This window comes from Vipera berus (assembly GCF_964194415.1).
Source record: "Vipera berus genome assembly, chromosome: 5".
Classification (NCBI taxonomy): Eukaryota; Metazoa; Chordata; class Lepidosauria; order Squamata; family Viperidae; genus Vipera; species Vipera berus.
The window spans coordinates 17,604,442-17,663,699 of record NC_138207.1 but is presented as its reverse complement, the minus strand read 5'-3'; the positions used below and the strand labels follow the sequence as shown (position 1 = coordinate 17,663,699).

Genomic DNA, 59,258 nt, shown 5'->3' with positions numbered 1-59,258 from the left:
GCAACCCCTGTCCCTAGCCCTCCAGAGATCATTCACCAGCGCGACCAATGCCGTCTCCGTGCTGTATCCGGGCCTGAAACCCGATTGGTACGGGTCCAGATAATCAGTTTCCTCCAGGAACAGAGGAAGCTGATGCGCCACCACACTCTCAACAACCTTCGCCAAAAAGCGAAGGTTGGAGACTGGACGATAGTTATTTAAAACAGCCGGGTCCAAGGCAGGCTTCTTGAGGAGGGGTCTCACCACCACCTTCAAGGTGGCAGGGAAGACACCCTCCTTCAAAGAAGCAGTTATTACTGCGTGGAACCAGCCTCGTGTCCCCTCCCGGGCCGCATAAGCTAGGCAGGACGGGCACGGATCCAACAAACAGGTAGTGGTGCTCAGCCTCCCCATGATCCTGTCCACATCATCAGGGGAAACAGGGTCGAACTCAGTCCAGATAACATGCTCAAGACCGTCCGATTCCTCCACATCAGACTCTGCCCAGTCAGAGTCCAGACCGGTCCGGATCTGAGCGATTTTGTCCGCCAGATGATGACTAAACTCCTCGGCTCGTCCCCGTAAGGGATCCTCCCTCACCTCCTGATTAAGGAGGGAGCGAGTTACCCTAAACAGGGCGGCCGGGCGATTATCTGCGAACGCAATAAGGGCAGCAAAGTAGTTAGACTTCGCCGTCCTTATCGCCGCAAGATAAGACCTTATAAAGGTTCTTAACTGCAATCGGTCAGATTCGGATCGGCTAGACCTCCAACCGCTCTCTAGACCTCGTCTCCGACGCTTCATCTCCCGGAGCTCCGCAGAGAACCATGGAGCCCAACGGGATCTGCGCCGGGTCAGAGGTCGCAAGGGTACAACGCAGTCAAGTGCCCCGGCGGCCGTCCTTTCCCAGGCATCCACCAGAACATCGACTGGGCTGTGGGTAAGGGTGATGGGTATAGGCCCAAGCACCCTCTGGAACCGTTCCGGGTCCATTAGGCGCCTGGGGCGGAACCACCTGGTTGAAGTCCAGAAGTCATAAAAAGGCCAAGTTTGAAGACCCCTGATGTAGAGCAATCTCTTATGCTGTTTAAAGAGCTTTAAGACAGAACTCCAAGGACAGCTTTCCTTGAATGGTGTCCTTTTGGGCAGCCATGCCAACAATTACCAGCCAACATGTTCAATATATCCAGGGCTTTTTTTGTCATAGAACGCTCAGAACGGAGTTCCGGCACCTTTTTTGGATGGAACCTTGTAGGGTAGGCAAGGTGGGTTGTATGACATGTGTGAGTTCCGGCACCTTTTTCTTTTACAAAAAAAGCACTGAATATATCTGAGGTCAATAGAGGTAGTCTTTGATTTATGACCATTTGTTTAATAATTGTGAAGTTATAGCAGTGAAAAAAGTGAATTATGACTGGTCTTGTACTTATAATGTTCAGAATTTAGGTGCTTGACAACTGGCATGTATTTACAATGGTTACAGCATCCCAGAATCATGTGATAGTCATTTGCAACTTCCCAGGGGGCTTCTGACAAACAGTGTCAATGAGGAAAGTTAGGTTTGCTTAACAGCCATGGCAAATAGCTTGTAAAATCAGTTGTGATTCACTTAATGACCACATCATTTAGTGACAAAAATTCCAATTCCAATTGTGGTCATAAGTTGAGAACTACTTGTAAATCTAAGTTCTGATCTAGTACTCTTTCACTATAGACTGTGTTTCTCAACATACTGGCTGGGGAATTCTGGGACTTGAAGTCCACACATCTTAAGCCTGCCAAGGTTGAAAAGTACTGTTATAGACCCTCTTTTCTTCCAGAAAAGGTTACCTATATTGGTCTCATGAGCATTTCTCATCCTGGGTGAACAGTAGCCATACATAACTGTCAGATCAATTTCGAATATGGTTCCTCATCGGGAGGGAGGACAAATAACAAAAACAGCGGGCACACTGTCACAATACAAGCTCCATGCCCTTTGGACATGAGTAGTGACATTGCTCACACATACCAAAAAGGCAGAACTGACAACATTATGAGGTCCTTTGATATTTTGATCCTGCAGTTGGCTCTGCTCCATTTGGCTGCTTGTTATTTTATGATAAAAAATGTTAAACTACTAATATAGATGTTTTGCTTAAGGCTCTAAAAGGGCTAATCAAGATTTACTCCTTAATATCTACCTTAAATCCAAATATATCATCAGTTTTTAAATTCAGGGTCAAAATTACTTGGGAATATCTCGTGTAAATGGCCAGGTGGGGTTTTTTTACCAACAACTTTTTGTTTCAGGATTCTGAATACTGTGTGTTATAGGCTGTTTGCTCTCTTTTACTGATTCACATATAGGAAGTTTCCATTCTAGAATTTTTTTCTTTCACGTTTGCACGTAAGATACTTTAACTAACCGCCTTGTTTGCTCTCCTAGAAATTTGTTACCTGCATCTGAGATCTTACCTACAGCTGATCTCAGGCAGATGCATGTGGCTTCCACTCTTGGACCTCCTGTCTCACAACTTACTAACATCCCAAACTTATTAGCTAGTTGCGTTTCCCAAGGACCAGGTAAGAAAGAGCGAGATCATAACTAACTGAGTAAGTAAATAGACAGCAGCAGTAGGAAAACTATTGGTGTCAAATCACCCCAAGGCCTGATTCAAATTTCTGATACCAATGAAGCAGGATATTTGTAGTTCAGGGTTGACATGTGGGGTCCTTGGTGCTCTCTGAGCTTGCTTATTTTCCTGCAGATGTTTCAGTACCCTAACTAGGTAACATCATGATCATCATCAGTTACCTAGCACTGATGATGTTACCTAGTTAGGGTAATGAAATGTCTGCAGGAAAACAAGCAAGCTCAGAGAGCACCAAGGACCCCTCCAATTTCCGATTTGATCTAAATCATCATTTTGAAGAGCTGAGTCGATTGTGTTAAACAATAGGTGTGTACAATGGGAAAACTTGCACTGAGTCTCTGAACTGATTAAAGGGCCCTGATTTCATTCTGTGCATTAAATAGATAGTAATGTTAGCCTGTGAGGTAGTCCAGATAAGAAGTACAATCAGGAATACTAGCCCAGAGCTGAAGAAGCTTCTTGGATGAGAAGCGCAACATCTTCAAAGAAAAACAAGAAAGTCCAGTTGCCTCGTGACAACTATGACCTGGATGACTGAGAATCTCCATAGAGGTTCAAATTTTCCAAATCATCTTCAAAGTGTGCATAGTTGTCCACGGCTGCCAGCCTCACCAAGTAAATCAAATAAGAATCACAATCAGAGGAGAAAATTCTGCTTTATTGTATAGATACATTAACAGAATCTTGTTAATCTATCGGTATAATGAAAACCAGTATCAGAGCAGAGGAAAGGAAGAATTTAAAAACTATGCTGAGCTAACCAGCCTCAATTTCTTCAGTTCTGGGCCATACAGGTGGTCCTCAATTTACAACCGTAATGGAGCCTGCCCTTTATAATTGTAAGTCATGATGGTCATAAAATGGGTCACCCATGTGAATAACCCTATTTTACAAACTTTTTTCTGCAGCAATCATTTAAATGAACCAATTGTTTGTTACGGGCCATTTTTGCCAAAAAAAAATATGGAAGTAGATGCTATTTTTTGACAAAAAGGTTGTCAAATGCAGTCACATGACCATGGAGTATGGTAAACGATAATAAATGTAGACCAGTTGCCAAGTACACAAAAAGCAGTCATGTGACTGCAAGGGGGACGAGCATAAGAACTTTAGAACTTTAGAACATAAGTACTCCAGGGGAAATCCCTCATACCTTTGAATGGTTGCTAAGCAACAGGTCATAAGTTGAAGATCACCTGTACACATTAATCTGGATTTGAATTGGATTTAACTGAGTCATTATCTGTAAGAATGCACAGTGGGCTGCTTCTATGTTTATGAATATTAATCCAGTTTTAAACAAGTGAAAGATGCTAAAACTAATTTTCAATTATCTTCATTCATTCGTTCAATTATTAGGATACAGTTTTCTTCAATCCGAATCAATGGAAGCAGTAGCCAAAAGACAAGAATTGGTTCAGAAACAAAATATTGCCAGGTAAAAAGAAATAAATCACAATTATTAGAATATACACGCTAAGTCATAATTAATGGCTTATCACTTAGATTGTGGTTTGTATGTTTATACCTGAGGTTTATTTAATTAACCCTGATTAAACAAATCATAGTTAGCATGTCAGACAGCTCAGTATGCTTATAGGTCGCCTAATTACTGTGGTTATATGGATGGTATTCCTGTTCAAATTATAGGCAATCTTTCTACATTTTCATCTTTGTCCATTAGGTGCTAGTATAAATCTGTCACTTATTGCATTATATCAGGGGTGTCAAACTCAATTTCATTGAGGGCCGCATCAGCATTGCAGTTGCCCTTGGTGGGCCAGGTGGGTGTGGCCAGGGTGGGCGTAGCCTACTGGGTGGGCATGGCCAGCTCTACATCATTCACATCAAGGGTGCCAATGGGGACCTGGGCAGGAGTGGGACAGATCTGAGGGTCTCTGGCAGAAGAAGATGGGACTGGGGCAAGTGCCAAGGCATGGTCCACTGGAGGAGCCTCACTGTTCCTCTCCGGCCTTGGGGGGGGTTGGACGGTGGCACGGAGGTCAAATGCCCAGCCCAGCCATCAAGAACCCACGGCACTAAGCCCAGCTCCACTTCCCCAAGGTGGCGTGCCCAGCTGCACTTACCTCCTCCTCAAGGCTGCTGCTGCTGTGCTTGCTCTCCTTAGCCAGGTTGCTCATGATGGGTACGAGGGCAAAGTCAAGAGGGAGGCCCACTCCCTCTCCATGTGAGGAGATCTGGCTTTGTATCCAAAGCTTCCTTAGCAATAGGATGGGAGACCCCCCAGGATAGGCCAGGAGGAGGGGGCAAGGGGATGATGAAAGGGCAGCAGGGCAAGACTAAGGCAGGACTTCCCTCAGACCCTCCCTCTCCTTCCTTCCTTCCTTCCTTCCTTCCTTCCTTCCTTCCTTCCTTCCTTCCTTCCTTCCTTCCTTCCTTCCTTCCTTCCTTCCTAGAACAGAGTGGTAAGAAAATATTTGAGATGAGGGAGGGAGAAAAACAGGCAAGAAACACAGCTGGGGAAGTGTCATCCTTCATGAGGAATGAAGAAATGCACCATTGCCTGGAAGTGGCCAGCACATGACCCTTGCCTACTTCACATATCCGGCTTGGTGGGCTCTGGGGGAGGGGATGCCATGAGCAGCATGAGAGTCGATGTTACCTGCGCAATGCTGCCCAGCCCCCAGCCTGCCCGGGTTTGGCAGGTAGTGGGGCAATTTCCTGACAGTGCCGAGAGGCTGAGCTGGGTGGCATGAATCTGAAGAGAAGTGCAACGCTGCCCAGGCCCTAGCCTGCCCAAAGTAGGCAGGGCCAAGTGCTGGCCACTTCCAGGCGATGGTGCATTTCTTCATTCCTCATAAAGGGTGATACCTCCCCAGCGTGTGCCCAGGGGGCAGTGCCAACATGGCATGGGCCAGTCCCTCACTGTTTCCAGCCGGCCTTGTGGAGCTAAGACTGAATGCATTTCAGCATAGATGGCCACCACAAAATTGTACATTGGCTTCCGGCTGGCCTGGGCCGGGGCCAAGGCAGCGGGGACCGTTCCCACTGTTTCCAGGATTTATTTATTTTTATTTATTTATTTATTTAATCCCATTTATATCCCGCCCTTCTCCGAAGACTCAGGGCGGCTTACAAGCTTAGCAGTAGCCTTCATTCTATGTATATGCCTGCTTATTAGGGCTTTCACACACACCCCAAGCGGCATTATTACAAAGTCAGCTTAATTGCCCCCAACAATCTGGGTCCTCATTTTACCTACCTCGGAAGGATGGAAGGCTGAGTCATGAAACCACTTCACAGGCCGGATCTGGCCCCCGGGCCTTGTGTTTTACATGTCTGCATTATATAGACTTTGCTAATATGATTATTGTGGTACATATCTCAGGAGGAAACAGCCTCTAGCACTTTTTCTGGACTTATAAACTAGCCTTGATTGCTGTTTGGATGGGAGACCACCAAGAATTTCTAGGACCAGAGGCTAAACAGGGAAGTCTAAACATCTTTCTGTAATCTGTTTCCATATTATGACTTCATGGATGCATCCATGTAGTCATCAAGAGTTTTGCTCTATTCAAGGATACATTTTAGTACTAACCACAATTTGTGTGTGTGTGTGTGTGTGTGTGTGTGTGTGTGTGTTTGTGTGTGTGTAACCCACATACAAGGTTACTGGTTAGGTAATACAGCCCTTTAATTGAAAAAGATTCAACATTTTTAATATTCACAAACTGCAGGTCTTTCAGGGCCTCAGATGAAGGTTTTTTAAAAAAATAAAAAATAAAATAGAAGATGCCAGGAAATATTGGCTTAGGTGTGGGAGATTATGCCTGTAAATCACATAGCCTAGTACTGCACTACAGTGCTTAATGTTGCAAACTTTATATACTGTAACCAACTTCTGATAGCAAAATAAATAACTGGTAGACAACGATTTCATTTCCAGTTATGTTGTAATGTTTATGACCATGACTTAGGATGGAAATGAGTGCCATGTTTCAACAAAATGAACTCGAAAAAGCTCGCCGAAGAAGTCTTCTAAAACTCAGGGGCTTTTTCCCTTACCCTGATGTCCCAGCTGGCTCCGCTGGTTTTCAAGCAAGACACCTGTCCAATGGCTTGTGTGTCCATCAGACTACCCTCAATGAACTTCAAAGGAATGCCATGTTCATGGCCACGAGCTCCTATCCACCTTTCACTGTGCTTCAAAGGGAACAGGGCCATCGGCCAAGCAGAAGAGCTGGCATTCGCAAACTTGCTCGTTGCCACTTCAGTCATGGAAAGAACCAACTGGAGGACAGGGAGGTGGATCTGGCCTCGGTGGCTGTCAGTGAAGAAAAACAGGATAAAGTGGAGACGCCAAGCAAGCCTGCTGCAGCAGAAGCGGAACGAGAAGTCCACGCAGCACCATCAGCAACTGTCACCCAAAAGGAGAAGGAATGTCAAGGTGGCTTGAGAAAGAACTTGTGTAACCACAAAATGCCCAGTGAAGGAAGTGACAGCCACAATAGAAATGAGAAAGATCCCCGCAATTCTTGCTCAGTCTTGAATGAAAAGTGTGCAGATCTATCAAAAACCACATTCTCTGCTCTGGCAAGTGGCTTCTCCTTATTCAATCAACCTCTGTTATCTTTCGGTAAGTAATAAGGCATGCAGGAGGATGCCATGACCCTCCAGAAATTACTAGATTATGAGCCAAACAGTCCCAGGTGAAAGGACGCCATTAATTGTTGAAAGCATCACCCGGAGAACCACAAATTCTCCATGTCTGCAATGCAGCCTGGCATGGAAGGCAAGCTATATACTTCATGGAAACTATGTATGGTGATCATAAGTTCAACACATTGTACTTGCAAAGAACTCTCAAAACTGTAGCATAGAGAGAAAGAACTGGAGATTATTTTAAATCCCCTACCCAGTGCAGATCAGTTTGTAATCCACTCTCGTGAAGGGAAGCAGCATTAGGATTTTAACAGAATAACAGAGTTGGAAGGAACCTTGGAGGTCTTCTAGTCCAACCCCCTGCACTATAATTAGTCCTCAACATATAACCATTCATATAGCAAGCATTTGAAGTTATAACGGTATTGAAAAAAGTGATTTAAGATGAGTTTTCACTCTTAAAACTTTCACAACATCCCCATAATCATGTAATCAAAATCTGGATGCTTAGCCACCACCATGTATTTACAACAGTGGCAGCATCCCAGGGTCATTTTCCCAGGCTGCTTCCAACAAGCAGAGTCAATGGGGGAAGCTGGATTAGCTTAACACTGCAGTGATTCACTTAACAATTGTAGCAAAAAGGTCGTACAATTGGATATGGCTCACTTAACAACTGTCTTGCGTAGCAATGGAAATTCTGCTCCAAATTGTTGCTATCAGTCAAGGAATATCTGTATTTAATTTGGCCTTCCCTATGTACTGTAGATCAGGGGTCCCCAACCCCCTGGTCTGTGGACCAGCACCGGTCCACGGCATGCCAGAAACCGGTCCATGAAAACAAGCAGAGCCCCTTCCACGGTATGCAGGCAGCACATGAAACTACACACTGTCTGATCCACAGAAAAACGTTCTCTCCACGGAACCGGTCCCTGGTGCCCAAAAGGTTGGGGGCCACAGCTGTAGATTCAACGTAGTCATTAGCTGAAATTTTTCTCTGATTTCTTTGCTAACCAGTAAAAATAAAAACGGATTCTTTTTCATTCTCCTAGCTCCTTCCAGACTAGTTTTAAATGGAGAAGAAATTTCATCTGCTGAAGATATTCACAAATGGACTGTTGAAGATGTATACAGTTTTATCAACAGTCTCCCAGGATGCTCTGATTATGCTCAGGTAATCATAAACTTTTTCTTTTTAAAAAAATGGCAAAATGCTCAGGAAAGAGTTCCTTATATTTAAACTAATTTAAATAATACTCTTAATTCCATTTTACCATATTTTATTCCTTATATTTTGGATATGTTGCTCCTTTCGGTTACTCATGTACCAGTACATTAATATATTACAACATTGTTGTGGTTATGTAATGCCTTAATGCTATCTAATTTTTTTTTACTATATTTTGTATGAGGACATCAATGGAAGTTTTCAAGAACAGACTGGGAAGCCATTTGTTTGGAATGGTAGAGTATCCTGCTTGAGCAGGGGGTTGGACTAGAAGACCTCCAAGGTCCCTTCTAACCCTATTATTTTATGTTCTTTTTATGAAGTACAGCAGGGGTGTCAAACTCAATTTCATTGAGGGCCGCATCAGCATTGCGGTTGCCCTCAGGGGGCCGGGTGGGTATGGCCAGGGTGGGCGTGGCCTACTGGGTGGGCATGGCTAGAGTGCGTATGACCTACTGGGTGGGCGTGGCCAGCTCTACATCGTTCACATCAAGGGTGCCTATGGGGGCCTGGGCAGGAGTGGGACAGATCTGAGGGTCTCTGGCAGAAGGAGGGTCTCTGGGCCAGGGCCAAGGCAGTGGGGGCCGTTCCCTCACTGTTTCCAGGATGGCTTCGCGGGCCACATGAAACCACTTCGCGGGCTGGATCCAGCCCCCGGGCCTTGTGTTTGACATGTCTGAAGTACAGTATACATGAAATCCACTCAACGCTGGCCATGGAGACAGGAAGGTTTAAGCTTACAAAGCATATGGAAAAATACCCAAAAGAAGAGATTCTAGGAAGAGACAACAAAAGATGATTTTCAAATACAAAGTATTTCTCAAAATAAAAGCCTGTTCCTATATGAAGAGCCAGAGAAGTGGGAATAACCAAGCCTTTTATAACCAAAGTTATAAAAGTAGAGGGAAATTGTACTTTGGAGAGATCATATAGAATGGGGTTGTTGCATAAGATAGCCATCTTACTTTGATTCTTCTGGAATCCAACCTAGTCATACATTCAGAGGCTTGACAACTGAATCACATTTATGACGGTTGCAGTATTCCCGAGGTCATGTGATCCCCTTTTGCGACCTTCTGACAAGCAAAGTCAATGGGGAAGCCAGATTCGCTTAACAACCGTGTTCCTAATTTAACAACCGCGGTGATTCATTTAACAGCTGTGGCAAGAAAAGTCGTAAAAGGGGGCAAAACTCAACCAATTTCTCACTTAGCAACATGAATTTTGGGCTCGATTGCGGTCGTAAGTTGAGGACTACCTCTACAAAAGATAGCATTCAGCGGATCCTGCACAAAAGCAGAGTTGAACTACTAGATAACCAGTAAGGTTATTTTCAGCTTTATGGTGCCATTACTCTTAAGACCGTCTTCAGGATCTCTTGTATGACACTGCAACAGACCGCTTATTGTTTCAATGACAACATTTACCCCTTTGTTTTTAAAGGTATTTAAAGATCATGTCATTGATGGAGAAACCTTACTGCTGCTTACAGAAGAACATCTTTTAGACATGATGGGGTTAAAACTTGGGCCTGCTTTAAAGATTCAATCACAGGTATTAGTGCATAGATCTTTAGAAATGCCAAACACTGAGCAAATGAACACCATAGCACTTTCAAACAGATAATTAATTTTCACTAATTTTTTACGTGATTTTTTTTATTAAAAACTAGCTCTAGTTTGCTTTTGTTATCTGGTATAGGTGGTTCTCGACTTACAGCCATAAATGAGGCTGGAATTACAATCATAAATCATGCTGGTCTTTAAGAGGGTTATCACATGGCTAACCCGATTTTACAACTTTTTTGCAGCAGTCACCAAGTGAATGTAATGATTGTTAAGTGAATGCTGCAGTCATTAAATGAACCCATTGTCTGCAATGGACATTGTTTGGTGGAATGTGGAAGTAAATAGCAATAGCACTTAAACTTGTATACCGCTTCACAGTGCTTTACAGCCCTCTCTAAGCGGTTTACAGAGTCAGCCTATTCCCCCTACAATCTGGGTCCTCATTTTACCAACCTTGGAAGGATGGAAGGCTGAGTCAACCTTGAGCCTGTCAGGATCGAACTGCTGGTGTGAGCAGTGAGTTAGCCTGCAGCACTGCATTCTAACCACTGCGCCACCACGGCTCTATGTCGGTTTAACAGTTGTTAAGTGAATCACTGCAGCTGTTAAGTTGTAAAGTGAATCTGGCTTCCCATTGACTTTGTCACAAAAGATGATCACACGACCTCAGCACCCTGCAGCTGTCATAAATATTTTGATCATGTGACCATGGGGATGCTGCAATGGTCGTCAGTATGAAAAATGGCCATAAATCTTTTTTTCAACGCTGTTGTTAACTGTGAATGAATTGTTGTAAGTCAAGACCTGTAAATTACAGTAGCATTTTCTTTCTGTTACAAAGAAGCACAAGCAATACGAATGCCATCCTGTTAAAGGAGTGGTGCTGCTATATGTGGTGGCATATTGCCAATGTGACACAAACATTTCTTAATTATAGGAAATCGGGATGGTAAACATTTCTTAATGATAGGAAACCAGGATGACGAACAATTATAGCAATGATCCAACCACTATTCTCAAAGGACAATTCTATATTATTCTTCATTAGCTGACTCCATGGATTCCACTTGTATAGAATCATTTCTTTCATTATTACTACACAATAAACAGGGTAAGGGGCATTGAATAGTGAAAAGCCCCTACCATGCTCAGTGTTTTGCTTATTTTGAATCTGTAAACAACTGTACATACAATAATAATAATAATAGTAATTGCACAGTCTTTCTCCTGAGTTTGCCTTTTGGATCAACTTCCTCTCTCTTGCTTTTACATAGTAATTATGCTTTCATTTTAATCGTTAAGCAGTTTTATTTCTCCTGTCTTTATCCATCTTTCCTCTCACTTTTATCTATTCACATCCCTTAGTTAGAGGAAGAATAATTAACCGCAGCTCAGGGGAACGTAGTGAACGAATAACGGAACGCAACACTTCTTATTTCTTATAAAAGATGTCAAACTATTTCTGGGGAAATCAGAGCTGGATTTAGAATGGGGAATATGTGGAAATAATAATAAGATGAAATAACCCAGTTAATTTGCTGTTCGAGTTACAGTGGGCTCTCATCAAAGCAACCAGACAAGAAAGCTTAGATAAAGCAATGTTTCCCAACCTTGGTGACTTTAAGTGAATAACAGAGTTAGAAGGGATCTTGGAGGAATCCAACCCCCTACTCAAACAGAAAACCCGATATCATTTCAGGCAAATGGTAATCTAATCCAGGGGTAGGCAACCTCGGCTCTTTTATGACTCATGGACTTCAACTCCCAGAATTCCTGAGTCAGCTATGCTGACTCAGGAATTCTGGGAGTTGAAGTCCATGAGTCATAAAAGAGCCGAGGTTGCCTACCCCTGATCTAATCTCTTCTTAAAATCCTCCAGTGTTGGGGTATCCACCCATATGTGGATTTCAACTCCCAGAATACCCCAGCCAGCCGTGCTGGCTGGGGGATTCTGGGAGTTGAAGTCCACATATCTTAAAAGTTGCCAAGGTTGGGAAACGCTGACATATAGAGATGCTACACTGTTGTATTTACTGACAAGTTTAAGACAGCAACATTATTTTAAAGTATTTAAATGAAAGTATTTCATTTCCCTAAAGGTGTCCCAATGCCTGAGAAATGTATTCTGCATGACGAATATTCCCTTGTCCATGCCTATCCCATCTGCAACCAGCACATCTTCTGGTCCTTTCCACGATACTGCATCTCAATTTCCCTGTGACAGTGCTCTTAATATTCTGGCCAGTCCTTGCACTCAGGAACCTGCAACTTCAAAAACAGTGGAACAAGTAATTTCAGCAAGCGCAGACAATAATCCGCTCTAGCTGGATCAGAGGAGCCACTGTCAAAAATCTATTGTCAAAAACCACTGTCAAAAATAAGGGGATCAACTGATTTTCCAAAACACCAGAGGGCAGGACAAGAAACAATGGATGGAAACTAACCAAGAAGAGAAGCAACCTGAAACTTCCTAACGGTGAGGACAAATAATCAGCAGAACAGCTTGCCTTGTAGGTGCTTCATCACTGGAGGTTTTAAAGAAGAGACTGGACACCCCCCTGCTGAAATGTTATAGGGTGTCCTGCTTGAGCAGGGGGTTGGACTAGAAGACCTCCAAGGTCCCTTCCAGCTCTGTTCTTGATCTGGAGAGTGACTGATCTTGAAAGTGTTCATTCGGAGGACTTGCCAGCAAAGAATACCACAGGCCATGTAAAACAATTATAAAATCTTTATAAGTTTATAAAATGATTGTTATAGAAACTGAAATTTGGCACCCGTATAGTTAACAAGTATTATTTATTGAATAAATATGAATTCACTAAAATAAAATGATAGAATCATTCATCTGCCCTGAATTTGGTTTTCTTTTTTTCTTTTAATGGTGCTTACTTTGTTGTCATTCTCGATCTATGAAAATGCAAGATTACAAAGAGGCCTCATTTATATGAAAAGATGACCCTTGTTTTGGGGTCTCTTAACTATGGGCTCCACCTGCTGTCTTTTCATGATGCATCCCAAATCTACAAAGAGTTTTAAATTTCATACTTGCTCCAAATCTGTCTATCCACCCATAAACAATGCTGACATTGTCGCAGAACCCAGTTGTAGAAACAGCAAGTCCATGTTGCTTCATTGTAAACCTACAATAAGAAAATCTTGCAAGTCTGAATGCTCTTCCTCACCTCTCATCTCTCGCCACAACTGTTTGAAATAGCTAATTGAAGAAAAAACACAACCACTGGAAAACAGTGCATTCAGCCCCAATCCCTGCAGGTAATCTAGAGCAAGGTGCCATGGTCAACAGTTATTTAAAAAAACAAAAAATAGGAAGGATAGGGACTGTGTTACTTAGCTACTGCTAAGCTTGTAAGCCGCCCTGAGTCTTCGGAGAAGGGCGGGATATAAATGGAATTAAAAATAAAAAATAAAATAAATAAATCCAGGGCTGACAAGGGCCATCCAACAGTGATTAATAATGTCTCTGTTTCATAGTGGGATCCCCTGCTGAAAGGCTCCAAATCATCTGTTTCGGGGGTACTCCAATGTTGTCTCAACAACCTTCCTTTAATATGGGAGGCAGGAGACTGGACAATAATTATCCAAAACCTCTCATCCACAGATGGATTTTGCAGAAGGGAACACACCAGAGCCTCCTTCAAGACTGCTGTTAATGCACTCACCCACCCAGAGGGTGTTGACAGTTTATTGGATCAAAGTGACTACTTCTTCATTCACTTTCCCCAGCAGCCAGGAAGTCAGAGATGCAAAAAGCAGGTGACCAAAAAAAAAATCTACTTCCTTGGAGCTCACAGCCAAAAGAAATGTCAAATAACATTGCAACATTACCGACTCTGCACGTGGAATCAAGACTTGGTGAAATCTGTAAAATGCTGTGCAAATTGATCACAATGGTGGGAAGAACATCATTCAGATACTTCCCAAAAGGGAATGGATCACTTAAGTAAGGCTACTGGGTAACAGCCCAGTGACGCAGTAAGGGAGAAGATTGTCATGGTGCAGGCCTGAGCTTTACCAGTGGTCAGATTTGCTTCTTCTCTTCCTCCATCTGCACTTCAAACATTATTTTTGGTATTTCATTTTTCAGAGAGGCTCTAAAAAACCAAGCTGCCAACTAGGGACAGCCACCATATAACCATGGAGGATGTGCGCACTCAAGAATTACCAGAGTTGGTTGCCTGGTCAAGTATTTTGAATACCCCCAACACCTAAAGGCAAAAGTTCTGCATCACCCAGAGACAAATTCTAGTAGCTCAAGAAGTGATCCTGACAAGTTGCAGAGTGATTGGTATATAGTACCCCACGCTTGTCTCTACATTCCAATCTAACATATAGGAACTCATACAGTATCCTGCTATTTCAAGACAACATCTCTGACCACTGACAAAATGTTTATGACCTAAGACATCTCCTGGCCTCCAAACCTAGCATCAAGATTGCTGAAGGCTAAAACCATGGCATGGCAGATCTCTGACAAGAGTTCAGTGCTGCCATTCAGATTTTGAAAATACACGTCAGGTATGCCTTATCCAAAACTACATTATGGAGGAAGATGAACTACTGCAGACAGAGCAGGTGTTAACCATCAACACCTTGCACCTTAAGACATCAGTACTCCAGCCATGTGGTTCTCATCATGAGGCCACTGGGTTGGAAGTCAACATCACCACAAGCTTGGACATCTCCCTTCTCCAGCAAGGGCCTACCTAGTGCTACTTGCCATATTGCCCTCAGCCCAAGTCCACTGGGATACGGCTTCTACCATCTCTTGCCAGGAGTAATCCACCCTCCCCCCCCCCCCACTGTAATAAATTCTTGCTTAACCAATCCAATTCCAAACAGGGATAGACTTATTTTGCTACAGACTTATTTTGCTCCTTGACTGCCTGAAAGCCTAGTGATTACGATAGGATATATATGCAATGTTTATCCTATTTTTAATAGCAATAGCAATAGCACTTAGGCTGATATACCGCTTCACAGTGCTTTACAGCCCTCTCTAAGCAGCATATTCCACCCAACAATCTGGGTCCTCATTTTACCAATCTCGGAAGGATGGAAGGCTGAGTCAACCTTGAGCTGGTGAGAAGTGAACTGCTGGCAGTCGGCAGAATAAGCCTGCAATACTACATTTTAACCACTGCACCACATAGCTGTTTAAACTATAAATCCTACAGTAAGACGGTAGAGGTGACATCACAGATGAGCCTGTTATGTAAACCTTTACCAAATTTATCTTCATGCTGTATGTAAAACTATTATGAATAAAATCAGAACATTTTTGTTGGAAAATTAAAACAAGCAAGCAAAATGCAACAAGTCCTACTTTATAAAGATTGCTGTATAAAGAATCTGCTTAAATTGCACATCTCTAATCAATCAAGCTGACTTGGAAAATAATGTTTTCCTGAGACCAAACTTCAGTTTTAGAGAACTGACTAAAATATATTTATTTTATTTATATCCCAACTTTATTATTTTTATAAATAACTCTAGTGGAGTACTGCTACAGTACCTAATACTCTTTTCTCCTCCTCTTTTCCATGACCGCCCTTTCACACCTATGGCAGGATTAGAACTCACAGTCTCCTGGTTTCTAGCATGATCTCTCAACCACTTGGCTAAACTGGCTCTAAAACAGTGGTCTCTCTTAGACTAAATCATCATGATGTGACTTTTCAAACCATTCAGACTTAAAAATTCTCTGGCATACACAAACACCTTAGTTTGGTCTTCTTTCCAATTGTTTTCAGTTGAAGGTAAACACATTGAAGACAGATAATAATGTAGCATATGCAAGATCTCTTGCTCATTATGCTAAAAACCATCAGGAACATTTTCAACTGCGCAGAAGGTCACGCAGTGAACTCCTTCTTGAAATTATCTTTATCAGGACACCATTAACATAAGCCTAAAAAATCTTATGCTTTTTCAATTTCATGTTTCATTGGATTATCGCATTTGTGAAAGCATAGCAAGTATGTCCCAAAGGTGGTGTTTCAAGAGGCAACTGGACATTCTTGTTCTTCTTTGGACTACTCAGGTAACTCTGGGGCACAGATATGCCTCCAAGACTCTCTAAAAGAATGCAAATGATGAGCTGTCTGCAAGGAATATAAATCCTTCCCTTCCCCACCATCCAGTCAGAGCTGAAGAAGCTTCTTGAATGAGAAGCAAAACGTCTTCAAAGAAAAAAGAAGAAAGCCCAGTTGCCTCTTGAAAGAGCACCTTTGGGACAACTATGAACTGGAGGACTGAGAATCTCCATAGACCATAGCAAGCATGGCTACTAAGCAATCCAGTAAGAACAGCGCAACCCTTTCCATACCCATCCTCCTCCACCATTTCAATGCCAACTTTATCCTTATCTTCAGACAATTTGTCATTTGCTCCAAGGCAAATTACCCAGATGGTTGTTTCTGTTTGGTTAATCTGAACAATTGCAAGGTTATTACCACCCATCCAACATCACCCAAAGTAAATTTCATATTATTCTACAGTAAAACTCAAGGCTATGGCTTCAGAGAGGGAGAAGCTGGCCCAGAAAACCACTAATTTAGAAATGTTAAAGCCTACTGATGGAGCAGCTTTGTTTCCGTTTATATAAATAGAGAGAAAAAGGTTATAAACTTGGCCATTAGGTACATTATAACCACTAGGTATAATATAGATGTCCAACCTTTTGGCTTCCCTGAGCTGCATCAAATGAGGAGGAATTGTCTTGGGCTGCATATAAAATATATAATATAGTTTGTTCATATGTTTATTCGTGTCAGAAGCATCACAATTACAAGGCATACTATATGACATAACATTTAAAATATACAGTACAAGCTTAAAATATGTACCAATTAGAAACTTCTTGTTGTTAGCTGCGAAGTCGTGTCCGACCCATCGCGACCCTATGGACAACATTCCTCCAGGCCTTCCTGTCCACTACCATCTTCTGGAGTCCATTTAAGCTCACGCCTACTGCTTCAGTGACTCCATCCAGCCACCTCATTCTCTGTCGTCCCCTTCTTCTATTGCCCTCAATCTTTCCCAGCATTAGGGTCTTCTCCAGTGAGTCCTTCCTTCTCATTAGTCCTTCCCTCTCATTTGAGTTTTAGCTTCAGGATCTGGCCTTCTAAAGAGCAGTCAGGGTTGATCTCCTCTAGGACTTGCAGTCCTAGGGACTCGCAGGAGTCTTCTCCAGCACCACAGTTCAAAGGCCTCAATTCTTTGGCACTTGGCCTTTCTTATGGTCCAACTTTCACTGCCATACATTGCAACTGGGAAGACCACATTCTTGACTATGTGCACTTTTGTTGACAGGGTGATGTCTCTGCTTTTTAGTGTGCTGTCTAGATTTGCCATGGCTTTCCTCCAGAGCAAGCATCCGGTGTCCTCGAACAACAGCTTATAGCTGGCTAATTGTTTCAACCCAGAAGGATCCAAAGCAGAGTGGGGGTGTTGATTTTCACCTACATAATATAGTTAATGTATATTAATTACATTAAAATATTAAAAGTGGGGCTGCATTACTAACTGTCCAGGGCTACATGTGGCTCACAGGTTGGACACGTCTAATACAAGTATCGCTTCATTTTTTTTCTTAAAAACATTTTCATTTTTTATCAATGTAGATAAACGTCAGACTTGCTCTTCTCTAGGATATGACCAAGGATTTCTTAAGTTTCGCAGCATAATGTAAATTACTTATCTAGGTCTGTTGGGTTATCGTTAGTTAAGTAAGTGTTTGAAACCACTTCTCTAAAATGTGGTTTCAGTTATACATTGCAATTATGACTAGCCCGTAATTAACCTAGTAGTAATATACCTCAAGCATCTGAATGTCTACAAAAAAAACCCCCACAGGGAATAGGCACAAAAATTTTAAAATGTTCTATTATTTCATTTTAGAATGAAAAATAAATCAAAATTTAATAGTTGCCTAAACTTAAAAAGTGGAACTAAGCTATACTACCATAAAAGATTAAGGCAGAACTTTTTTTTTTTACTAATGAGAAGCAATGGGGGGGAGACCATAATCTTTTTTTTATTATTTGTGTGAGTCTTGGTTTTTAGCATTTAAGATGGGGAGGATCACTCCCAGATCGTTCGCCGGATACACGCGTTATCACAATGTAGGATTTGGTGGTCATCTTCTATGTACAGCACCGTCCTGAAATAAGCAGGCATTTACTTTCCTTGAAAATGAAAAGCTTGTTTCTATTGCCACGCGGCAGACTAAATTAAAACAACTGGGGAAGCTCGCCCGTGGGCTGCCTTTAGAAGGATTTGGGGGCTTTTGTGATTTGCTTCGCCTACAAGCGCCTTAACCACGACTAGAACCACGGCTCCAATTCAACAAAAAAACGCTCGCTCGGTGGCCTTCCAGATGCGCGAAGGTCACCCCGACTGCAACCAGCCTGGGATTTGGAAAGGCTTCCCAGGTTATTGGGACAGACTGGCTCGAATACTTGGGGTAACATTTTTCAGGAGGAGGATCCTTATGTCCACCCCCCATAGGGCATCTTCCCCTCATAAATCTTCCCTTCCCTCCCAGCAAACGGCGAGCGTCGCCGTCCCCAAACAACGCAGTTGTGTGTTGGGGGGGGGAGAGAGCACGGGGGGGAGGCTCAGCTAATCTCAATGTACACATGTTGTACTTTTGACAATAAAGGTTTATTATTATTTATTATTATTATTCCTTGGAGCGATGCGGACAAGAGGGAGAGGAAGCCCGGCGGCCGGACCACGCTCCCGCCCCGCCTCTCCAAGGGCTCGCGCGCGTTCCCTAACGGCTCGCGCGCGGCCTCTCGCGAGGTTGCCGCCCCTCGCGAGCCCGCTGGCTGGCTGACGCTAGCTCCGTCTCTCTCTCTCTCTCTCTCCCTCCGCCCCTCCCTCCCTCCCTCGGTCTCCCCCTCCCCCTTTTCCGGCTCAGCCCCACGTCACCAGGAGACCAGACGGGGACATCATGGCGGAGCGGAGGAGACACAGGAAGCGGATCCAGGTACCGGGCTGGCTTTATCTCCTCCCTCTTTTCGCAACCGCCCTGCGGGATGAGTTTCCCTTTTCCTTCTGGCTCACCCCCCCCCCCACTCCCCCCGCCCGGTCACCCTTCCCTCCCTCTCTCTCCCCCCCCTCCGCCTCCTCCGCCAGTCAGCATCTCTCCTGCCGTTTCTGCGACTCTTCCGTTCCCCCCCCCTCCGCTCCCCCATCCGGCGCCTTCTTCCTCTGGAGGGGAAATGGTGGCCCCTCCGGTTCCCGCTTCTCTGGGCTGAGCGCCGCCGCCGCCGCCACCCCAAACCGCGAGGGGAGCCCCCTCCCCAACCTCCCGACACTCGTCAGGCACCTGGCTGCGACCCCCCCCCCCATCTCGACGCCCCTTCCCCGGCCCTCCTCCTCCTTCCTTCGCGATGCCCTCCCCGCAGAGCCCTTTCCCGGCTCTCCTGCTCCGGCTCTCGGGGCAAAAAAAAAACCAAACCAAAAGAAAAGCCGTTTAATCTGAGTCTGGTCCTCACCCTCCAAACCTCTTTTCTCTTAACTCCCTTCTCTCCCCCCCCCCTCCCCCCCGTCATTCAGGTGTAAAGATCGACCCCGTTTCTATCTTCCCCACCTTGTAACATCTGTTTGCACCTTCCCTTCTTGCCTACTCACCTCCTACTTCGTTGCTAGTTTTTTTTTGTTGTTGTTTGGCCAAATCTCCTCAGTTCAATTCAAATCAATTCCTCAGTCGGTGGTCTTCAGGTTATAGTGAGGCAGAGCTGCCTGTCCTAATTATTACTAAAAGATTTTTTTTTTAAAAAAAATGTGTTCAGCACGATCCGTCTGTGTTTTACTTACTGTCTTAAGTCAGGGGTCTTCAAACTTGGCCCTTGTATGACTTGTGGACTTCAACTCCCAGAATTCCTCAGCCAGCTTTGCTGGCTGAGGAATTCTGGGAGTTGAAGTCCACAAGTCATAAAAGGGCCAAGTTTGAAGACCCCTGGTCTACGTTCTGTGCACCCTCAAATTTGCCATTTTATCGGCTTAATCCTCCTCATCCTAGCATGCATGGTTAAATATGCAGTTATCCGTGTATGTATAATCTTTCTTGCAGCTCAGGAGCTGGTCAAGGGACGTGTATGGTTCTTCTCAACCCCAATTTATTTATGCTGCCGACAGTTGCGTGAGACAGTTGGTCCTCAACTTACAACACTTCATTTAGCGACCGTTGGGAGGGGCACTGAAAAAGCTGACTTATGACCACTTTTCACATTTACAGCCATTGCAGCATCTCCATAGTCATATCAAAATTCAGATGCTCGGCAACTGACTCATGCTTATTATGACGGTTGCAGTGCCCCAGGGTTATGTGATTACCTTTTGCGACTTTCTGACAAGCGAAATCAGTGGGGAAGCCAGATTCGCTTAACAATTATGTTACTAACTTAATGACTGTAGTGATTCATTTAACAACTGTGGCAACAAATGTCGTAAAGTGGGGCAAAAGTCACTTAACTGTCTCGCTTCCCAACAGAAAGTTTGGGCTTAATTGTGGTAGTAAGTTGAGGACTACCTGTACATATAAGGCTGAATGGTAGAAAAGTGACCCAGATTTGCCCATGGAGCTTTACACCTGAATGAACAGCCAACTTCTTATGTTCAATACGCATTCAGTTTCTGAATTTTTCTTAACGTTTATATACATCCTCATATGCAGTTGTCTAGAGCAGAGGTCCCCAACCTTTCGGGCACCAGGGACCAGTTCCATGGAGAGAAGTTTTTCCGCAGACCGGAGGGTGCATGATTTTCTGTGCTGCCTGCATCCCGCAGATGGGGCTTTCTCTGCTTGTTTGTGCGGACCGATTCGTGGCATGCTGCGGCCCAATACTGGTCCATGAACCAGGCATTGGGGACCCCTGGTATAGAGAACAATTCTTTGATGTAATGAGAGTGCATAAACAAGTGTTTTTTCCTATGACACTTGCATTATTTTTAGTTTGTCGTCATGAGAGGAACAAAGCAGGTGTTTTTCTTATTTCAAGTCCAGTGCTCTTAATCCTATTGCTGTATGATGAGCATGTTATACGTGCTTTTTAAGTAGTTATGGAATACATTTAGCATCTTTAAAGGACTCTTACATATTTCTAAAATAAAGCAGAATGCTGTCTGCTGAAATGATAAAATTAGAATAGAATAATAGAGTTGGAAAGTATCTTGAAGGTCTTCTAGAATCTAGACTACCTTCTCAGGAAACCATTTCAGACAAATAATTGTCTAGTCTCTTCTTAAAAATCTCCAGTGTTGGAGCACCCACAAATTAAAATACCTGAGCATTTTCCCCATATGTGATTCTAATGAAAGATGTGTCAGATATTGAAAATACTATCTAATTTGCTTAAATCATATGTATGTATGTTAGCAATACACATTAGTTAACCTTTGGTAGAACTAGAAAATTATTTCAGAATAGTTATAATTTTATTCATATGCTGTAGGTATGCAGTACATATGCATATAGTAGTTGTAATAAATAATAAATACTTGAGAAATATAATTGAATATGATCTCAACAAAATGACCTTAACAGAATTCCATAACTACCAGTTATGGAATTGTGATTTTAAATCTGCTTAATCTCTGCTCTCCATACATTTGTAAAACCTATTGTTCGTTGATTTGAGCATTGTACTAATGTACTAATAAAAAACTACTAGGAAAATAAAACAGTGAACATGCATCTATCTCTTACATTCTTTCATTGAAAATCAAGCATGTTTATATTAATGGATTAAGAATTCTGTGGTCTTTATTTTTGTATATCTGAAATTAGAGAATGTCATCTCATAGGATCCCATAAAGTGTGCTTTTCTGTCAAAATGCTGATCCAGTGGAACATGACTTGATTGGCTTTTCAGAAAAGCCATTTTCCAAGGCATGGTGTCCAAAGAATTCAGCCCAGGGGATGGTTGCTGTTTTCCAGTTTTGTTTATGATTTGGTTTGTACAGTATAGCTTTTAAATTTTGTTAACCTCCATGAGTTGCATTTGTGAGATGAGAAGCATGCATAAACAAATAAATCCCTACCTCCTAAATTACAAATATTATTTTAGATATTCTAGAGACTAGGACCATAGAATCTCCCTGAGATTAAAGACAACATAAGCAAAAATCCCTAAAATAGGATTTTAAGAAAACACATTATCTTCTAAATGTTAGTATATATAAAGAACAGTAATTAATGTTCAAAACTTCATAGTCCTTCATTCAGTCATTTATAATCTTCAAGCAATAATAGGAATTCCTAATTTGCAAAGAAAGAACATAGCATAATATTTTATCTATGTAGAGAGATGGAAAATACCTAAACATTTGGAATAAACAAAAGGATTTTTTTTCCTATTGTGTGGGAAAAGAATAGAAATTTTGAAAAAAGAATGGAAACGCATGCAGTATTTCATTACTTTATGTACTATATATAAAACTTGATTTATTATTCCAAAAGCATCTCTGTTTGGCGTATAGAGTTTATTGTAGAATTAGTATTACAGATTTAATCATTTTACTATTAAAATGTTTAAAACTTTATTAAAATGAAGCTGTAAGCTGCTGAAATTTAAGCAATGTAGCATCTCTTCATTTTTGTCTATTGGAAAAACCAGTGAGCAGAAAATTTATACTGAAAATAGAAAGAGGTATTCTGAACAGATACAATTAGGGCTAATTTTCAGGGAAAAATGAAAAAAGTGAAGGAGAGTGTCTAATAATTCCGTCCTAAAAACTGAAGAATTGTCTCTATTAAGTATTTTTAAAAAAAATAATTTAATTTTCAATTTCCAAGTACAGACCAGTTTCTTTTGCATCTTAATGTTAAAATGTGTGTCATCCAAAAACTGTTCTATAATGCATTTCTTCATCAGTTGTTTCCTGAATTTATTTTCTGCCTCCACCCAGCCTTTATATCTCTGTCCCTAAAGAGTGGAATCTTGTTTTATTAGACATCATTGTGACAGACTTCATGTGTAGTGCACCCAATTTCTTCTGCAGTTCATATCATTTGTATAAGAATGTCATTACTTAATGTAAATGATATTTGTGCAATTGAGGTAAATTGATGAAAATGGCATAAATCCCCTGGACTCCCTGCTCTCTTATTCAATGGATATTTCTGAGTGCCTTTCTCTAATTAGTGCATTACAATGAGCTTTTAGGTATACAATACATAATTTCTTATTATGCCACTTTATTAAAATAGGATTACTCTTACTTTAGGATTAATGTCACCCCAATCAAGTGCTATTTTAAATGTTCATGGACAAAATTCAGTATAATGCTAGAGAACACATGCATGAGGTTAAGCATATATCTCCAGTTTCTTTATGAACCTTACAGAGATCTTTACAGTTTTTACAAATTTGTAATTTTAAAAAATGCTACATTCTATAATATCCTATTTGAGACAATCAGTTGTACAAGAGAAAGCTGATCATCTCACAAATTAAAATTTTGACGTTTAATCACCCATTGGTACTTTAGGTAGATGCTGGCTTTAAAAAAAAAGATTAGGTCAGTTTATTTATCCATGCAAGAAACCAACGGCACAATCTGTTCTCAGAGATATATTTGCTTCTAATTCTGTACGTTGTGATATAAAGTTCCTGAAGGAGCTGGATTTCAAACATTTTATACTTGACTCAAATATCCTTTAAGTCAGGGGTCCCCTACCCCCAGTCTGTGGACCGGCACTGGTCCGCAGCATGCCAGCAAGCGGGCTGCACAAACAAGGAAAGCTCCATCTTCGGGATGTAGGCAATATTCAGAACTACACCCTCTCTGGTCCGGGAGAAAAATGCTCTCCATGGCACCCAAAAACCTTTTTCCCTGGTGCCCAAAAGGTTGGGGACCTCTGTTTTAAGTCATACATTCCGTTCTTTTCAAGAATTAAAAAAAGCCATGAAGTCCAGATAAAATCAGGAAAATGCAATATATGCACTTGGCTTATTTTTAACAGATTTCTGTTTAAATTTCTAAGAGTATACAATTCAGAGAAAAGGTCATTTAATATTTATTTTTGCACAAGATTATCTTGAAACTTGTTTTTGGCAATTTATGGATATAGTATTTGTTTATCAAATTTAGAAACCACTCATCTCCCTCACAGGGATTCCAGGCAGTGTACAAAAAAATAAAAGCATAAAAACTGATATAAAAATTTAAAATAAAGGCCAGGATAGTTAAAATTAAACATTAAAACTTAATTAAAAGATTAAGTTGATGTTTTTACTGTAGGATTTCAATTTATCCTTTTTATTTAGTGCTAATCTGGAAGTAATCTATGACAGGATGAAATACTTAAACAACAAATAACTTTTAAAAAATAAATGAGGAAATATGGAAAAAACAACTTGAGTAAGAAAAAAAATAATGCTATTTACTTATCAAGTCTAATATATTTAATGAGGAAGAAAATTAGCCCGGCCATTGTATAACTTTCAGGAACTATGACTGTGCTACATGTGAAAAGGCCTGTGCAATAATTATTTTAAAGAGGCAATAAATACTTTACACCTGAAATCAAAGTATTGATAATAAAGGCAATAACATTGTAATGCACATAAACAGAAATCTAGGAAAGTCTGCAAAACTTCAAATTTTATATAGAAATAGATATGATTTGTCAAATATTGTTGGCATTTCAAAGTGGAAAATAATGTTACTTTCATTTGAACACTAAGACATAGTTTCACAGATTTATATAGAGAAACATTGGAAAACTAGATTCGGTTTGTCACACATTTTCAGCTATTTGTTTCTCCTTATCAGAAGCAGTCCTGTTTTGTTGACCCGCACCAAATTCTACTACGCAGTGAGGCTTTCTTTGAGCAAACACATAATCATTGCAGCTCTGTTTAGTTTTGCCTGGCTGATAGTAAGTTCTATCCAATATTCACCATTTTTGAATAAGTTTATTTACAAAAAATGAGCTTGTGCAAAAAAGCTTCATTACAATATAGGATAATATTCTGGATATAATGAGTATTGTACTGTACTCTGTACTGTTCTCTACAAATACCAATTTACATAAAGAATATGTAACACAGGAAATGAAAAGTCCATATAGGATTTGAAAGCCTTCCCAGAATTTTTTTTTTACAAATAATCTATGAATTCTAAAAATTCTAAAAATAAGAATTTCAAAGATTATCCCTATGAACCTTTATATATAAACGAATAATAATGTTTTAATTGTCTTTGCACCCATTGTGCCTTATGCTTTTTTGTATGTATGTATGTGTATATGTGTGTGTGTGTGTGTGTGTGTGTGTGTGTGTGTGTGTGTGTGTGTGTATGTATACACACACACACCACATATTGGTGCATGTTTCAGGGAACAGTTGAGAAAAGACCTACATTTCAGAAACTGATTTTCTGATATAATTGATATATATTTCATATCAGTCCATGTAGATTGTCTGCAGGGGCACTAAGAGTTGATCTGTGCAAGCAAGAGCTTTAAAACCACTGCAGAGCCAGTGCAGAGCTAAATATTTGCAGCTCTTTGTATTAATACTTTTTGCATATAGAGAATTGCTGGGGTTAGTACGGAAGAGAATTGGGAACTATACACACACTAGGATGCTAGAAAATTTGTCTCTATTGCTTCATTTTTAGATTGTCCATATCTAGTTATACTGATTGTGAATTTGAGACATAGCTTTTCTTTTAATATGCAAAAATATGTGGAGTTCAAAAATCCATTGCACTTTTTTATTATTTAGTAATGACATGTTTATATAGTGTTTCTAATAATCCTAAATAATAACTAGCCTTAATTAGCCATTTCAAATTCTGAATTATTTTCATTTAACCTCTCAAAAACTGTCTATGGATATTCTGAGTCATCCAGGTCATGGTTGTCCCAAAGGTGCTTTTTCAGCAATTTGGACTTAAAAAAAAAGACATTTCGCTTCTCATCCAAGAAGCTTCTTCAGCTCTGACTTGGATGGTGGGGAATGGAAGGATTTACGGTATATTCCTTCCAGACAGCTGGTCATTTGCATTCTTTTAGAGAGTCATTGGGGCCATTACCTGAGTAGTGCAAATGTGTGTGTGGACCCTTATTAACTGCAGGATGTTTTCTTCCCTGAGTCCCTTCAGTGTTGAAGACAGGCACAGGCTGTTGGGGATAACAGCTGTTATCCCCAACTGTTTTAAAGATTCAAAGCATGGATGCTCCACTAAATAAAGACAGATTCTTATTAATTAGATAATTAAGTTTTCTTTTTGACATATTCATGCTGAACAGATTCTGTTGTTGACACTTACATATAAACTTAATTTTAATACTGATCTACAGTATTAAAATTACACAAGACATTTACATGCGCAAAACTAAATGTTACTTTGAAAGTTACTCAATTTTGTGAAGCTTACATATCTCTTGGTCACTTTTTTGCTTTCTCTCTCTTGCATGTTTTTGATTCAGTTCTCTCTGACAGAATACATTATTGGTGCTGAAATAGCTTCTAAAATAAACTTCATTGTTCAAAACATTTGCTGGTGTCAGGTGCTGATTTGGGACATTCAGGCCATACAATGTGAGGTTATATATACAGAATGTATATTCAGGTTGCTTTGTCAGACAGCCATCTGAGCTTTCCTCTCTAGTTGGCTGGAACAAGTCAACGGGCAATTTGTTCAGGCAGAGCAGAAAGGAATCCCCAGATCACAGCATAACAAGAGTGCTGGTTTTACATGTGCACGGTCAATTATATTGTTGATTTTAGTTAGAAGGTTCACACAGATGTATGAACCTTTGGCGTCTAGTCATGCTGGCCACATGACCACGGAGACGTCCTCAGACAAGCGCTGGCTCTTCGGCTTCGAAACGGAGATGAGCACCGGCCCCTAGAGTCGGAAACGACTAGCACGCATGTGCGGGGGAACCTTTACCTTTATCTTTACAGATGTATTTACCTTATAGCACTGCAAAGTCTAAGAGCCTGCTGTAGGCTGCTTTTCTGAATTTCCCAATGAGGATAGAGCAGTGTATATTACATAATTTTCTTGGACTTCCTAAAATAGTCTTCTGCTTGGAATGTAGTGGGGGAAGCCCACAAAAAGGCTTCCCTCAGGAGCCAGTCTAATTGTCTTCTGCCCATCTCAGGAAAAGAGTTTGGCATCTAATTCTTTGCTTTGAGCAGAAAATTGCTTTGGGCCCCCCTTCCTTTCTTCCTTCCTTCCTTCCTTCCTTCCTTCCTTCCTTCCTTCCTTCCTTCCTTCCTTCCTTCCTTTTTCCCTCCCTCCCTCCCTCCCTCCCTCCCTCTGCCTTTATTATTTTTACAAATAACTCAAAGGAAAAGGAGCGAATACATCCAGCATACCTTCCTCCTATTTTCTCCACAATAATCTTGCAACATGAATTGGGGCGAAAGACAGTGACCGACCCATGGTTACCCAGCTGGTTTCATGGCTAAGGCAGGATGAGGCCTGTAAATGGAAACACTTACATTCATGTATATGTTGATCGTGAATATTTTTAATATGACCATCTGTGCGCAAGATGATTCTGACATTCGAGTAGTAGATTCAAGAACTGTTAGACATAAGAAATAAATGTCAGTTAAGACTTCAGACCTTCTAAAACGTTAACTAGATCACTTTTTTGGTAATCCTTCCCTATTGCACCATTTCTAAATAATTCTCTAACCAAAAAAGGGATGTTAACATACTGAGGTGAATTTGTAAGAGTGTTGAGCTATGTGATAACACTCCTTCCTATTTTACATACCAGTATTTCCGTATCCATGCTGGCTTGTCCAGTGAAAGGTATAGTTTACTAGTCAGCTAATAGTATCACTACCTACTTCTGCAACAGTAAGACCTTCATTGTTAGGTGCAATAATTATTAGTATTTACACTGGAAGTCTTCGTTTTTTCCCCACTGATTGATTTCTGCACAAAGGCTCCATGTGGGAACTTGTAGGTGAAAGTCCTGAAGGTATACCTGTGTACAAGCCACGGCTTCCTCCTGATCTGTGTCAAAATGAGCTGGTTAGTAATTTGTTGGCTGTTAATAGAAACTGGCATGTCATATGATCCAGTAGATGGATTATTATGCCGATTTTTATGCTTTAGTGTTTCCAAACAGTGTAAATGTATACTCAGAACTCTGAATGAAGCATTACTTACTTGCAAATCAAATGGCCAATATCTATCTTTTCTGCCAGCTGTTACTAGTGTTATGAAAAGTGTACTTAAATCAGTGGTGGAAGTTTTATTTTTGAATTGTCAATATAGTGTTGTTTGTTTGTTCGTTAGAACTGATTCAGTCTTAATTATACATATGTCTCACTAAAAAAATACTAATGGTCACTGAGATAACAATGTATTTTAAGTCTGAGGCCTGTGTACTGGAATATTATTCCATACATAACAGGTCCATTAGTCAAAGTATGTGAAAGTGTAAGTGAATAAATTTGTGTACATTTTTTTTCCTTAATGTTTCACTATATTTTGCTTCATCCCTCTGTTGTCTTGCTGTTGTAGAAATTTAGATTACAAGATATTTGAGTCAAAGCTTATTTTTAATATTTTTAAATAAGTGCATTTACGTATATACTGCTGTTTAAATAATAATTACAAAATATATCAGTCATCTGGTTTCAGTAGAAGTAATTGATGAAGTGTTTATAAACAAAAAGGTGTTTTTTCAGTATTCTTCAGCTGTATTCTTATTTTTATATAAAACAAATTTAACAGCTTTGTGGTAACAATATTTAGTATTCAGATTCCCCTTTGTTCAGATCATTAGATATTTATAGTAGAATTGGAAATTTCTTCTGGAATAAAGTTGGGTCAGTAAATTATTTATTAATCTCCCAAATCCTCCATAACACTTGCTGAAGTAATCTCTCTTGCATAGTTTGCTTTGTATTAAGTAACGGGGAGAGGAAATTCTTTAATTTTTAATTCAGTGACTGCTTATATATTCAAACTGAATTTTGAAAAATTATTAATTTGACTTGTTAAATATGGTGCATGGGATTTGTGTCCTTATAAAATAGTATTATATGGTATTATAAGGACTGCTATCAGCTTACCAAGAGAGAAAAGAAGTAACTATCACCAATAAGCTTGTTCTACATGATTTGTCTTTAAAGATAAACATTGTTTAACAGGATTTCTGTGCATCTGTGTCATTGCCATACAACTAAGCAAGATTCATTTACATGTTTTTACCATTCAGCTACTTGCTATTTTACTGCCCTTTCACTGGAAAATTTGAATAATGGGGAAAATTAATGCTACTATTTTAGAATGTGGTGTCTTAACCATAACTGTTATAGGAAAAGTGCTCAGTTTCCAGTTTGCTTTTTTACTTATTTGCATATATTTATTTGATATTTATAGACTGCACTGAAGTGATTTATCAGTCAAAAGCAGAATAAATTAAAATATAAATAAAACAATAATATAAAAGTCACTTTATAAGGGAGAGTGGCAGCATAAAAATTGAAGAGGAAAAATGTAAATAAAGAAGACATAACTAAATTTAAATCTGTGGCACTCAGGGCTTTTTTTCTCATAGAACGCTCAGAACGGAGTTCCGGCACCTTTTTTGGATGGAACCTTGTAGGGTAGGCAAGGCGGGTTGTATGACATGTGTGAGTTCCAGCACCTTTTTCTTTTACAAAAAAAGCACTGGTGGCACTTAAAACATACAAAATAGCTGGTGACACATTGAAGCACTTGAAAACCTTCTACCTAAAGATCAAAAACGGGCAGTTGAGTCCAGGTTGATATATTATTCCACAGTGCGAATTTCACTATTAAGTTTATAATGGAAAAAGCCTGGTTCTGTGATTTCAGTTTTGATCCCTTTAGGGAAGAAACGAACAATGGATTTGCCAGAACAGGGAAAAGATTTAAGACTGTATCTTAAGGATACATTGAATCAGAGAATGCATTTAGGCTTCAGAGGCAGTTGAAAGCCTAAAATAATGGCGTGTAAGTTGATTGACAAACCCGAAGCCTTTGCTTTCTCAATCAATCTTGCCCAGTATTTATAAACAATTATTTTTCATAGATAGATGAAGTCTGTGAAAACTAGTAAGAAATGTCATAAATTCTGAATTCAAATGAAGATACTACATTATAACATATTTTCTTTATTTCTTTATAGGAAGTGGGAGAACCATTCAAAGAAGAGAAGGCTGTTGCTAAATACCTTCGCTTCAACTGTCCAACCAAGTCTACTAACATGATGGGACACAGAGTTGATTATTTCATTGGTAAGTTGATACATTGCATGTATCTAAATAATGAAGCTATTTCATCATCAGAAGTTGTACTATTTAAGGGATTTTGTAATTAAATATTAGAAGCAGCTGTATGAGGGAAAAATCCCCAGGGAACACAGGAACTTGTTAAAATGTGCTGGATGTTTCAAAAAAGTAATGTATGGACTATGCATTAAAGAGTAACAGTTTGATAGGCATTTTCTTCCATTCCAATTCCACAAATCACTTGGTATAATTCTAATGTAAAACTTTCATCTATGTATACCTCGCATACCTTTCTCTGTTTCTAGCCTAATATTTGCATTTTGTTAAAAATGTGTTCAATAAAAATTATATTTAAAATAAAAGCTTGACCAACGGCCATTTAATCCAACGTTCTGTCAAGCACCAAGGAAATCAAAAATCCAGGCAGTTCAAATGCATATAAAGATTTATTGTAAGCTTAAGCTCTCTACAAGAATCTGAACTACTAATGGTCAAGGAAAATTACTGTGAGTTAAGAACAGAAGGAATTCAAGGTAGGCTGGACTTAGATCTCTTGTGGGCATGAAGGTATTCATGACTGATGATGCATTTAACCCCTCCCTAACCCTAACCTTCCAGTTCAGCCTGGCCATCTCTGTTCTTTATCAGACATTGTTACATTCAAGAGATTTGGTTCTGAAAGAAGTGGTTAAGGGGGGGGGAAGCCAGGGTAATTAGCAGCTAGAAGGACTGGAGAATGGTTCTTAAAGGATGTGCCACACAGTGACTGTTGTGAGGGAAGAAGACACTGCTAGGAAGATTGGAGTCAAGACAGGCTAGGGGGATTTGATGCACTGAGACATTGGTGATGAAAATGAAGGAAAAGAAGAACAGCTATATAAGAGGCAGAAAGTATGCTGTGCTAAGACATAGACAAAAGATAAAGACACTCCAAGATCACTGCAGATGGGGACTGTAGTCAAGAAATTAAAAGACATTTGTTCCTTGGGAGGAAAGCCATGACAAATCTAGACAGCACACTAAAAAGCAGAGACATCACCCTGTCAACAAAAGTGTGTATAGTCAAGGTTATGGTCTTTCCAGTTGCAATGTATGGCTGTGAAAGTTGGACCATAAGAAAGGCTGAGCGCCAGAGAATTGAGGCCTTTGAACTATGGTGCTGGAGAAGACTCCTGCGAGTCCCTTGTACTGCAAGGCGATCAAACCGGTCAGTCCTAGAGGAGATTAACCCTGACTGTTCTTTAGAAGGCCAGATCCTGAAGCTGAAACTCAAATACTTTTGGCCACCTAATGAGAAGGAGGGACTCACTGGAGAAGAGCCTAATGCTAGGAAAGGTTGAGGGCAAGAGAAGAAGGGGACGACAGAGAATGAGGTGGCTGGATGGAGTCACTGAAGCAGTAGGCGTGAGCTTCAATGGACTCCAGAAGATGGTAGAGGACAGGAAGGCCTGGAGGAACGTTGCCCATGGGGTCGCGATGGGTCGGACACGTCTTCGCAGCTAACAACAACAAAGACAAAGGGGAAATGGAAGTCATTGGGGAAACGGAAGGTAGATGCACTGCTATGTGTGCCATACTGCGAACTGCTGAGGGCAGTGTGGGAGACACTCCCGTTCACAAAGCCAGAAGCAGCAGTTTAAATCAGATTAGTTGATTACCAAAAGAAAGGGGAGAGATAAGAAGCCCCTGCTGCTCAAAAGAAAGCTGCTTTGCACTCACTGCATTTCACAGATGGAGGAAAAAGACAGAAGAATATAAATCTTGATTTTACTATAAATAGGGCTTGCATTTGGTACAGAGCACTTATCTATACCTAGAATTCTTTTATATCAGCTTCACTACCTTTTGCTACATATATACAATGCATATATTTAATATAGATTTGTGGTTTTAAATGCCCTCTGGATCTACTTGTTTTTGTAGCAGCCCTTGCCCTGCTGTTCATACCCAGGTTTTGTTTTGTCCAAAATTTGAACCACCAAATGGTTATTTCAGAACTTTTAGATAGAACCATTCATAATTTGATGCTATCACCATAGGTGAATAACAATAAATTTCAACTTCGGCATGGCAAAAAACTTGATAATGGAATTACTTCAAATTGTTTGGACTTCGAATATAACAACCTCCATCCATGTATCATTTCTGTTTGTCTGTAATTCCTAAAAGGTGTTTAATAGGAAAAAGGCAAATACAACAAATCTGTTCCATTTCATAGACATTCTGCTTTAACCGACATCTTTCCACCACCACCAGTTTAAGTAAAAGAAATATTTCTTTTATTCCCTCATTTTATTTACCTGGTTCTTTTCTGATATTGTGGGATGTGGGAATAAAACTTTGGCACATATTTTTCACACCAGCCATGATTTTATATATTTTGGATATCTCTCACTTTTAGTTCAAGACAAGAGGTGGCAAATACTAGTTATTCTTCAAAGTGGAACTGCTTTAACCCTAATTGTTTTGTACAATGTTTTAAAAACACTCCTGAAATACCGCAGTCTTTCTTACAATTACTCAGATTTTATTTTTTTAAAAGGAGAGAAAGCTTGACATCCAACATCTTGCATGCTTTCTTAACATATTCCAGAATATCTGTTCATTTTTAGATTAAAGCTTAGAATAGGTAATAAATGGAATGGGAACAGGAAATGGCTGCCACAGAGGAGACATAATGTGCCAAAAAGTTGTCTTTTCCATTTCTTCCACTAGAATTGTTTTCAGTTGACAATTTTAATTGTAAAGTTATAACATTTAAATTCTGGGAGTTAGCACAGAACTCTTCGCAACTCCAGATTTATAAAAATGCATCCCAGATTTCATGGGTGGCTTGTTCGGGTTGAAACCAGTACCACTGAAAGATTTTTATTCAAATCTTTATTTTGCACAAGTAATTTAATAAAAACAATCCAGATTATTTTATGAGTTAAGTTTGGGCTCAGTCGAAACTGCTCCTATTTGGGTGCTTATCTTAATAGGGTTGCTAATATAGCAGTTTCTAAAGCAAAAGCCCCTCAATGCTCGCCCAACTGGGATCAAAGGACATTAAACTTCAACCACATTTTCATGCTCGGCACTCTTTTGAAAGTTGTATGTCTTTTCTTCACCCTACCCCAATTAGCTTCCAAAGCTGTGGACTGCCTTTTGGATTCTAAGTGGGCAAAAGCCAAGAAAGGAGAAGAAGCTCTGTTTACAACTCGAGAGTCAGTAGTGGATTATTGTAACAGGTAGGAGAGATCCTGGTATCTAAAAGTCATCATAAACGTTGTGAATATTGCTAAATGCATATTTATAAATACATTGAGAACCAGTTAGTGTAGTGGTTAAGGCACAAGGCTAGAAATCAGGAAATTATGAGTTCTAGTCCCACCTTAAGACTCAAAAGTCAGCTAGGTGACCTTGGGCCAGTCATTCCCTCAGCTCTACAAAGATGGCAATGGTAAATCTCTTCCCTTGCATAGAAAACTGCCGGGCAGTGTCCAAGCAGTTGCTGAGAATTGGACAACATTGAGTGAAATTAAATACATGTTGATGATAGCACCCAAAAGATCCTTAGGCAAAGTACATGTCCTGGTTTTTGCTGGATAAGATGAGATGGGTGATTTCCATCGCTTTCTCTTTTGCCTGCAGCTCCCGTTCTTCCTTTTCAGGATCCCCTTGACCCTCCAGGGCAGCTTTGGGGAATGCTTCAAAGAGAAAAGTTGGGTTTATAAACTTTTGCTCCTTCAACAGCACCTTTGGGCAGGCATGTTGGAATTTAATCCAGAGTGTGTTAAAAAAAGACTAACTGAAATTTGTTTTTAATTATACTATGCTTAGTTAAGCTAGGAAAAAAATTACGGCAGTAGAAATGACACACTTGGTAGTCTTTTGTTAGTAATTGCACCGCAAAGGCAAGTTTTCAGAGATTATATGAGTTGAAGAAAAGTTGTTCAGTAATCCATGTCTGAAATCTTTTATGTTTTGTAGAAGTGAAATAAACTGTTCATAAATGACAATGTTGAAGAAACTTTTTTTTAATCACACATTGTATGAGGAATTCCTTTGCTCTTGGGTTAGGTTAGGTTGTCAAAATAGGACCATTATAAAATGAGTCTGTTTTTTAATGTTGACCCTATACATGTATTTAATAATAGACATACATATTCCTTGTAAAATAGTAACCAGTTGGAAATGTAAATATTAATATATGACTATAGAAAATACATACATTTTTCTTAATCATATTTCCAAGAAGATTTATAAAACAGTGCCAATATGGAGTAAAGCTCAAATTCTGTTCCAAATAGATTTATTTTTTTTTAATGGTATGTGTGTTTTGCTACATTCTAGAGAATCCACCAAGAGAAATAGTAAATCATCAGTTTGCTTGATCGAAGTTGTATTTCAAAAGCTACAATACCATTTATTTCCTGGTACATTATCTTGTCAAATAAAATGCAAATTTATTTTTCTTTTAAAGACTTCTAAAGAAACAGTTTTTTCACCGAGCTCTAAAAGTGATGAAAATGAAACCCGACAAGGACACAAAGAAAGAAAAGGAAAAAGAGAAAGGAAAGACTGAGAGTGGAAAGGAAGATGAGAAGAAGAGCAAGAAGGATAGTGGAAAAGAAGAAAAGGCTAAAAAAGAAAAAGAGAAAAAGAAGGATGGTGAAAAAGAAGAGGGCAAGAAGGTGAGCGTAGTTCCCCACATTTAGCTGAGAGCGAGCTTACTATAAGAAATCTTATTTAGTTAAGATGGAACTCTAATGTTAAAATGTGTGAAAAATTAAATCAGGGCTCCACATGCATCTGTGCACTTCGATTTCCTAACCTGGTTTTCGTTTCCCTACTGTATAAAGTTCACAGAACTTGTGTGTGCCTGCCATTCCTTTTCAAGCTCATGTAGTGATATATATTTTTGGAAGCACTATTTAGAGCTGTAAATATTTGCAGCCTCACGGCAAATGTGATCCTGAAAACAAATTACCAACTTATAGGGATGTGCAAAATTTTATTTTATGGAATTTTCTGACCTCTCATTAGACCATTTCTGATTATACCTGGGGTGACCTATTTTAGGAATGTTTCGATGGGCCATTCTGAGGTGGTTATGTTCTGTGATGGTACATTTCAAACATACTTGTTAACCAGTATAACTAAAAAAATGGTGTAGTGTAATGAGACATCAACTGTCCTACCTGTGTATTAACAGCAGAGGCTTGTATTATTTTATTTTTTTTATTTTTATTACATTTATATCCCGCCCTTCTCCGAAGACTCAGGGCGGCTTACAAGCTTAGCAGTAGCCTTCATTCTATGTATATGCCTGCTTGTTAGGGCTTTCACACACACCCCAAGTGGCATTATTACAAAGTCAGCTTATTGCCCCCAACAATCTGGGTCCTCATTTTACCTACCTCGGAAGGATGGAAGGCTGAGTCAACCTTGAGCCTGGTGGGATGCGAACCTGCACTAATTGCAGGCAGCTGGTGTTACTTAAGGAGGCATCAGCCCACTGCTCCACCAAGTATTAGCTGAACTTTCCTAAGTTTCATTAAAGGATAATCTACACAGGCAACATAATTTAGTCTTGACACAACCTGTTTGTTACAGTATTTATAAGACTGTATATCACTGTATATCACTGATAACGTATCTTCAAAAATAATAATAAATAAATAATAATAATAAATTCTAAGACATCTGGTTGACCCAGGTTCTCCATCTCTGCTTTAACTATTGCTAGATCAAGTGCTAGTTATCCCCCCTTTTGGGGGGTGGATGGTGATACCATATATAGTATGGAGAGAGTTCATAGTAGATATATGCAAAAATCAGTTTGAAAGAGCCATGTTCTCAGTCTCAAACAAAATTACAGCATGACCTTTGAACAAAACTTGGCAGTTTTGAATAATAATTTTTCAAGCATTTCAGTCTTAGAAAACATCAATTTTGAATATCTGAAGCGTGACATAAAGCATGAATGCTGAGCTGTTTCAAATTTTGCTCCAGTGAGTATAGTCAGTTTGCTGTTTCAAAAGAGTGCAGTTTGTTTTTTGGTTTTAAAAAAGATATTCAGGTAGTAAGAGCTCACCATACTATGTAACTTGATGTTCTAAGGGAAAAAAAGAGACTCAGTGAGTAGAACAATCAGTGGATATCTTACTTACTGAGCGATCAGTAAGATTGCATAGTAAATATCTAATATTTATTTTTAACTAAGATTAAATTCCTTGATCTGTATGGAGGAAATGAAGTGGGAAATTATGAATTTAAAGGCATCTATTTTAAAGATATCATAGCAGAAAAATTGAATCTTATCTTTCTCCTGAATTTAGTTGTTTCAGACAAAAATAATTAGCAGCAGAGAGATGAAAGGAGGCTTTTTATCTCTCTAAAATAATTTGAATACTTACTAGAGATACACTTATGAACTCTATTTCATTCTTCATGTTCCCATTATATAATGTTAGGATGAGACCCCTGGGACACCTAAGAAGAAAGAGACAAAGAGAAAATTTAAACTTGAGCCTCATGAGGATCAAGTCTTTCTGGATGGAAATGAGGTACGTTATCTCTTCTGAAACTGTAACGCTTGTCATAGCAGGTGGTGGCACGTAATTAATTTTAGCTGATCTCAAAAAACCAATATACTGTTAGATGTGGTCAGAATCTGCATGAGAAAACTTCAGGAAATTCCAAGGTTGTAATCTAGAAAAAAGTGTCACCCTAAGAGATAGGGAGAAACCATGTGGGCAAACCATTGTTGCTTAGAAAACATTGATTCACCTCTATTGCCTTTAGAAGCTAACCTTCCATCAGTTGAGACTTAATTGAGGCTGGTGTTCAAAATCTGTACACAATTTGGTGAATTCTCTAGTATAATTGCATTCTTCTTGATGTGCTAGTATCAGATTAATAAGAAACAGATGAAGGCATGATTCTGTGTGAATAAATAAATTCTTTATTCATGCCAAGAGTCTTACATTAGCCTATGAATTAGCCTATGAAGAGCTGAACAACAAACAGTACTGTATAAAAAGATAATAATAATATAAAAGCAATAGGCAATTATTTGCTGCAGCTGTTGAGCTAGATTACCAATGTTGCTGTTGATCCCTTATCTGTTGCAAGACCCTACGTATTACTGCATAAGATGTTCTAGCAAGACCGCTTGTCCATAAATATAAAGGTGAATTTTCTGTCAGTTAAAAAAACATATCTTGGATACAGATCAATGGATATAATTCAAGAGTTGTATTTTAAGGAATAGTCAGATTCTTAAAATTATATTACATCTGCCATAGGTTTAGCATATCCATTAGACAAGTTTTAAAGCCAAATGTTTTTAACAACAAAATTGAATATGTACACTAATAGCCTGTCATGTGCTTCCCAGAATGCCTATAAGCATCTCATTTTTAAAAAACCCCTTCTTCACATTATTTTTTCAGTAAATATTTATTAATAATCCTAATCTTGTACCATGTGCATAGCTGAAATAATCATGCATTCTTCTCAAGTTTGCTTATTTGTTGTTTATTTGTTAAATATAATTTGCTGCCCAGCTCACCAAGGGGCACCTCTGGGTGGCTTACAACAATAAAGAGGGGGGAAATGTAAACATAACAATAGCAAAGGAATAAAACAATAAAAATATACAATAAAAGTACAGTATTATGAAATTAAAAAGAATTAAATTATGACTGATTTTTTCATCTTTCGTATATATATCCCAATGTTTTAACACACAACCCTTGGGATGTGTACTTAATCATACATGTAAAGTGATGGATATAGATTGTTTTATGTGTTGTTATGTTTATTTTATTGAGTCTTTATAATATGCATATTTTATTGCATAGTTGTGCAATTGCCAAGCGTCTCTCTTAGTTCCAAATAAATAAAACCTGTGCCATGTGAAAAATTGCATATATTTCCAGGGGTAACACAAACCGAATGAAATGGGTGTATATTAAGGATCCGTTAACAGTAATATTTCTGTCTGGCAGAAGTTGGTACTGTAATCATTGATAACATAGTCTTTGGTAGATAATAGTGTATTGGAACGATACACTGATATTCCCGATTGTCATCTAATCCTCCTAAATGTACTTTTATATTTATAAAGTAAAGCTTACAGTTAGGAAGTTGTTACAGTTCAGCTTTTGCGAAATTCCTCTTTGCTTAAAGAATTTTCTCGCCAGCTTGAATTGCATTCATTAAGAAAACCGTATTTAGTCAGTGCAGTGTTTCAGTGCATGCTGAAAGCACGCATAGCACCCGTCCCAGAATTGCAGAGGAGAGCTATGGAATTCCTTTTACATGTTTTGCAGAATACTGGATCTGTAATACTGACAAGTTATCAGATTTTCTTCATCCAGGGTATACTCATTGTTGCATGTGTTTTCCCCTGTTTCTTGCTCAGTGCGGTTTTTGTAATGTTGCCGTAAATGTGAGGAATTGTTGCTGTCTAGTTTTAACTTGGCTTTCAATAAACTTGAGGAAATTGGCCCAGAGAAAGAAGCTTTCCAATTTGCCTTCTTAGAATTGGTATTCAGATGTTTAACATCTCTGAATCTGCTATGGTTGTTAATATTTTATTTTATTTATTTTATTTTAATTCCATTTATATCCCGCCCTTCTCCGAAGACTCAGGGCGGCTTACAAGCTTAGCAGTAGCCTTCATTCTATGTATATGCCTGCTTATTAGGGCTTCCACACACACCCCCAAGCGGCATTATTACAAAGTCAGCTTAATTGCCCTCAACAATCTGGGTCCTCATTTTACCTACCTCGGAAGGATGGAAGGCTGAGTCAACCTTGAGCCTGGTGGGATGCGAACCTGCACTAATTGCAGGCAGCTGGTGTTACTTAAGGAGGCATTAGCCCACTGCTTCACCAAGGCTCATGAATTTACATTCTTCATGAATAAATTTGATACCAATCTAACATAGGTTGTTTTAGATTTGATTCATGTTTCTTTGCCTTGAATCTATTTCTACTCAGTTGGCTAACTCTTCCAGTCCCGTGAAAGGAGAAAAGTTCCTTTTTTGGTATGGCATCCCTAATTTTTACAGATTTTTATCTTTCCCGTTTTTAATTGGTTGTTTCCCCTTTGTTGCCTTCCTAAGTGCTCCAAGATAAACTGGAATCTCTTAATTATGTTTTGCACATGGCCAAGCAGTACAGTGCACATTATCAATGTATGTAATGGCATTTACAAGGCTGGCTTTTTAAATTTATGGATCATTTCCCATAAATTCACTCTTAGTTAATGTTTTCACTGAGCTACCAAAGATATCATTGATAATGTCTCTTTCCTGAGAAATCAGGATCAGTGTAGATCCTCTTGTACTGTATATGAAACTGAAGGAGGAGATTTGCTTGTTTGTATAACTTAGATTTGATTAGTTTGAATTTTATCCTGTTGGAACAGAATCCCCATCAGCTCCCTACAGCCTGGTTAGATTTATGTAATCCTCATAATTCATATACTGTATGTTGTATGACACTGAAATGATATTTTGCTATGGAAAACAGAGCACTGACTAGATTGAAATTTGGTCTTGTCCAGAATAATTTTTCTTGTGTCTTTCTGTGCCATGCTCGGAATTATCAAAATTAATGCTAGAAAATGACATACAGTATCCAGTTAGCTTTCTCATAAGCTATTTTCTTTACCTTTCTGGATCTGGTTTAATATTTGCATAACTATTCTCCTTTCAGGTATATGTATGGATCTATGACCCAGTTCATTTTAAAACATTTGCAATGGGCCTCATACTTGGTGAGTCAGAAGGAGCATTAATGAGTGAAATATCCAAACTTATAAACAAGCTGTCTGTTTCTTAACACATCTGTGTCTTTCCCAAGGGCCATTTTTTAAAAAGTGTTTACTTGTTTCATCAAAACTATGTTGTACCACCTGCTTCAGAATCCCAGACCTAGTAAAGAAAGAGAAAGGGGGGGGGGAAACCTACACAAGTTGATAGTAAACTTTTTAAGAGCCTCAATTAAATACTAGAATATGAAATATTGTTTTGAATATGTTAAAGGTATAGTAGAGCTAAAAATTTCTGCCCTAGTTTTGTGATTGTTACTTCATTCCAAATGTATATCATTTACAAAAGAGAATTCAAGTGTGATGACAACTAAACTAGAACTATCTATAGCACGGGTGTCAAACTCAGTCGCGTCACGTGACGTATCTTGATCTTTTTTGCCTTTGCAGAGCTGGGGTGGGCGTGGCCTACATGTGGTGCATCCAGCCCACGGGCCGCCATTTTGACACCTGATCTATAGGCAGCAAGGTTTTTTTTTATAAATCAAATTATTCAGATGTGAGGAATTCTGTTAAGTAGTTTGGCTGCTTAGTTACCCAAATAATAATTAACATATGCATGTAACACTGCTATTTTAAGAAAAATTTACCACAGCACTTTTGCCAATCCACTTTTCAGAATTGCTTAATGTTAAAGACACGGATGAGAATTGTTCCATTTCACTAGAGTCTGAAATTATAAGGTTGATATTGAAATGGATATGGACAACAGAAACCTTGTCTCCCTAGCAATTTTCAAAGACATTCCCTATTCATAGAAAGGCGAGATGATTGTATGAATGCCACCCACAATATACTTACGGAATATGGTTTCCAATGCTTCTAAAGGATGTTAATGTTATTAATATGAATGAATTTATGCATAGGCAAGTATGGAGCCAGATCATTTTTGTCTTTGCCACAGAATGTTTTCAGAATTTCCTGGGGGTGTAATGGGTATATGCTTGGGAGGAAAAAAAAAGTGATTGTTTCATTTATTGCATGAAGAAAGTTACCCAAAATGTCTGTGGCAAAATAATCAGTCAATTTAATTAAAGGGATAATTAAGACCTATTGGTGAGTACCTCTTTAAATAATCAGAATTGTTTAAAGGCCTCCTTAAACAATCAGGATCAGACCAGCTCTATTTAAATGTTAGAAACTTAAGCTGCCATCACAGTGAAGTTCTCACACATAGACTCTAAAAGCCCATAACTAGAAATATTGTGGGCCAGGATTCCTCCACAGGGATTGGCGAAAGAATTGAGAATTCTCACAGATTTGAGAAGCTGATCACCTGTTTGGTTGCAATTATTGCAACTAAAGGTAGCAAAACCATTTGCTGAGTCTAAAATAAATAAATGAAGCAAAGCTGATACATTTTTTCAGTCAGACTCTCTCTCTCTCTATATATATATATATATATATGTGTGTGTGTGTGTGTGTGTGTGTGTGTGTGTGTGTGTGTGTACATACACACAAACACATATACATACACACACACACACACACACACATACACGAGAATGACTGAGCAATTTAAATTTGGTTTTGAATGTTTAGCTTCCAGTCTCATTGATTAAATATATATACACACACACATACTCACAAACACACACACATATATATCTATTTATCTTTTTGACAGTGACTGCTGTTATAGCTGCAACTCTGTTCCCACTTTGGCCTGCGGAGATGCGTGTAGGCGTTTATTATCTCAGCGTAGGTGCAGGCTGTTTTGTGGCAAGCATTCTTCTTCTGGCAGTGGGTAAGTGTTGGTTTGTTTCTCTGTTTCTCTTTCTATGGCCCCATCTTTGCATCTTTTCAGCCTCTTGAAAGTTCCGGATGTGCATATTTCTTAGATGGCCACGGTATGTCAGCATTGAGCTGGCTGCAAATGAGCTTCTTTTGAGCTATGAGGTAATTTGGATATACCAGTTGCTTTTTCTGTCTCATGGGATAAACTAAGTGCACCAGTCCCGAGAGAGAAGTCTTGCCTTCTTGATTGCTTTTGCAACCATGACTTGTTTTAGGAGCTGTGCATGAAATTCTTCTATTAGCTTTGCTGCTGTCCTAGGGGGGAAAAAACAAAAAACAAAACCCTTTTCCTCTCTTATTGTCAATTAGCTGCATTTAGATCACAGAAAAAGTGGCCTGGTCTGGCGTGGCTGAGAGGCTAGATTGTGGCTAGCAAATCCATTTACAGTATTTATATCCATAAACCTGAAGTATCTCTCTATTTCAGCCACGTCTGGGGATGAGGTTGGGGGTAACGATACAGCTCTGTAGCACTGCTTCATTTTGGTACTTGTATTTATTTGAGCTCAATACAATTGTCTGTGGATCAATTTAAATGGAATCGATACTTGAGATTAAAGAAAAGCTAGATGTAAACAAACTCAAAAACATGTGAAAGTAAGGGGGGAAAGCAGTAGGGGGGACAGTTTAATTTGGGTTTTTTTGGTTTTAAGGCATTGCAGTATGCAGATTTAGAAAAGTAGACCTTAAATGTAGCAAAATAGTCAAAAGTCAGTAAACGTGGTGCTTCTCTGAGATCACGGTTCATTCTAATTACTTATGCATTAGTAATTGCAGACAAAATGAATTGTTTTGATTTATAACCCTTTACAAACTACCGAACTGTACCTTTCTGTGCTTTTTAACAATAATTTTAACAAAATGTTCAGAATGTCCATTGAAAGTACGTAGAATATGGCTTGTGTCTGTAACTCCCTCCCTCTAAAGATTGCCATATCTAATTTGATTTTGCGAGTATTGCAAAAATTACATCATTAACTATACAGAAAAACTGTTTCTGTCCCTAGGTTTACTATGGGTTCTTAAGCCATATTCTGCTTATTTGGGAATTAGGAAAAGCCAGGAAGAAGCTCAAGCAAAGAGTATTCAGTTCAGACTTATAAAATGATGGGTCCAAATATTTACCTTCATGCTGAACTGCTTTTGTCGACCCTCTGTACTAAAATCCTCTAGAATAGCCTCTCTGACCCAGAGGTGAGATTTAAGCTCAAGTTAAGACCACAATAGGGATAAAAATAATAATAATCATTAAATGCTGCAGTTGTTAAGTGAGGTAGTATATGAGTGCAACTTGCAACCTTCGCTGCCAGCATCCCCATTGACTTTGCTTCCCCATAACACACATAATTTTTCCTCTCTTTTTTTGTTCTTTTAGTCATTCACATTTCACATTTAATATGATCATGGACCAAATCAGTACATTACAGAATTAAGCAGTGATAGGATGTTGACCCCTATTTTATAGGGTGGCTAAAATCCTGGTTTTAAAATGTCTTTTGAAAATAATCTTATCACTTTATTTCCATTTTATCTACATTTATGGCTTTTCAAACAACAATGTCTCAGTCTAGCACATATTTGAATATTTATCAAATAGAAATACCCCTTTTCACTCACAATAAATTTTAGGCTATATGAGAAAAATATATAGGACAATGGTGAATAGTAAAAATATACATGGTAAGATTTGGACAAATTCTCTTCCTTGAAAGTGTATACATTTTCAGGCACTTGGAATCAACCTTTCTGTGGTTGCGAAGCCAAATTTTCTCTGTGCAGAAAGAATATTATCACTGTTTGGTATTATTTAACGCAAAGAAATAGGGACTTGAAAGCTGAAAAACTGAGCCATAGTGGCGCAGTGGTTAGAATGCAGTATTGCAGGCTAACTCTGCCCACAACCAAGAGTTCGATCTTGCCTGGCTCAAGGTTGACTCAGCCTTCCAGCCTTCCGAGATCAGTAAAATGAGGACCTAGATTGTTGGGGGGCAATATGCTGACATTGTGTAAACCGCTGAGAGAGTGCTGTCAAGCACTATGGAGCAGTATATAAATCTTAAGTACTATTGCTGTTGAAAAACTCTTACTCCAAATTCAAGAATGAAAACAATGGGGGGGAGGGGGGAGGGAGGCTGATGAGATGCTTTATAGATGACATAATTCAAGCACGTCAGTTTAATATTGTGTATTTTGTAGACCACTTTGCCACGTTTATAGAGGGAAGAAACAGAAAAATAGATTAAACAATAACATTAAAATAATTTTGCTTCAGTTTACTGTGTACTGCTATAAATGTATCTGTGTTCTAAAAGCAACTTATTTGGGCCTTTCCTTCTTGCAGCCCGTTGCATCCTCTTCCTTCTCATCTGGCTGATAACTGGAGGAAGACATCACTTCTGGTTCCTACCCAACCTGACCGCTGACGTAGGCTTCATTGACTCCTTCCGGCCCCTGTACACACACGAATACAAAGGACCAAAGGCTGACTCAAAGAAAGAGGAGCAACCAGAACCCAAAAAGCAGACAAAATCTGACAGTGAAGAGAAATCTGATAGTGAGAAAAAGGAAGAAGAGCACGTCAAAGCTGATGATGCCCAGGGACGCTTGGGATCAGAAGGCTCTGGAGGAGAGCGGAATTCGGATACGGACAGTGACAGGCGGGAAGATGACCGGTCGCAGCACAGTAGTGGCAATGGGAATGATTTTGAAATGATCACAAAAGAGGAGCTTGACCAGCAGACTGATGAAGGGGATTGTGAAGAAGAAGAAGAAGATGAAGAAGAAGAAGTAGAAGATGAAGCGGAGGAACAAGAAAGTAGACCTTTACACGAACAGTCATAATTCAGCTATCATTTGGGACTGAATCTTGTGCAGAAACAATTGGATTTTCTACGTTGGCTGGTGCACTGGTCTGACAGCGTTTTCTCCTCATTTGCGAAAGTATACAGTACAGCTTAGCCAAACATCTTTATAAAATAGTTCATAATTTGATTTGCAAACTCAAGGAAACTATAACTTGCTACCAGTTTTAAATAATGTATGCTTATAAAAAGATTTACAAGTTTTAGCAACTTGTCAATTGGCAGACATTTTGTCTTGAGGAGTCATCAAACATATAGAGGAATGTAGCTCTCTTATTAGTTTGATAGATTGCATGTTTTCAGTAAGTAACCATTTCTGCAATAGTAATTTAATGCAGTAATTTTGAATGACAAACTATTCTCAGCCTCGGATTGGTACTTACAACAGATTTTTTTCAGTTCATTCTACTCTTAACTACTATTAATATTCATAAAGCTGTAAGACTTTAGTTAGAATGTTTTCATTTAAGAAGATAACTTTTTTTTCTTAAGATCAACAAATTATTACTGTTGACTTGGCTGTAGATTTTAAGACTCTCTTTAATTGTGTGCAACCAACTTAGGAAATCCAGTCTGTTCTGTCCATTTGGTTTGGAACACATCATCTCCAGCAGGTTAAAAAAAACACACAAAAAAGCAGCATAATTTAGAGATTATAGCTGTTGATTTGACCTGCCCCATCATAGTACAAGAAATGTATTCTGTACATAACATACAAATAAAGCAAACCCCTATTTTACCTGTTAGTTATTATTTGGAAGTTTTATCCAGTTTTCAATTTGTATAATTAAAAGCCATTTCAGAATGTATGTATGTTAAGACAATTTCAAGAATTGGTGAGAGTGGCAGCCCACTGCAGCTCCTGTGCCAACATTCCATGTATTCAAGTTTAACTAAACGGATTCTAATTTCTCAAAAGCAGACAGTGCAGCTCGGTGTAATGCCTTAATGTCCATCTTTTCTTTCTGTCTTGAAACAACAGAGTACTGTATTTGATGAGTTGACACTGCCATGAAAGAGTGTTCACCATAAGAATAGGGTTTTAAGGGGTTTTTTTCCCCAAAAAAAAATCTTATACAAAAGATAACCAAGACCAAATAATTTCTTGAAATCTTGAAGGAGCTTGATTAGTCTCTCTCTCTCTCTCTCTCTTGCACATATTTTATTTGACTGACTTGGGAGACCATTGTGTGTTTAGTTCTATAAACATTTTTAAAGTTAAGGCTTTATACCATTCCTCTGAATCACTGAATTTCAGCCTGAAACTGAAATTATGAATACAGATTCAGTACTTTCCTATCAAACTGTCAGGCAATAATGTTAGTTATTTGCTTGCCTTTACAGTGGTTGACTTAACAGATCTTTTTTCCCCATCAACAGTGTTCAGACTGAAGATGTTAATTTTTCTGATTGTGCAAATATATACATTTTGTGTGTGCATTGATAAAAACCATTCACAAATGTGGTCTGATTTGCTTATTACCTCTTTTTCATCCAACATTTGGGAAAAGAAATATTTTTCATAATTCTTACTAAACTTGGTATCATTTTTATGATACCTGTGAATCCTGGTTACTTGTCCTAGCCCCATTTATAGATTTTCCATTTGAAAACCCCAACTCTGCCCTACACTACTATTTAAAAACACCTTTATATAAAATTTTCTGTCACTATACATATGCTAAGTTTAGGCAGGAGAAATACACACCAATGATGACTGCTGCCAACTATAGTTATTTACATAATTGTTTTTCTTGTGACTTACTTAAACAGCAAATAGTGTACATATAAAGAAAGCAGATGGAAGAACTTGTAAAACTGGTTTACATTCTGTATTTAACAAGACCTTTGAGTATTTGCTGCAGAGGAGATGTCAAGCAACTCATGCCTTTATCTTCAATCAGAACTTTTTCTGCTTGGAAATACAGATTGTTCTTTAACAAGTCTCTACATTGTACAAGTAATCTTCAACTTGCGTGTATTGGCCATCTGAAGTTATGACCTACAACTTACAACTCGGATTCAAAGTTCCAATGATTGTTATACCCCCACCGTTAGTCACATCACTGCACTTCTGGCAGTTGGCAACACGGCTGTATTTATAGCCATTTGCAGTGCCCCACAGTCACATGACAGATTTTATGATAGTTTTGCAGAAAACCAGCCCTTCGTTTTCAGCAGAACTGCTCCACAGCGAACAATGGGTTCGCTTAACAGCCAACATGTTCACACTTACGACTTGATGCAAGAACCTAAAATTTGGTCGGCCACATGACCAACCCATTGTATGACCATTATTACAACCTGGAGGATTACCTGTAATTCTCAAGGCCTACCTGTATTAATCTTATCACTTTTGTCAAACTTGCAGTTCGGCACATACAAATATTTTTGTTCTGTACCAGCCTGCTACCGGCCCTGCAGAAAAGGCAGGGACAACCCCTTTTACAAGAAGGCAAGAGGCTGGAATTAAGCCTGCCAAATTTATGAATACAAAAACAAACAGAACAAGACAGAACCAAGAAACAGGAGCTTTTCAAGCGGTTGCCTTCAGCAAACCAGCCCTCCCACGCATTCCCCTTTTATACAGTTCAGGGCGTGGCTTCTCTCTGCCTCCTTCCGAGGTGCCCCATTGCCTTCCTCTGTTTACTCCTGATTGACTGCCTCCTGCGTCGGGCGTCCTTGAACAGGGCCAGCTGTGGGTCATCTTCACGCTGTCAGGCTCACACAGCTGGGTCTCCGTCGTGACCAGGTGGGAGGGGCATGGCTGAGGGGTCTGCGGAGCCTCAAGGCCATCATCAGCAAGCTCTTCAACACCCCCCTCCTCCTCCTCCTCTGAGTCGTCCAACCCAACTGCCGAACCCACAGGCTGACCCTGAATCACAACAATTTTGGATGCTTTGTGTCAAATCATGAACAGAAAGTACACTGAGAGTTGTGACAAAATTTGTAGCCTGAAGCACAGTCCCACAACACACATCCAGACAAATTGCTCCCAGGAATGTTCCCTTGTGAACATCAAATGTTTTAGCCAAAGGTACAGTTGCCTATAGTTGAGTGATAAAGCAAGTCAAATTCTACTAGAAGTAAAAAACAATGTCTGCATGTCACAACGGGGGCAAACCTTTGACAACTTGTTCTTTATTTTCTTAGATATATTTGAAGGGCATTTATTCACATGAGCATGGCAGTTATACTTGTTTACTCAGTCCAGCCTGAATAGTTGACATGGGCTCTTCAGCTGTTGGCTGCAAAGCCTCTAGCTCCTGCTGTGGGTTTAGTGTAGCATACTGAGTCTAAACAACTTCAATTCCATTGAATTCCTTGTCTTAACAAATTTTGTTATTTTTCTTTTGCTCCGTTGACCCAACATACAGTATAAATGTAACATCTGACTGCTCTTCTCCAAAGTATTCTCCAAGAGGAAGGGTGCAATTGTCTTGTGATGGCTAAAACTTTCCCAATTTGTACTTCAAATGCTTAGAGCAGGAATACGTACTGCATAGCATAAACCACATTCATGCATACACATGTAGAATTGTGATATCTTTCTGTTCATCGAGGGCCCTGTTTCTCAACCTCAACAACTTTAAGATGGGAGGACTTCAACTCCTAGAATTCCCAAGCCATGTTGGGTTTATTAAATGAGCACATATGCTCGTTTTTGGCAGTGGCTGCCATCTTCAAAGAGGCATCATCTTCCCATTGCCTGTCACAGAGTGAGGGTGGCTCTTAGTAAGCTACTTATAATTATTTTACTCTAAGCTCAAATAAGGTAACAACTGCCGCAACTTGAGCATGACTTCATCTGTGTAGTTTACTTCAGTCTTCCAATGGAAATATACCGGTCAGTTCTAAGTGTAACGCAATCTCTGTCTCTGTACACCTTCGATTGCACAATTAAAGTTGCGCAATTAAAGTGTCAACTCAGAACATTTCTTAGCTTTGACAAATGGCACCTGGAATGGATTTGCAATTTATTTTGAGTGGATTTCAAAGGAACCTTAGTTGAGGAATTGTCAGTTGAAGATACGGTTGGATATTCTGAGCAGAAAAACAAGCAACCCCCCCCCCCAGTGTTTATTTAATTTATTTTATTGGTATAGTTGCCTATAGCAATAGCAATCACCCTTGGACTTATATACCGCTTCACAGTGTTTTACAGCCCTTTCTAAGCGGTTTACAGAGTCAGCATATTGTCCCCAACAAGTCCACATTTTACCGACCTCGGAAGGATGGAAGGTTGAGTCAACCTTGAGCCAATCAGGATCGAACTGCCAAACTGCTGGCAGTCGTCCACCAGCAGAATTAGCCTGCAATACTGCTTTCTAACCATTACACCACCACGGTTCTATCTCACATATGTGACCCTGGGCGGCTCACAACAATTCATAACCGCAGCAAGCACAACAAAACATATAAATGAAAACAGCACACATACAACCATACTGAGACCACAATTAAAAGCTCAACTTAATTATTTCTTGGTTTACAAGGCATTGTTAATGAAGATTATAATCCAGAATACATTAGTTCCATTTATAGGTAGTCTTCCACTTATGACCAGTCACTTAGCAACCATTCTTAGTTACAATGGACCCCTGAAAAACTACTTATAACCTGGTTTTGAGGTTCCGATGATGCCCCCACCAGCAGTCACGTGACTGCATTTTCAATGCTTGGCCACCAGCTTACTTTTATGGCTATTTATACCCTGCAGTCATGTGACCGCAATTTACTACAGTTTTTGCCAGAAACCAGTGTTTGCTTCCACTTTCCAGCAAAAGCTCGTTTAATGACTGCAGTGTTCACTTAATAACCATGGCAAAAAGCGGCCAGAAAAAACAGCTCCGGTGATATGCTGATTTGCTTTACAACCGTCACAACGTACTACTGTAATTGCTAGGCTCAGTCACAGTTATAAGTTGAGGACTATTTGTTCCAAGTGTAGATTAGAGGTGGGAATCACCTGGGTTCTTCATTTCCATTTCTCTTCTCTTGGTTTCATATATCTGAAAAGGTTAAGATTGGAATAACCGCTCCCTTTAGGATTGTTTGTCCATGTCAAATCATGTTTCCAGTTGCTCTGTAATGTTCTTTGTCCTTCTGATAGTGGCAGATAAAGGTTCTGGTCTGTTGTTCATGCTTCTCCCTGCTTTTGCCCCATTATTTCCACTAAACTATTTTATGTTTGCTGATGTTTCATAAATAAGCATCAAACTGTTTCCTAATTTTTTGTTAGCTGAACTGACTGGCGTGTGTACTTGATCTGATTTGGATATACAGTAGGGATAGGCTGGGAATGTGCTGGGGTGCAAACGAATCTCCAAATTATCCATAGCAATTTTCCAACACCTTGGATTGTTGCTGTTGTTTTTCCTCTCTGCTGTTGGGTTTCCTCTCTCACTTCCCTTTCAGCCTCTGTGGTTGGCTGGGCCCTATTTATATAAAACCCACAAGTGCTGTTTTGGGCCTGGAGAAGATGATGTGGGTTCAAAAGTTTTCAACCTTTCTGGGCTTTTCTTCAGTGCCCCCAAGCAAGGAAAGAATTTAGAGCGCTTCTCAAACTTACGTAACTTCCTTTGTTGGCTTTGTTGCTTAATTCAACTTAGGCTACACCAGGGGTAGGCAACCTTGGCTCTTTTATGACTAGTGAACTTCAGCATGCTGGCTCAGGAATTCTGGGAGTTGAAGTCCACGAGTCATAAAAGAGCCAAGGTTGCCTATCCCTGGGCTACACCCAACTCCAAATGGTTTCTGGGCAGCTCACAATATAATAAACTATACAAACACAATTCAAAACCAAACAGGATGGGATCCAGTTGCTCTGTACACAAAATCATCCAACAAGGAACTCCATCCAGCTCAACCCAAGGCTTGGGAGAACAATCAGGTCTTCAAGGCATTCTGAAATGTCAACAGGGTAGGAACCATATGGAATTCAGGAGGATCTCATTCCAGAGGGATGATCCTGCAACACAAAATGGATATGTTTCTTGGGTCCCAATAGATGGCACTGTTTAATCAAAGGAACCAGATACATGTCAGCGTTGCTGGCATCTTCTGACCAGGCTGAGGGACATAGTCACCAAAACAACAAAATTAAGGGGGGAAAGGCTTACATGTAAAAATCTGAATGGATTTGGAGGTAGCCCATTAGATTTAATGCTTTGATTCAGAAAGGAGAATTGATACTTTCTGAACTTACTACTTGATAAGATAGAAAAATGTGAGTTAGACAGCATCACCACCAGATGAAATCGTAGCTGACTGACTGGCCATACTCAGTGTGTGGTCCTCAATGGAACTGCATCTAAGTGTGTTCAATTCAGTGATTGAACAGATGATCATCAGTTATTTCATCTGAAGCAAAACAACATTTTTCCTGAAGTCAGCTTATCTAGTGACTTTGAAGGAGGACTTCTCTTTCTCTTTTGATTCATAGAACATAGAATACTAGATTTGGAAGGGACCTTGGAGGTCTTTTTGTCCAACCCCCTGCTCGAGCAGGAGATCCTATACCATTTCAGATAAATGCTAAATAATAATAATAATAATAATAATAATAATAATAATAATAATAATAATAATAATAATAATAATAATAATAATAATAATTTTATTTGTATACCGCCCTTCTCCCGAAGGACTCAGGGCGGTGATCTCTTTTTGAAAGCCTCCAGTGATGGAGCACTCACAATGTCTGAAGGCAAGTTGTTCCATTATTGATTGCTCTCACCATTAGAAAATTTCTCCTTAGTTCTAGGTTGCTTCTCTCCTTGGTTAGTTTCCATCCATTGTTTCTCATCTTGCCTTTTGGTTCTTTGGAAAATAGTTTCACCCCCTCATCTTTGTAGGAACCCCTGAAATTTTAGAACACATGTCTCCCCAAGTCCTTCTTTTCATTACATTAGGTAAAGGTAAAGGTTCCCCCGCACATGTGTGCTAGTCGTTTCTGACTCTAGGGGCTGGTGCTCATCTCCATTTCAAAGCCGTCTCCATGGTCATGTGGCCGGCATGACTAGACGCCAAAGGCGCACAGAATGCTGTTACCTTCCCACCGTAGTGGTCCCTATTTTTCTACTTGCATTTTTACATGCTTTCGAACTGCTAGGTTGGCAGAAGCTGGGACGAGTAACAGGCGCTCACTGCCGACCTTCTGATTGACAAGCTCAGCGTCCTAACCCACTGAGCTACTGAGTCCCTTTCATTAGATTAGACATGCCCAAATCCTGTAACTTTTCTTCATATGTTTTAGCTTCCAGCCCCCTAATCATTCTTGTTGCTCTTCTCTGCACTCTTTCCAGAGTCTCAGATTCTTCATCTACGGGGTATGATCTACTTCCCTGTAGGCAAAATCTGCTGTTATTAGCTCAGCTAAACCTCTTCTGCCCTCCACCTGTTCATTTACACACAGACTCTTAGGTCTGAGTGGAATAAATTCCTGACCATGCAATCTATCTTTAAAATGGTGAAACCTGTGAGTTATTGCCAAAGTATCCCAGTTCCTCAATTCTAATCTATGCTACTGTATCTGTTTTCCACACTCTGTTCCTGTGGAAAATGTGTGCCAACCACAGTCTTTCACCATCTACTGCAGACATGTAAAACTCGCGATATCAGGTGACGTTGTGCAATGTATCGTGACAGTTTTGCCATTGCTGGTAATGGGGTGGGCATGGTTTCCACGTGACGCATCTGGCCAGCGGGCCAGCAGTTTGACACCTCTGATCTACTGCAAAGGTCACAGTTCTTCCTTCTACTCAGTATTTCTCAGCAGACATTGCCTTTATTTTAATTGACTATCAAGGGAATGGTGGTTTGGCATGTTTGCACGTCCTCCTTATAAGGACCACTTGGATCTTCTTGTAGTTGTTGTCCAGCCCACAATCTGACAAACACACCTAGCATGAGGTAATGGAAATAAGATGCAAGATATTTTTGCTTGGTTGTGGGCTTTCAGCAGCTCAGGTCCCTGTTGCTCCATGTTCTCAGCGTAGGGTGGCTGGTAGAAGTGAAGATAACTACAGATTATTTTTAAACTATTTCTGAGGATTGGGGAAGTTGAAATGCTGGCAACCTAGAAGTATCTTTGCCCTGACTGGATCATTTTGTGGAAATAGGGACAAGAGTGTGTGTCCATGAGATCCCCACTTTCAACATTACAGGTAGACCTTGACTTACAAACACAATTCAGACCAGAACTTCTCTCACTAAGCAATGTGGTCCTTAAGTGAGCCATGCACAATTGTATAACCTTTTTTTTGTCACAATCATTAAGCAAATCCAGCTTCCTCCATTGCCTGTCCCTAGGAAGGTTGCAAACAGTGATCATGTGCCCCCAGTACACTACAACTATTGTAAATTTTGTTTCTCTGATTATGGGGACATTGGAACCGTAAATGCAAGAATCAGTCATTAACATTTTTTTCAGGGCTGTCATAACTTTGAATGACCATTAAACAAATGGCTATAAGACAACAACTACTTGATCAGGTTACTGGGATTGGAATCAAACACATGTGAGAATGTTCCAAGATATGTCCTCTGGACTTGGGTATGATGATATGTGGAAATGACCTTGGAAGACAGATGGAAGAATAATTGGATAAGAAGCCACTTAGACTGCAGAAGGAATGGGAACGTGGCAAAGTCTCAGAAGGGACCCTCCCTAATTTCTTGGACAGAAAAGGTGAAGGGGGACTATGATGGAAAATGTGCATGACCTTGGTAGATGATGGGAAGAGATGCTGTCTGCAAAATAATCATACAAGAGAGGGAGGAGCCCCCAGTAGCTTAATGATCAGAGAAAGAAACTTAGGAAAGACACCCCCCCAATGGATCAAGTGGTAGTGGGAAGTTTTTATCGTCTTCAGACTTGCAAGATTCTATTAATATCACCTTACAATAAAATAGCTCAACCAGTTGTTTTTCCTGTCTGGTTTACCCAAGAAGAGATGTAATTTCACACTTGCAAGATTCTGTTTCTTCAACCTTACAATAAAAGTATTGTTAATATTTATAGTTGGTGCTCCTTGTTTGGGCTACCTCACATGGCTGACATCATGGCCCCCAGCCACCAAAACTTCTTTGCATTCATATGTCCATGGAGTCCCACACCATTTGGGGTTCCATGTATGTTGCTTGCATGTTGCTTTTAAATCTGGTCTATAGTTCTAATCTGAACCTGGATGAATTTAGACACCAAGACAACTCAATGAAGTAATGCCTCTTGCAATTTAGCAACTTATTGAAGTTGTCAACGGCTTCTAGCAAGTTTTGCTTGGTATTCTCATTGCATGCAGCAGGCTGAATTAAACGGAGGTCAAAGAATAGACCAGTTTATCCTTTGGAAAGAATCGGAGTTCCTGTTTCCTAGGTAATAAGGTGTGTCAGCCCAACATATGGTTGTTGCTTAGCACAGGCAATCTTCTGATTGAGGAGGAAGCTAATAAAAGGCAAAACATTTACAGGCTCCAGATTGCTCTGTTTATGGGCCAGGATTATGAGCCAAGAGTGATCAGTTTGAAGTGTGCACCTAAGTGACACACACCATTTCAAAAGCTCCCTAGACCTTCTTTCACTGTTAGTGTACATGCAGAACAGATAAACACAGTTTTATGGCTTGTAGCTTAGCTCTTTTGATTGGTTGAATGTCTAGCAGAAGCGCGAATTTATAAATGGATTTTCTTTTTTAAATTTTGATCTTCCTGCATCCTTTCCAACCCTGATCAAAAACTGATAAATTTCTGAGCAAAGACTATTTTGTAGAGTTTAAAATCTATTTGCGAAGTGTTGATACACACACACACACACACACACACACACGAAAAGAATACTCGAACACTGGGATAGAGTCAAAACTAAACAGTTTAATATACCTAGCTTTCGTTGGCCAACTGCCAACGTCGTCAGAGTAAAAGTGCCAGAGATGAGGGAACACGTTTATATTGCTGGCGTTTTTTGCACTCTGCTCATAGAGCACATCACAGGTCTATTTGCCTCCACCAGCAGTATTGTCCTGATCTGCCTCACACTCACTCTCGCCCGTGTGTTCTCAGGTCAGGGGCATTGCGCCATCCTCATAAAGTGCAAATGTGTCCGGATGTCTGTTGTCAGGGGTGGATCATGAATTGTTCTTTCTGCTGCGATCGGCACTCCCGTCGTCACGCATGCCTCCATGCTAGATGTTTTTGGGGGATTCCATCTCTGGGGAAAGAAGATTTCCTTTTTTAAATAGCTTTACTTCCTGAATCTTTTTTTTAAACCACTATACCAGGGGTAGGCAACCTTGGCTCTTTTATGATTCATGGACTTCAACTCCCAGAATTCCTGAGCCAGCATAGCTGGCTCAGGAATTCTGGGAGTTGAAGTCCATGAGTCATAAAAGAGCCAAGGTTGCCTACCCCTGCACTATACCAACTCAAGTGAACTTTCCCCTTTCAGTAATTAGTAGGGTTTTTTCCTTCGCTCAAAGAATGTGAATATCCGCCTCCAATACACACGTGTGTGCGCACCCACATACACACCTTATTAAGGTAAATTGTGGAGCCTACTTTCATTTTTATTCAGTTCATTCTGTCCAGACCAGAGGAATACAAGGATAACTCCACTGACTGCAAGGAAAGCTAGACAAGAGGCCAGCTAAAGCTGTGCAGGTCATGGCCTTGAAAGACAGGGGAATGATCCACTGCAAAGACGAAGAAAATAATTTTGTAAAATGAAGAAGAGAAGCCCCTCCCTAATTCACATGAAGATAAAATAAAGGAGGGGGCAAGCCAATTCAAACTTGCAAGATTCTGTCACTGCAGCTGCTCTAATAAAAAAAAACAGTTTGGGACATACAAGTAGTCCTCAAAATACAACCATTCCTTTAATGACCATTCAAAATTATGATGGTGCTGAAAAGAGCGATCCTCTCCCTTAAAAATGGTTGCATTTCAAAATTGTATAGTCGTGTGATCAAACATTGGGCCCTTGGCAATTGGCATGTATTTAGTCCTAGGGTTGCTGAATGAGGACCCAGATTGTTAGGAGCAATATGGTGTAACCCTCCCAGAGAGTGCTGTAAAGCACTATGAAGTGGTATATAAGTCTTAGTGCAATTGCTATTACTATTGCTATTGCTGGTAGACTGCAGTTCTCATCTCCTTTAGTACAGTCATTGGCTGTACTGGCTGGGGATGATAGGCGTTGTAGATCAACATGTCTAAGTTCCCAACATGAGAAATTCTTCCCAGGAGTACTTATTTGGTCGCTGACTGATATATAATGACTCATTTATCACCATAATCAGGGCTTTTTTTCTCATAGAACGCTCAGAACGGAGTTCCGGCACCTTTTTTGGATGGAACCTTGTAGGGTAGGCAAGGCGGGTTGTATGACATGTGTGAGTTCTGGCACCTTTTTCTTATACAAAAAAAGCACTGACCATCATCATAAATAATCAAGTTTCCTGACATGTTTTTTTCCCCCCAAATGTACTTGCAGGACCGTCTGCTGCCAGGAACGATTTCCCATCGCCCTGTGCGCTCACACAGAGAGGGCCTCTTCAGGGTGCCGTCGGCCAGACAATTTCGGCTGGCGACCCCCAGGAGGAGGGCCTTCTCTGTTGGGGCACCTGCTTTGTGGAATCAGCTCCCCCAGGAGCTCCGGATGGCCCCAGACCTTTGGTCCTTTTGTCATGACCTTAAGACATATCTTTTCCAACAGGCCGACCTGGACTGATGATAATGGGGTTTTAATTATGATTTTAAATGTTTTTATTGGTTTTAGTGGGACTTCGACATAATTTAATTCTTTTTTAATATTTGTATTTATTGTATTTTATTGTTGTTAGCCACCCTGAGTCCTTCGGGAGATAGGGCGGCATACAAGTATCATTATAAATAAATAAATAAATATTGTTTTTCAGAATTTATCTTCCCCGTGTTTGGAAGAAACCACAGGGGAACACTTTTGTCAAAGCTAAAGTGTACAATCTTATACCTAACAGAAAAGGCTGTCTTCCTCTAGGACAGCTCTCAACTGAGAATCAAATTTCCATAAACTTGGAAGAAAAAGTACAGTTTGTGATTCTACTAGCAAAAAATCCTCAAAGTTAATGCTTAGGGTATATTTACCTAAGCCAGTATTCAATTATTCAACGTTCAAGAATATCTCATTATTTTATTCAATATTGCTCAATGAAATTATTAGATACCGGTATGTATCTGTGCTTTCACATTGCAGATGGCATATTTCTAAGTATACACAAACAACTAATAAATTATGGTACTGGTTTATGAAATGTGATTTGCAACTCATGAGCAATTTAGAGAGGTTTTGTTGTGGTTGTTTAATGGGAGGGCTGTCAAAATCTCCCCCCCCCCATCCCCTGGGCAACGAAACCCAATGGAGTCATTTTAATTTGGGTAAAGTTGTACAAATTCAATTACCTTTTGTGGGGAGTTTGAGAACGTCTGGAGCTAAGACCACCTAAAACTCTCCATCTTGCATTTTTTAAAAATCTAGAATCTAAAGATGTGGAATTCAGTTCTTCACTTAAGCCATTACACCTGCATGATGTATAGGTGGTCCTTCGGGTTTGAAGAAGAGACACTGTTGTGCACTTCATCTGTAGCTACAGAGGTAGTTCCAGTCTGGAAACTCAAAATCTAGCACAATGGGATCCTGTAAATCCATTATTCTAGTAATTGTGGGTGTTATTCTCTAACAAGGCTATGGTCTTCTGTCAGTTTTTGGTAATGCTTGTCTTCCTAGCACCGGGCACACCATGGATTTTGTCAACAGCCGCAGCTTCTAATTCCCTTGCTTGGATGTCATAGTGGCATAGGATTTCTTTCACAACTTGAATGGATGACCGTAAAATCTCTTCCCAGTCTCCAGTACATCATAGAACAACTCTCAAGGCAGATGAGTAGTTGACCATTATGATGACGTGCCCTACCCACTACAACTGAGCTCTGATAATTAGGGATTATCTGTTAAATTTCACATGACCCAAGGCCTCATGATAATTAAAACTGCAGTTAATCATTGTTGCACACATACTTGAAGTCTGTATACAGTACATATACAGTAGATATGTTTATAAAGCAATTCAGTCATTCCTTTTCATCTTCTGAGGCCAAGCTTGTAAGCCGCCCTGAGTCTTCGGAGAAGGGCGGGATATAAATGGAATTAAAATAATAAAAATTTTTAGTTCTCTGAAACTATTTCAGAGATCCTGGGGAATTTCATAAATCCTGGACCTTGTTATTCTTTTTTCTAACAGTTAATCTAGTTCAGTTTGACATCCTCCAATTCTTGGGTTCAAAACTGTTATGAGAATAGTTTCAGACAGAATTAATGGAAACAGTAAGAGAACTCAAAATTTTGTTGACAGCACTAGGATGTAACTCCTATTTAGGAAAGTATCAGTAAATTTGGTAGTTGAACAGGTTATTGATTTATAGTCCAGTTTTCTAGGTTTTATATGACAGTGTATCGTATTTTAGGAATTGTCTATGGAGATTATCACTCATCCAGGTCATGGTTGTCCCAAAATTGCTTTCAAAAAAGCAACTGGACTTTCTGGGTTTTTTCCTTGAAAACGTTTCACTTCTCACCCAAGAAGCTTCTTCAGTTCTGACTGAATGGTGGGGAATGGAAAGATTTATATTGTTTGTAGTCATCTGGTCATTAGCACACTGAAGGTTAATTAGGAATTAAGAATTATTTTAATTCCTCTTGTTAACAGACAGATATTGTGTTACAACACGCATTCTTACAACCAGAACTATATGAATGGGTGTAGGATCTTGGAGGCATCTTACAATTAAGGAGTGATTTATTAAAATCTGCTCGCCATTTCTCTGCTGTCTTAAAACATGATTTCTAAAAGATAATATTTTCTCTGGAAATGAATTCTCTTTGAAAATATTCAATATTTAAAATGCTGGCCTTTGTGTCGAAGGCTATAAATATTTTTTCTTCATTATTCTCTAGGTTCTTTTAATGCTGCTGTTCTCTCTGCTTAAATAAAAAGGCAATAAAAAGAAAAATGTTGGTATATTATCCACGGACTGATAATGTGGCGGTAGGCAATGAATGTTGTGGAGCCTGAACCAAATTCCACCCTCCACTCCTAGGGCGATGATGAAATTAAGTTGTTTCCATATGAGGAAAGACACAGGGTAGATTGAATGGCTTTCTGGGGTGTTGGCCATCTCCTAAAGAAAGCACTTTGATTGCAGTGGAGTTCAGTTCTCAGTTGAAGTGTTCATACTTTAGTCTCTACCTGAATAAAAATAAACATTTGTTAACCTCCACACCCACCCCATCTAAATACTCCGCTCTGTTCTGATGCCAGACTTTTTGAAAGGCTTCAGTGGGATTGAAACAGTGGTGGGATTCAGCCAGTTCGCACCAGTTTGGCAGAACCAGTAGCTAATTTTTGGTTGCCCAGGCCCAGAAGCGGCAT

At 39.6% G+C, this 59,258-nt stretch overlaps 1 protein-coding gene across 2 annotated transcripts; it reads left to right on the top strand.

The window, feature by feature from the left end:
* The first annotated feature begins 18,881 nt into the window (after positions 1 to 18,881).
* Positions 18,882 to 46,253, top strand: SEC62 (SEC62 homolog, preprotein translocation factor). Of its 2 annotated transcripts, XM_081330042.1 has the most exons (9): positions 19,012 to 19,047; positions 20,740 to 20,941; positions 30,205 to 30,313; positions 33,432 to 33,537; positions 34,773 to 34,983; positions 36,766 to 36,858; positions 40,022 to 40,082; positions 41,764 to 41,883; positions 44,275 to 46,253. In XM_081330042.1, the coding sequence occupies exons 3-9, from the start codon at positions 30,283 to 30,285 to the stop codon at positions 44,772 to 44,774; spliced, it is 1,122 nt and encodes a 373-aa protein (XP_081186168.1). In that variant the 5' UTR covers positions 19,012 to 19,047; positions 20,740 to 20,941; positions 30,205 to 30,282; the 3' UTR covers positions 44,775 to 46,253. The 2 variants fall into 2 exon arrangements, with proteins under 2 accessions (XP_081186167.1, XP_081186168.1); XM_081330041.1 differs by lacking the exon at positions 20,740 to 20,941 and having other exon boundaries at positions 18,882 to 19,047.
* The last annotated feature ends 13,005 nt before the right edge of the window (positions 46,254 to 59,258 follow it).

Coding starts and splice junctions, on each gene's coding strand:
- SEC62 (XM_081330041.1), top strand. CDS start 19,012: ATGGCGGAGCGGAGGAGACACAGGAAGCGGATCCAG. Junction 33,538..34,772: donor GTAGTGGATTATTGTAACAG/GTAGGAGAGATC, acceptor TTTCTTTTAAAG/ACTTCTAAAGAAACAGTTTT. Junction 40,083..41,763: donor TGCAATGGGCCTCATACTTG/GTGAGTCAGAAG, acceptor TCTTTTTGACAG/TGACTGCTGTTATAGCTGCA.